Raw genomic sequence first — 68,321 nt, 5'->3', positions numbered from 1 at the left:
GTAGTTACCTTTGTTTTTCTTCTGCGGCCTTATTGGTATCAGGTAATGGGGTTAATCCAAGAGGTCTCAATTCACTGTTTCTCATCAGTAATCCATTATTTTGCCCAGCTAGCAATAGACTCATCCACGGACTTGTAGTCCTGGATTCTGGGATTCCTCCAATCAAATAGGGCATTTGGTAATAACACCGTTCTTTGGTGATCATATCTCGATTTTTTAACTCTGACCAAAGGTCTAGAGGATTCTCTATAGTCAGATACTGATCTTTGAGACTCTTAACAAGATGATGGCTAATAATTAATATTGCCCTGTATCAATCTTTCTCATTAGCATTATTGCCTTCTATGATACATTCACCAAGTCTTTTTTTTACTTTAGAATAATCTTTGTATCCAATGCCCACCGTAAATAATTATCTCCAGAGAGATTTACGGCAGCAAAATTCAGGTTGATTTTCGACATCTCAAATCATATATCACTTAATATTTAGGTATAATTTTCATGCGGCCTTACTCTAAAAAATAATCAATTCGGATTTCAATCTTGTGAGGACAATGAGACTATCAATCTTAAAGACATTTAATCAATCAGTCATTTTCTAGCAAGTCTCAGCAATACTATTTCTATGTGCTCATAATATTATGGTTTATCAAGACTAACAAAAACGGATTCAATTAATCATGCAATTAGGGTTTAACAATCAATAGATTTTAGCAAGACTAGTAAAAAAAATTATTAATCACTCAATCAGTTTCAATGCTGATTTTAGCAATACTAGAATATAGATTTTAAGCATGAATTTCAATGAATCAGTTTCAAGGCTAATTTTAGCAATACTAGAATATAGATTTCAAGCATGAATTTCAATGAATCAGTTTCAATGTTGATTGGTATTTAGCATAAACCATGTGTAAATAATTTATCTAGTATCCGAATTTATCAAACCTCAAAAACATATAATCAGATTAATCAATTTAATCAAACTTAGCATACAATCTTAAACATCAAGACATTAGATTTTATCATGAATCTATCAACCTGGCATACGGATTCTCAATTCTCAAAGACATCCAAATCAGATCAATATAACCTACCATACGGATTATTTAGGGTTTCTATTTAAAACATATCAAATTACAAAACTATTAATCCTAAACCTCAAGAATAATGCAATCAGATCATTCAGATTTTAAACAAGTAAACCTCAATCAATCTATCAACCTATCTGATTGTATAAGCAAAGCAAGCTAGAAACCTATCGGATTCAATCAATGTTTTAACAGGCTGGTCGGTTTAAACAATTTTAAATCAGATGAACAATTAACCAAGCAGGATGAGAAAATAAATCTATCAATTTAACGGTCAAACAATTCTAGCAACATAGCATCAGATTCAATCATATTTAAAACCTCAATGATCAAAACCGAAAACAGTTTTGATTTCAAAATATTCGATTAGGGTTTTAATATGTGATTTGATAATTATAGTATAATTAATTCTTATACTTATATTATTTAGGGTTTATAGATATAGGGTTAGAGTTTATCGGATTTTAACTTGTAAAAACCGATTTGGGGTTTTAATCATGTAGGAACATGATTTAGGGTTTGGGGTATCGAACTTTTAGAGCTTCAATGTACTCAATTAGGATTTTTGATCTATTACCGTATGGTTTTAATTCATAAAGATTAGGGTTTTAGGGTTTCATTCTTTATCAATCAATCCATGTTCGATTATTGGTTCTTAGGTTTTGAATTACCTTTTAACCTTAGATGATTGTTAAATCGGACCACCAAAGGAGTTGAGCTGCGAGCTGGACACGAACGGGACGCGAGCTGGAATGGATCGAGTCGCTTATATCGGGTCGCATACGTCCTTTATTGCTTGATCGGGAACGCCTTGATCGTCGGATGCGAGCTGTCTGATGCTGTCGCGAATGAGGAAGAGGTCGCGTGCTGGAGGTGCTCTCGGGTCGCGAACGTCTGAGCTAGGATCAGGAACACCTTGGGCTGAAGCTGATCGGGGACGCGAGCTGGAACAGATGCGGGAACAAGAAACGCGATCGGGGTTTAGGGTTTGTCGGATCGCCGGCTAGTGTTAGAGTTTTAGGGTTTTTCGATTTGGGTATTAGCTTAGGGATTTAGAGTTTCGTGCTGACAACGTGTTATAAAAGTAATGGAAAAGTCTATCTTTATTCATAACATAGAAGTTCTTTATATAAGAGATTACACCGTCATAGATAAATGAAAAGATTACAAATCATAATCTCTTGATTATGAGCCATCCACGATCTGGTTCATAACATTTTGTTTTTTGTTATATACTCCGATTTCCTTTTAAACAAAACAAAAATTTAAGAAAAAGTTTCTGGATAACAAATATGAAACTGGGACCGAGCGATTTGAGCCCACTAGTTCACAAGATTCTGATATTTTGAATAGGCCCATAGCGCCGAAGAAAATTATGTTGATCTAAAAGCCCATATTATCAAAATAATAAAACAAACATATGAAATCCCGTCGGCAGCCGTCAGCTGCAAGGAAACGGCGGTGAGAGAGCGGCCAACGTCAAATAGTCAATGGTGAAACAAAGGTATACTTTTGTTGTTGCTAGGGGATGTTTGTTTCACCATCTGTTGTTTTTATCCAAATTATCCATTTATATATGATCCATCCAGATTTTATTAGAATAATTGTTTGTATATAACCATCTAGATGTAATGAATTTTCATTTTCAGCCAGACGAGTTTAGTAAACAAAATACTAAAATACTTTTGTTTTGATTTAATCAAAATACCTTTGTTTTGATTTAATCAAAATACATTTGTTTTAATTTAATCAAAATATCATTGTTTTGATTTAATCATATTTTATTTTTGTTTCACAATTATTATTTTTAATTATCTAAAATATAAAATAGTTTTGGAGGGAAATATATTTTTTCTTTTTTAGCAAAAAATTGATTTTGCGAATTTAATGAAAAAATGCGTTTTACGTTTTTGACGGGAAAACATGTATTTGCGTTTTTGAAGGGAAAATACGTTTTTTCGTTTTTGGCGGAAAAACACATTTTTCCGTTTTTGGTAGGAAAATGCGGTTTTTCTGTTTTTGGTAGGAAAATGCGGTTTTTCTGTTTTTGGCGGAAAAACGCATTTTTCCGTTTTTGGCGGAAAAAACACATTTTTGTAATTTGTAAATTATATCAGGGGTATAATAGACATTATATTATTTTGGCATATCCATCTCCATCCAGATGGTACAAATTATTTCAGCTGGATGAACTTTAAAATTAAGTCTTAATTTCTGAAAATTATCCGGATGAACTATTTAGATGAGTTGCAATTTTAATTCAACAAACAAAATTTTTATCTTCTTCCGGATGATTCACGCAGACGGTGAAACAAAGATGCCCTTGCTCTTATTTACACGGCTATATATGATTTTCAACCGAACCATACGTCACTCAGTTGGACCAAACTAGATGTCGCTCATGGAAATTCTGTGTTGCTCGACCAAACCAGATTCGACTCAATTGAACAGATAACCGAACCGGATCTTATCGGGGTAGGAATAGTCAAGAATGTTGACTTTAAACAGGATAACCATGAGTGCATTTTCACCGTGTTTTTACTTTTAATAACCACAAAAAGTCAAAAGAAGCTAAATAAAGGCCAATAAAAAGACGAATATATTTAACATTCTATTGGTCAACAAAAGATAAAAACAATTTGTATTAAACAAAACAAAACAAAAAGAAAAGGAGAAAAGTGATAGACGTGAAAGAGGGATTTTTGCATTTACGCCTCCCTGCGCAGAAAGAGAGAATATGTATTCGACGAAGCTTCTGGAGATATCGGAGCTATAAACCGTAAGCATTTTCCTTACCTTTCTTTCAATAGGAGAAATGTGTTTCCGATCTGATCTCGATCTGCGTGCAACTCAGGTTCTTTTCTCTCTTTTTTTTTTCAATTAGGTTTTCTGATGTCAAATGCTTCTCATGTTTTATTCCTTTTTTGTTAATTTTCTGATAAAATTTAGTGTTTTAATTGCAACATTAATTAGGTTTCGCCTAATTTTCTTCAGCTAAAAAAGCATTAAAAGAGCATAGATTTGATGAATGTGGATACCTACACATGTTTCGTAATATTCTTTTTAATTGATTATATATTCATGTAATTGAAGACAAAAGTGGGTTTTGATGTGTATGCATTTTGATTGTGAATAATCTATCTATGTTTCACGATACAGTTTCTTGGGTATTGTTGATCTTTGAAGTTTATATCCTCAATAAGCCTTTTTTGTTGTTTAAAAAGCTGATTTTTTTTTTTTTTTTTTTTTTTGTTAATTATGTCTTTGTGGTTAAAGTGGTAATGGGGAGAGAACCAGAGGAGAAACACATGGATAATAAGCTAAACAGCTCGACGGGATCTTCGCAGCAAATGGAGCCTGCAGAGGTTAAGGAGTGTACTACTGATCACAACTCGGTTGCAGAAGATGACGGATCTGGATCCCATACATCTCCTGGCCAAAGGAAGAAGCTAAACACACCACCTCCTGCACACAAAACTCGTGGTGGTGGTGGCGTGAATTACACTGTTCCAAAGCCATTCTCTCTGTCGGCTGAAAAGCCTGCTGCTTCCTCTGTCTGCGCAAGAGCAGGAGTTGATAGTCATAATAGCTCGCCGGGAAATGCTGCTAGCCGCAACTCTTCTTCAGGATCAAGAGGTTCACAGGTAAATAAACAAAGCCTGTAGTTCTTATGAATGGGAATTGTGAAAATGAGACTGAATGGTTTTTGTTTCACAGCCAAACTCGCCTATGCCAGCGAGGAAGACAATAGATCACAAGAAGCACCATGATGATGAAGATACTTTTTCTGTTGCTTCCTCGTATCCTTCCTTTTATTGTCATGTTAGAAGGAGAATATAAAGAAGAAACATTTGTTTTTAACATCTAATCACTACATGACTATTTTTATTTCTGATCCTTAGCCATATATGTATGTATAGATCAGCTACATCTGTAAGAACTATTAAACCCAAGGTAACCATTGGAGTTGCTCCAACCTTTAGCAGCACTTCGCGGCTGGAGAGACGCAAAGAGGTATTTGCCCTGTTTCTCTTCTCTCTTTAGAGATGTCATACTTGTTGTTCAACGTATTATGGTATCAGTTTTACAAGAAGCTGGAAGAGAAACAGAAAGCACTTGAGGAAGAGAAGAGAGAAAACGAGAAAAGGCTTAAGGTACTACATGCATGCTAGTGTATGGTGTATGATTCTACTTTATATAGTTTCTGCGTCATCCATTTTCATTAGGAATAGCATGATGGGGCAGAAAAAACAGTGGCTTGCACAGTTTTTGAAAACAACGATCTTACATGTTCTGAGTCAAGTGGCTTACATGTTTCGGTATCTTATATTCTTGAGCTTTCTCAAAAACATTGAAAACGTATTGTTCTTCCAGGAAGAGCAAGAAGTAGTCACTAAGCAACTCAGGAAGAACATGGCTTACAAAGCTAATCCCGTACCGACCTTCTACAACGAGCCTCCTCCACAGAAACCTCCATTGAAAAAGGTATGTAAACAAAACCACTGCTTCCTTGTTCTGTGTCCGTTTTCGATTCATTTTCTTGCTTGTCCAGTACTGACAGAATCCCATAGTAACATTCTGTTTCCTTCTCTTATGAGTTATGTCTTCACTATCCACACGAACTACTTATCCTAGTGTATGGCCATGTTAGCTTTGTTATGAGTTTGTCAGTATCTCACACTGTCTTACCTGCAAACGGAGCTATGTTAATATTCTGTGTTTTTTTTATCAACAGTTTCCTCTGACTCGGCCCAAGTCACCAAACCTTAACCGCAGAAAGAGCTGCAGCGACACAGTCAACTCATCACATCAGGAGGTGAAAGGGAAGCATTGTGTTCGACATCGCCACAGTGTAGACGGTCGCAAGGACGGATCCAACCCGAGGAGGACACCAGATACGAAGAAGTCCACAAGGGAAACACCAACAAAGTCTGAAGAAGTTTATGGGAAAAACAAGAGTGGCAATGAGGGAGAGGCAGGTGAGAACTGCAATTGATGCTGTGGAGTGATGTGACGTTTAGTTTATAGCTTCCGTTTTGACTAACTTGGTGATTTGAGAAATGGGTGAGAAGTTTAAGAGGAAGAACATTTTCTAGAGTGAAAACAAAAAAACAAGTTTAAAAGTTCCGGTTGTTTTGCTTTGCTTAATATTTCTATATTTGATTGCTTGAAATCAGCTACGCTTACTTGTTTGATCTTTTCTTTGTCAGTTTCAGAATTCATGTGAAAATGTATATCAAAGTTGTCTGAAAATTAAGTTATTAAACATTTGTGTGAATTATATTTACTTAGGTTAAGGTTAGTTGAAGTAATTATTTTCAATATATTGCTCCTAGATTAGAGATCATTAAAGAGCAAGTGAAATTTCGATGAAGATATAGTTGAGCAAGTAGGACCCGGTGAGAATTTAACAGTTTATACAACTGTTGTTAAAGACCGAAATTTTATATCAAGTTTTGTTTTATCCAGTGACAGTGAATATGAGTTTGCTTAGATTATAAAATGATGTTTTGTGCAACATTTCACATTCTTAATTATTGGTTGGTTTTGACGCAACGGCTACTTGGTTTCAAATGGCGACCGCTTTGAACGCCATGGCGAGTGGCGACCTGTGGCGATCTCCAAAACGCCAGAACCCCTCATGGCCATGCGAGGTACACATGTCGACGGCCTTTGCTCGCTTTTCTTATTTACTGCGTGTCGACCATAGCGTCGCTTCGTTGTTGAGAAACAAACCAAGTTGGTTTAACAGAATTTTGGTTTCTAAATCCACAATGGTTAAGTAAAATAGTACTATACCCTAAATATACTAAACAGAAAGCCCTAATCCATCTAAAACCCTAATTACTTCAACAATAGTACTATATAATAGTAACATGACCCTATCGTTTTTCTTAAGTTCTTGCTTTCTCTGCTAGATACACGGACAGTAACTCTTCTTTATTTATGCAAATCTCTCTTTGACATAGGGTTCATAGGATTTTAAGTTGATGTTCATTACGTATATCATTTTTTTGTTATCTTGTTTTGTTTTAGATTTCGGGTTTTGCTTTGAATTGGTGTTTTGCTTTGGTATTATGCTTTGAATATGTGTTTTCATTTGGTGTTTTATGTTTTCTACATTTATTTTATCAATGAATAAGGTGTTTTGGTTTCTGAAATATATGCTTTAGGGGTAGAAGCTGACTGTAATTTGGCTTTTGGATACACATGGCGATCGCCATAAAAAGCCATGGCGTGTGGCGAGTGTCGACCCTCCTAACGCCAAGAGTCGCCATTCGACATTTAAAACCCAGAACGGCTATCCATATGTCCTAGATCCAAGGATCACTTTAGCCGGGTGTTGGAGATGATTCGAAAAGACAAATAGTATTTTTGGAACTACGATGGATTGAAAGGATCGTCAAGAGATGCATAATGGCTCTTGATATACCCACGATCTAAAATTAACCCACCTAAAAACGAATGTAATGCGTTGGCTAACCACCAAACAACACACAAAGATGAATTGACTGACCACCAAATCAACAAGCCGGTTCATACCAATGAACTAGCTAAAAAATTCTTTTTCTCATTCAGAGAAAATAAGAAAATTAAAATAAACTCAAACTTAGACTGATTTTATTCATAGAAGAGTTTACATATTTATAATAACACAATGGTCAAAGAAAGACATAAAGAAATTGTGAAAAATTAGAAACTTAAAAAACACAAACAAAGACTAAGGTGATGATTGTTTACATGGTTTTTAGATTTTAGTTTTTGGTTTTTGGATTTTGGTTTTTAATTTTTAGATTTTGGTTTTAGTTTTTAGTTTTTGAATTTTCTGTAAATTTTAGTTTTTCAAAAAGTTTGATTGGTGACATTAGATTTTGGTTTTTGTTTTTTGAACTCAAAAATTTTATAAATATAAATTTTTTCTTCTAGACACCATTAAAAACAAAAAATGTTACTATCACTAAAATAAATAAACTTATATTAAACGTTTTTAAAATATATCATAGAATAAAAACTAATAGCTATATTTTAAATTAACTTTAATTATATATCTTCAAAACAATAAACAATTAATAGCTAATATAGTAAAACAAAATTTAAAAAAAAATATTTAAAATTTAAAATATGGTAAAAATAAATTACTATTAAATAAATGTATAATAGTTATAATTAGCAGTTATAATTAATCTAATAGTATGAAATATTATTTAAATAATTATAAAACTAATTTAGCTAAACAAAACTCCAATAACTTAATTTTTATAAAATATTTTTGTGGAACTTGAAACTACATGAATATAATCATCCACCATTTGTCATTCTGAATAATTTATAATTTTATTTTTAATTTCTTTCATTTTAGTGCTTTATTTCATAGTTTAATTGATAACATAATGGTAAAACAAATGTGTGGGAGTTGAGAAAGGAAATAAACATGGAATAACTATAAAAGAAAAAATTAAAAATAAAAGATTGTAAAAGAAAATAATGAATAAAAGAACTTACGTTGGCCACAATCTAAAAAAAACACAGCTTTTGGTTTTTGTGTAGAAATAGGTGGTTACTTGAAAAACTAGTTTTCTAGATTTTAGGGAATCATTTTTTCCAAAATCTTGATTGGCAAAAAAATAGTTTTTCAAAAACAAAAGCCAGAAACCATTTCAGAAACTGAAAACAACCAAACTCTAAGACTTTTGAGAAATAAGTGTGTTATTGAATGCCTCTTGGATGATCACGACTTTGACTCCTTTTGTTGATATTTCTTGATGCAAATGGGCAGGAGGCAATCAACAAAGGTCTGGCCGAATTTTGTGTAAAATCGACCCAAATTGAATTTGTTATGAATTTTTCCTTGGGCTGAGAAATGTCAATTTCGTCCAGCAACTAAATCAGTTTCATCTTCAGTGTCGCTTAGCTCATTCAGCTCCAAGCTACTGTCACTTAATTCACTCAACTCATCCAGCTCGTCTACTCTCACTTCAGCTGGTTTCAGCTCATGCACACTCTCTTCAGCTGGTTCCAGTTTATGCACACTCTGTTTCAATTCGTTCTCTGTCTCACCAGCTGGTTTTAGATCAGTATACTAGTCATTAAACCCTCTTGATTTGTCCTTCGTTGAAGAATCAGCTGTCTCAGTCATGGTCGCATCATCCTGGTCCGGATCTACGATCCGAGGCGCATATATCTGAGGCGCATCAGCTATGATGCTTGTTGTTAGTGAGTTGGTTGACCAACTACAAATCGTTGAGCTGACAACTTTTCCGTGCATGATGTTACATTTGAGTTTTAAATTGCCTTTCATTATTAGGTTCTTCTTGTTGTTATTTTGGCAGCTGGTTAGGACATCAGTAGCAGCATAAGCTTTCTTAGAGCAAGATTATCGTCATATCTTAGGCAAAGTCCTTAGCATTTAATTGCCGAAAATAAATCAAAATTGAATGTAATAACATAGGACATTTCTTAATTAAGGAATTTTGAGGCGCGTCCTACGTTGCCATGTGTCGGTACGATAGTAGCCGACGGGTTTTGGAAGGGGAAACCGAGAGGCGTCTCCGATTCACTCTCATTTTTGTTCGAGAGCGAAACACTCGAAGGCGATCGAGACTCTTGAGACGATTCACCGGAGAATTACGAAACGTGGCGATTCTCGATTCTTCATCGTCATCTCTTCCTTTCGATCTCGGTATTGATCTGGTGTCTCATACAAGGCGAATTATCGTTGTATTTCTTCCACCGCCGATTCAACTTCGTCTTTTTTCCAACGCCGATTCCAAGGTAAAGCAGGCTTGTTTCCTCCATGGTCTTGCATGTATCTTGTCGTTCTCCATCTAGGTTAAGGACAATGTTAAGGACCTACCAATATTCTACACATTTCCTTTTATCCCTTTAATTTGTCCTTAATCTTCATATATTATTAAAATATACTAAGGACTCTTAAACTTGTCCTAGCAATAATCATGTTCTTAGTCTCTCAAATATAAATATAATAATGTTTTAATTGCATAATTAACTTTTCTTTTATTTTTTACATAAATTGTCTATTAGATGTTGAACACCCGTAGAAGCATCACTTACCGTTCTCAAATTATTTCTTCATGTAAAAACGTCTCTCTCCTCTCTCATCTGTTTTTCTATTTTTTAAGATTATTTCATTAGTGAGAAATGGTGTAAAAACAACCCCTGCCCATGGAGCATCTGCATCGGTTACAACGGATAGAAGTTGCAAAAAAAAAAAAAAAATTATTATTTTAATAATTTATTTACTTTTTATTTTTCTGTAAAAATTAGGACCAATAAAATACTAACACATGTGTATATGAGTCAGAAAACCATATCCAAAAGTTGTTAGTTTAGAACCTTTCTCTTTCTTCTCTCTTAACTTTTCATTATTTTAAGCTTTTTTATTTTTGAAACCTGTGTTAATATACTGCCGATAATCGTGCTTGAAGGGTGTTTTGTTCATACGGTTGTTCAGAATTGTGAGCAAACCTGGCCCTGAAAGTTAAAGAGAAAGTTTTGGGTTGAATAAATAATTTCGGATAAAGGACTTTGGTTTAGAAGTTTTTGATAATATGAAAAATATACTTTTTTGGTGAAGAGTGGTGTTGTGTGCGTATAGACCGGTTCCCATGCTTGCATTTTATATGTTTTTTTTTTCACATAATATTGGCTCTTTAATCAAAAGGGGAAAAATACTTAATTAATGAATTTGATTATTCATCATTTTTCATTGGCTTTAAAGGAGAAGGAGAATGGCAAAGGAATATTCTTGAAGATCCGTTTCAAGATTCCTTCTTCCAAAGAATCCAACAAAACCTTTCTGATGAATCCCTAAAATATTATCCATCGACTCTTTTAAAAGAAACAATTCAAATCCGAAAAAGCCCTCTTCCTTTTTATCGTCACCATGACGTTGGAGAGTTACAACGGCGATGTACACACCGTACCTCAGTCAGAGAACTCACCGATCGAGACCGAGAAAGAGAGAGAGATTTTCGTGCCGCCGCTCAACTTCGCTATGGTGGATAACGGAATATTCCGTTCAGGTTTCCCTGAACCGGTTAGTTTCAGCTTCCTCCAGTCTCTGCGACTCCGATCCATCATGTAATCTCTCCGTTTTTGATTCCGTCGTCGTCTTGGTTAGAGAATCGTACGTCGTATAATCCACAAATGTTTCCTCTCTGTGTTCAGTCTCTGATATGTTGTTGATGTAGATACTTGTGCCCTGAGCCATATCCAGAGGTGAATGTAGAGTTTGCCAAATCGAATGGGATCCAAGTGTTTCAGTTTGGAATCGAGAGATGCAAGGTGAGGATGATTTGATTACATTGATATAAATCTTTTATCACTTTCTTTTATGGTAATGATTGTTTATTATTGCTTATCCTATTTGTTTGCATAGTGTGACGTTATATGCTGTTGCTTCAAATTCTCTGCACCTAATATCTGTTAAACTGATTTAGTTTTTTTCCATGTTTGTGATTGAGATGATAACCAGAGATTGACTTGGTCAGTAATTGATTGGGGATATAGCATATCCTGTGCTCTCTCCTCTATATATTAATTAATGGGAAATATAGGAAATTTCAGTAAACTCGTTTTGTCTTTGAGTTACAAAGTGTTTCTTGTCTTTGACCCAGTTTGCTCATCTTTTTTTACTTAGGAATCATCTAAATATGATATGGAATTATATTAAATGGATGCTACTGAGATTAGATGTTTCTCTCCTTTTTCAGGAACCCTTTGTTAATATCCCGGACCAAGTTATCCGAGAAGCATTACAAGTACTCCTAGGTAACCTTTTTTTCTTTTTGCCTCTCTAAAACATCTTGTCCTTGAGGCTTTTTTTTTTTTTTTTGGAACATTGAAACCGTCTAATTTGATGAGGTATACCAGATACAGAGAATCATCCTGTCTTAATTCACTGCAAAAGTGGCAAGGTTATATTGAAATCTCTCTCTCTCCTGTGTGAAACCCTTGTCTCACAATCTTTCCTAATTTATCTTGTCGCTTGGTTTCAGCACCGGACCGGATGTCTAGTCGGGTGTGTGAGGAAGATACAGAGATGGTGTTTGTCTTCCATCTTCGACGAGTACCAGAGATTTGCAGCTTCCAAAGCTAGGATCTCAGACCAGAGATTCATGGAGCTCTTTGACATCTCCAATCTAAGGCATTCACCACTCTCCTTCTCATGTTCCAAGAGGTGCTGATCACTGAAAGCGAAACGTACGTACAACTTAAGGTGTTGTTGAATGTCTTTAAAAGTTGCAAAGTCTCTTCAGCTAGATGAAAAATCATTCAAATAAAAAACCCTTTTATTACAATCTAAATAAATTAAAATTGTAGGGTTTTTCTAGAGGGGAAATGGATAGGATTGTTACGAGACTCTCCATTTAAACGTTATCATGTAGAACCAGTTTTATCATAAAGTCTTTTTACTAAATTTTACTGTTCAAAGTAGGGGATAAAGTATCAAAGTTGTTGTTAAAAAAAAAGTACTACATGTAAAAATACAAGAACATTAATAATAAACGCATTATGCAAGACAAAACGAGAACTTTAAGTTTCAAGGGTATACAATTTGTTTTAAACAGGAAGCAATATAAAACTCCCAAGTATAGAGGCCTGGTGTAGCTTTACCTTGTCAAGGTTGAGAAAGCCAACGAACTGAAAGGAGGAGAACACGAACACCACTCAGTTCCTTTTGCAAGGACAAGCACGTTTGGATACATCATCCAAATGTTGTATTCAAATACTGCATGTAGATGTCGCATCCAAATACAAAACATGGTCTTTTATCTTTTTGAGATTGAGAAGGAGGAGATCATGAACACTACTCAGTTCCTACTGAAAGGACGAGGAGGCAATCACAACACCATATATATTAGAACAACAATAGTCTCAACCAACACACACCAGCAGAAACTAAAAAATAATATAATAGAAACACAAGAAGGAACAAACTATTGGAACTGTATTCAGGATAAATGGCTTTCGCCAATATCCCCGTAGCTTTTCTAGACAATTTAATTGTTGAAATGATAGGATCTTAGAATTGTTGGATTTCTTATTATGAGCACTATGAAACGGTGTAATTATATGTCAAAACGAAGTTTGTTTGAATGAAAAATAAAAGTTTAAACTGTGTTATTTGTAAAGTATTTCACATTAGAAATATGAAATTTAATTTCTCTTGTATTTTATTTTGAGCAAATTTTCTCTTCTATTTAAAGTTGAGAAAGTACAAAAAAGTTTAAAACTTTGATTCTTGAAAAAGTGATTCGGACCAACCCCAATTTCATGTTTTGAAATTTAATAAATGAGCCAATAGATTAGAAACGAAATTAGATTTATTGGTCTAGATTTTTTATTCTGAACTTTGTGGTTACAAAGCTAAAAGATAGAATAAGGGAAATATATTTTCTAATTATGATGGCCAACGTGAGTTTGGGGGAGTAAATGCAAAATTGATTTTGATTTTGTAACCTATACCTTAGTGCACATCAATATAATTACTTTTATCGTCAACATTTGGATTGTGAACTATATAAAAGCCACGATAAAAGATAAATGAATAAAGCCAATGGCGAAAGAAGTATGGGACAGATCTTCGATTCCTCTCCCTCTGGTAGGTTTCTCACGCTCCTCGGTTTTCTTGAATATACACTATCTCTTCTCTTGCAGCAAGAAGAATTCCTTGGACCCCAAGCTTCGTCTAGCCTTCCCTTGGGTGCTTTGGTATATATGGAAAAATAGGAATATGTTCTGTTTTGAGAAAAGAAGGATTGAGCCTGCTATCACCTTAGATAAGGCTTTGGAGGAAGCAGCAGTATGGCTTCGGTTGAACTCCTTTATTCCAAATGATGTTACTGAGATTACGTGTGAAGAAACGAACTCAAATATGTGGACGAAACCTCCCTTGGGCGTAGTCAACTGCAATGTGGGATCAGCGTGGTCTTCAAGTAATGGTCACGGAGGGATGGCGTGGATTGTAAGGGATTCATATGGGAACAGGCCCGTTCCTTCTATAAGGCACATAAAGCATTTGCTTTAGGCCACAAAATAAAAGTGTGATTAGAAGGCCACATTTTTCAAAATATTTGTTTGGTTTAATGGTGAAGTAATCCAAAATTTGACCTTTTGGCTACTAGTTCGAACCTTTCTCTAGCAAAATTCCTAGGTATTTTCACTTATTGTAACAACCTGCCCCATGGTAACTACATGTTTCATAGGTTCCAGACTCGCCCTGCAGAGCACCGATCCTAACCTCTCACATGTGAGTCTTCACTGACTCTCCCATATAGGTTATTGGTGCGCTTGGCGTTACTCGAACCCAAGACCTCACCCTTTAACAACACTTTCACATGACGAATTGTCACCAATTGATTATTTTTGCACCACAAATTTTTGTATTGGAGGCCACATTTTTTTTTCAGGCTTTAAGCCTCCCAAAAGTATGGGACGGCACTGTATGGGAAATCCCTTTTTCCTAGTAGACGATCCTTTGTTGGTATATGCTCACAGTTGGAAGCTGATCTAGTGGCTTTGGGATGGGCAGTGGAGGCAATGAGACATCTAAACCTAAGCAGAGTAATTCTGGAGTTCTCTTCAACTATGTCCCCAGTGACATTGTCGACTTCTAACTTACCACAATCGCTCCAACCCCACTGGAGGAAATTCAACAGATCTATTGCACAACTGGAGGTTTGCAAATTAGTTTTGACATCTCTAAGTGGGAACCTTATTGCCTCTGCAATCGCAGACAGTGCTTTACATATCCAGCACCATCAATCTTATATGTCTGCGAATGGTCCGGGTTGGCTGGAGTCTCGCATTAGAAGAGAAGCTATGGCGTTAGTCTGATGATCGCTATCATGTATCTCAGAGTCGGTGCATACCTCTGAGCAGGAAGATGTCTTTCTCCTTTCTTCCCTTTGAGTTTTATCTTGTTTCATGGCGCTTACTGGTGTCTTTGGGTTTTGTTAGCTTCTTTATTTGGATTCAGTTACTTTGGTTTGTTTAATCCTCAACCGTTTGGTTGATACCCCTTTGAGGACTTTATTCAATAACAAAAAAAAAAAAGCCGTGATCAAATAGATGAAATAAAGCCATGATCATTTCATTCCAAAGTACACACCTCCAATACAAACAAAACTACAATTTTTTGCATTTTTTTTTTCTTGTCCAAAAGTATAACATAGTTATGGTCTTATGAGTTTGACATACTTTGGTTTTTAAATGTTGCGAGACTAAAGATATGAACAGCTGCATCACAGGATTCTTGAACATACCCAAACAAATACATTACAAGTGATTAAAAAATTAAAAGATATTAATCTTGACCCGTTTCGATCCATTTTCAATCCATTTTTAAGCCAGTTTTGGTATTACTTTTATTTATTTATAGATTTTGACTGTGCTTCACATATTAGATTGACAATCTTGTAAATATGTGTTGAGTCTTAATTCTTTAAACGCATATAACTTATAAGACTGTATGCACCATATTTACAAGATTTGCAATCTAATATATAAAACAACCACTACAACCAGTTAAAATTGATAAATAAATAACCAAAAATAATATCATAGTTTTTTTTAAATAATATCATATTTAGATTAAAAACAAATTGAAAAGAGAATCAAAACTAATATTTCTCGATTTAAATCTTTAAACATATGTAGTGTACTAGTGTGTCAGGCTTGAATACGTTCAAAAATCACATGATACAACTGTTTATATCTTCAATTTTACATCACTTGAGAACCAAAATCTGTTGAATCTAGAATTATGTTAAACTCTCAGAGACAAGAAAAAATTGCAAGAGATTGTTATTTTTAATTGTAATGAAGGTGAGTAACTTTGTAATTAGATTATCATGGATTTATATAGCCCACAATCTAAACGTTGGCAATAAAAGTGGAGATTGAAAATTATTCTCATTGTTATAAAAAGAACTGAAATTTTATTATATCGCGGGAATTTGAATAAGGGCAAAATATTATACCCGTAGAAATAATAACACTGATATAGAGAGATAGTGTTTCTTATTAAGGAGAAGAGAAGAGTTTTTGGTGTGTTCTTCTAAACGATCGAAATCGATCGTTTATATAGAGAAAAAATCTACTGTGTAAATAGTGCAGCGGGCCCCACATCTTTTTATATTTCAAACATTACGGCTCCTCCTTTAGACTTTCGTAACACTCCCCCTTGGGGGCCGGTGTCACTATCCGCTCTCGCTTAACGTCTTTGTTGCCTCGTTAAAAACCTTTCCAGGAAAACCCAATGGGAAAAACCATAGTAAGGTAAAAAGAGTACAACTACGTAAGCTCTCCCTCGAATGAACAGTCATAGATCCTTCTGATGGCGCATCCCAATGTTGTGGATGTGTTTTCTGAATACCGAGGTAGGGAGTGATTTTGTGAAGAGGTCGGCTGCATTGTCGCATGATCGAACATATCTTACTTCAATCTCTTTATTCTTCTCGAGCTCTTGAGTGTATGAGAAGAACTTCGGAGGTATGTGTTTGGTTCTATCGCTTTTGATATATCCTTCCTTCGTTTGAGCAACACATGCCGCGTTATCTTCATATAGAATAGTTGGCTCCTTATTTTCGTTAATCCCACTGCTTGAACAGATGTGTCGGCTTATTGATCTTAGCCATACACATTCTCTACTTGCTTCATGGAGTGCAATGATCTCAGCGTGATTTGAAGAAGTAGCAACAAGTGTCTGCTTCTGAGAACGCCAAGATATGGCGGTGCCTCCAATTGTAAAAACATATCCTGTCTGGGATCGAGCTTTGTGTGGATCTGACAAATAACCTGCATCTGCAAAACCAATCGACCTTTTGAACTTTTAGGATAAAACAAGCCTAAATCAGTTGTTCCTTGAAAGTAACGGAAGACATGTTTAATTCCATTCCAATGTCTTCGCGTAGGAGACGAACTGAATCTCGCTAAAAGATTAATGGCAAAAGATATGTCAGGTCGAGTACAATTTGCAAGATACATAAGAGCTCCAATTGCACTTAAATATGGAGTTTCAGGACCAAGTATTTCTTCATTTTCCTCAGATGGTCGAAACGGATCATTTTCAACATTAAGTGATCTAACGACCATCGGGGTGCTAAGAGGAGTTGCTTTATCCATGTTAAAGCGTTTCAATACTCGTTTGGTATATGTAGACTGGTGTACAAATATACCCTTTCGAGAATGCTCAATTTGTAATCCTAGACAATATTTTGTCTGGCCGAGATCTTTCATCTCAAATTCTCCTTTCAGATAGTTTGATGCCTTTTGGATTTCGTTTTGAGTTCCAATAATATTAAGATCATCAACGTACACCGCGATTATCACAAATCCGGATGTTGTTTTCTTTATGAAAACACAAGGGCATATAGGATCATTCGTGTATCCTTCTTTTGTTAAGTGTTCGCTGAGACGATTATACCACATTCGTCCAGATTGTTTTAACCCATATAATGATCTTTGCAATTTTATTGCACATAACTCTTTAGGTTTGGAACTTAACGTTTCTGGCATTTTAAATCCATCTGGGATTCTCATATAGATATCAGTATCTAATGATCCATATAAATATGCCGTAACGACATCCATGAGACGCATTTCTAAATTTTCATTGGCCGCTAGGCTCATCAGGAATCTAAATGTGATTGCGTCCATGACAGGAGAATAAGTTTCCTCATAATCAATTCCTGGCCTTTGAGAGAAACCTTGGGCTACGAGACGAGCTTTGTATCTTGTAATCTCGTTTTTCTCATTTCTTTTTCGGACAAACACCCATTTGTACCCAACTGGTTTTACATCTTTGGGTGTGAGCACAATAGGTCCGAATACATTTCGTTTGTTAAGCGAATCTAATTCGACTTGAATTGCATCTTTCCATTTTATCCAGTCATGTCTCTTTTGACATTCATATACAGACTTTGGTTCTGGATCTTCGTTTTCTTCATTTATTTCCTTTGCTAAAAGGTATGAGAAAACGTCATCAATATCATCCATCTCATTTCGTTTCCATATCTTTCCATTATGGATGTAATTGATAGAAATCTCATGATTTCCTTCAGATTCAAGATGCTTTATATTGTCATTAGATTCACAATTTTCTTCGTCCAAAATATTTTCTGTTATTTTGGGAGTATCATGCTTTTCACATTCCTTACGTTTTCTAGGAAGTTTATCCTTTGAACCAATAGGTCTACCGCGCTTTAAACGTGTTCCTGATTCACGTGTATCAACTGCCGTTCCACCATTTTGTGGTATTTCAATACGAGCAGGAGTATTTGCAGCGGGTATATGTGATTTAGTTACCATTTTGGTATCAGCAAATGCATCAGGTAGCTGATTTGCTATATTTTGTAAATGCATGATACGTCGAACTTCTAGTTCTGACTGTTTCGTAGGAGGATCAAGGTGTAATAACGATGGTACACTCCATTTGATCTCTTTTCCTACTTGTTTATTGTCTCCCCCTAGAGTTGGGAATTCTTTCTCATTGAAATGACAATCGGCAAATCGTGCCGTAAACACATCACCAGTTTGTGGTTCTAGGTATCTTATTATTGATGGAGAATCATAGCCAATATATATTCCCAACCGTCTTTGCGGTCCCATCTTTGTACGTTGTGGTGGTGCTATTGGAATATAAACCGCACAACCAAAGATTTTTAGATGAGAGATATTTGGTTCTTTTCCAAATGCTAACTGTAATGGGGAATATCTATGGTATGCACTTGGTCTTATCCGAATTAGTGCTTCTGCATGCAAAATAGCATGTCCCCATACAGAGGTTGGGAGTTTTGATCTCATGATCAATGGCCTTGCAATTAGTTGCAGCCGTTTAATTAATGATTCTGCCAAACCATTTTGTGTATGAACATGAGCAACAGAATGCTCTACTTCAATCCCTGATACCATACAATAATCATTAAAAGCTTGGGATGTGAATTCACCAGCGTTATCTAATCTAACTCTTTTAATTGGATAATCTGAGAACTGTGCTCTTAATTTGATTATCTGAGTTAGAAATCTCGCAAATGCCATATTTCGAGATGATAACAAACAAACATGTGACCATCTACTCGATGCATCGATTAATACCATAAAGTAGTAGAATGGTCCACACGGTGGATGTATTGGTCCACAAATATCACCTTGGATTCTTTCCAAAAACTTTGGTGATTCTTTGTCAACTTTGGTTGGTGATGGTCTTATGATTAATTTCCCAAGAGCACACGCATCACATGTCATTTTATTACTTTGGTATATATCTTGGGTTTTTATTGAATGACCATGTGAGCTTTCAATGATTTTTCGCATCATTGTAGTGCCTGGATGACCAAGGCGATCATGCCATAATGTAACATCTTCTGGATTTCTTTTTATCACAAGATGTGATTCTATAGCATCAATATAAGTGTGATGCAATCCAGAAGGAAGTTCTGGAAATTTTTCCAGTACAAGGCCTTTGCCTGATTTTTCAGAAGTTATATACAAATACTTCTTTCCATTCTCAGTTGCAGACTGAGTGTTATACCCTTGACGGTATATATCTTTGAAACTCAACAAATTTCTCTTAGAATTTGGAGAATATAAGGCATTATCTATGGAAAACTTTGTTCCATTAGGCAACATAAAGTTCGCCTTGCCAATTCCTTCGATCAGGTCTGTAGGACCTGATATTGTGTTTATAGTCATTTTTACTGACTTTAAAGTAGAGAAATATCTCTTATCCTTCAGTATAGTGTGCGTTGTGCCACTATCTGGTATGCAAACTTCTCTACCAATTTGTTTAGTTGTTGTTCCATTTGCTTTCTTATCCATTTCTGTAACACACAGTTAATATCAATAAAGAAAATAAACTTTCATAAGTAAACATATTATGCATCAATAACAAGTACACAATAATTATACATTAGATATTTTGAAATACAACATTATTTGAAAGTGAAATACATAATATTTTATGGCATCACTAGGCATTATTAAGCTTGATCAGTACAAGCACTTCAATTATTTTGATGAGTGGCCTCGTCGAAATCTCCCATAAAGTCAGAGGATTCGAGGTATGTCGATGTTGTACCCACAAGGTGTTCATTGAGATTTACTTCCTTTGCCTTGCCTTTAATAGATTCTTGGTACAATTGGCATAGATGCCGAGGAGTTCGACATACTTGAGACCAGTGTCCCTTCGATCCACATCTGTAACAGACGTTCTCATTTTTATGAGTAGGGTTTTCTTGGGTTTCTTTTCCTTTTACCCGATCAGATCGATTCCATGTGTTGGATCCCCTTCCTCTTGGGTTGTTACTCCTTTCATGGTTGCGGTTAAATCGATAACCACGACCACGACCAAAACCACGATTGTGACCACGGCCACGACCACGCCCACGATAGGAATAATTTCCTTTTTCCGGATTTTTTATATCCGTTGCATTTACCTCAGGAAATGCTTTGGTTCCCGTGGGTCGGGCATTGTGGTTTTTAATGAGGAGTTCATTATTTCTCTCCGCTATTATAAGCGCCACAGCGAGTTCAGAGAACCTCGTATACCCACAATTTCTATATTGTTCTTGTAGAACATAATGATTTTTGTGGAACGTTTGGTAAGTTTTCTCGAGCATTTCTGCTTCCGAGACAGGCTTACCGCAATAATCTAATTGCGCCGCTATTCTCAATATAGCGGAATTGTACGTTTCCACTTTTTCAAAATCTTGAAATCGTAGATTTTTCCACTCATCGAGTGCATGGGGGAGAGTAATTTTCTTTTGGTTATCAAACCTCTCCTTCAGAGCTTTCCAAAGATCTAAGGGATCTTTGGTTCTCGCATAATCATGCGTAAGATTTTCATCTAGATGCCTTCTCAGAAATATCACGGCCTTAGCCTTTTCATGAGAGGTTGATATATTGCCTTCTTTTATTGTTTCGAGTATTTTCTCGGAATCTAGATGAAGCTCCATGTTTGTAACCCATGCCGTGTAGTTTGTCCCAGTTACTTCCAATGCCGGAAACTGAAGTTTCTCGATTTTTGCCATTTGTATTTCTAAAGCACATAAATAAAAATTATTAGAATATTATTAATATTAAAAGGAACCGTTTACATTAATCATGCAAGCAATTACAAGGAGAAGCGATGTAAAGAAAATTAAACCGATATTCATCTTAAATTCACTCGGAGTAAATTCTCCAACGAATAAACCATAAATAGAAACACAAATAAAAATGGCACATAAAAACAAAAGTGCGCGAATCATCTTTCTTGAAATGAAAAATCGGAGGAGAGCGATTTGAATATTTTTGAGAGAAGATGAAATGTTTTGGATGAGAAAATGGAGTGAAAATGAGTTGTATTTATAGATGAAAATTACTGTTCATGACCGTTGGAGAAAGGAGAAATTTTGAAAAAATTTCTTTGTGACCGTTGGGGTTAAATCGAGTGCACTAAAAATCAGTCTGAAAATATCGTATTAAACAGTCAATCAAATCTATAAAATTTCATAAAAGTAAAAATTATGGCAATGAAATATTTATGTTATGACAACAAATCATGCGACGGCTCAGCCGATCAATGCAGAGTAATAAATAAATTATACGGCGGCTCGGCCGACCAATTAATAATAAACAGAATATAAGGCGGCTCAGGCGACCAATAAATAATAAACAGAATATAAGGCGGCTCGGCCGACCAATAAATAATAAACAGAATATAAGGCGGCTCAGCCGACCAATAAATAATAAACAGAATATAAGGCGGCTCGGCCGACCAATAAATAAATTAAATTGCTAGTAAATAATATAGGCGGTATTCCGGCCATTATAACATGATATAAATAATAGTAGAGGCGGTATACCGACCATTATAACGGGGTATAAATGATACAAATAAATTTTACCGAATCGCAGAGTGATCGTGCTGATAACGTGTTATAAAAAGAACTGAAATTTTATTATATCGCGGGAATTTGAATAAGGGCAAAATATTATACCCGTAGAAATAATAACACTGATATAGAGAGATAGTGTTTCTTATTAAGGAGAAGATAAGAGTTTTTGGTGTGTTCTTCTAAACGATCGAAATCGATCGTTTATATAGAGAAAAAATCTACTGTGTAAATAGTGCAGCGGACCCCACATCTTTTTATATTTCAAACATTACGGCTCCTCCTTTAGACTTTCGTAACACTCATCATAATTATAAAGATGTACATTTAAGTGTATGTTACAAAATTAAAATCAACTTTGCATTTACTCCCCCAATAACACAAGTTGACCATCATAATTACAAAATATATCTTCTGGTCTTCCCTCATTCTATTTTATTTAACTTTGTTAACCACAGTTTAAAATAAAAAAGTTAGACCACCAAATCTTTTTTTAATCTCTCGTACTAAATTTTAAAACATGAAATTATGTCCGAATATCTTTTTTGTACAATAAAAGTTTCAAACTTTGCTATGTTTTTCTATTTTAAATGCAAGAAAAATTAAATCTCATATTTCTTGTTTTAAGATTTGTATAAGACTCAAAGATTATAAGAATAATTTTTTTATTATCTAAGAAAACTCACTCAAAAACTTAACATATCAAAATCTCACACACCACATCTAATGTTATTAACTCGAAATTTATCCCGCCGTCAAACCCTAATTCCATCAACATCAACAGCAAGCTCCTTCTCGCGGTGGCCGCTAGAGTCTCCTCTCCGGTCACAGCGGGTCTCGTGTCCGTTTTAAGCGCGCCGCCTTAACCCTTCGCCTCCTCCTCTTGTCTCTCCTTGTTTGTGTGTCTGGGTTCGATGGGTTTCTCCGTCGAAACAAAATGAAACCAAAGGCATCTTTGGTCTCTCTGGAGCATGAACGAGGTCTGATTAGTCGAGGTAAGCTTCGTGAGGCCTGGATCTACCTTTAGTTACCGATTGCGATTGGATCTGGGTCAGATCCGAGATCTGAGTCTCGCCGGAATGCACGACACGTCGCTGCTGTCACCGCTTCTGCCTAATCGTCTCACTCCAAAAGGTCTCCTCTTCTGTGTAGTTCCAAGGTTGTTGTAGAGCTTCTCCTCTCTTTATCGAGTGAAAGATGGATGTGAGGAGCTCCACCGAGAACCTCTTTTCTTAGTTCAAAAAATACAACCGTGGCGCTCGTTGGTAATCGATTGACTTCTCCTTCTTGCTCCTGACGCCGTTTTACTTGGGTTTTGAGGACATCCTGTTGTAAAGGCATCTCCCACATTAAGGTGGAGCTCTCCCTTGCCGATTTGAGTCGCTTGTTTTCGAGGAGTTATGACTCCTCCCGGGCTCCATTTCCCTTGTTTTGTAGCTCCGACAGTTGGTTTAGTGTGCTCTCTGAGTCTTTGCCGCATTTCATGTGTCGGGTTGGGGAACCAATTTGTACCGCCTACGCTTGACCAATAGCCCAAGTCTCCATTGTCAGCAGCATCGATTTGGGTTGGTACTTTTATCTACTGTTGAGAAAGCTTGGATTTGTTTGGTTGACGTCCTCCTCCACTAGTGTTCCAGGGTGGGAACAAGACACCTCCGTTGAAGCCGATTGGAGCCACTTCGGTGAGTGCTCGACTGGATTTTCCTTCAAGCTTTTCTCTTGCTTCTTCAGGATTGCTCCAGTTATAGCAAGAAGCCCTTCAGACAGGAAGTCTCATACTGTTGTATCTTGTTCTATTATGTTATATTAACTTCAAACTTTCTATCATAGAAGCTTGGACTTAATAATCTAGATTCTTAGGGTTTTTTTTTAACTTTTTGCGGCTCCCTAGAATCAAATGGATGTCTCAACAGACTGTGGTTTCAGATTCAATTTTTGTAACCGAACCTTCATTACTAGTAATGACATTTACAATTTAGCAAAAAAAAAACAATTTAGTAAATACATTATACGGTATAGAATGTTCTTCTTTCATATCTCCTATAAGATATAGACATAGCATAGACTTAGGGGAATCATCGAATTTGTAACAGTAGATTTCCATATCGCTAATTAAAATTGTTTCTATAGTTATGGAGCGCAAATTCCCTATAGTTGTTTACAGAGATCCAAATTGATGTTTGCAATTTAATGAATCTCAGAATCTATCACGAAATATACCTCCGATCACAAAAATCCATATTTTCATATATATGTAATATTTCTTTCTAAAAGTTAATGCCAAAAAAATTATAAAATAACAAAACCCAGATTTTTCATATACATATAACATGTCTTTCAAAGATTTAATACCATAGAAATTGATATATTATATATATTTATATACCTCATTGTTAACGTTCAATATATTTTCAACACATCACTCACACATTATATGAAACATTTTCTAGAAGAATATTCTTATATAATTATTTTACATAAACAATAACAAAAATTAATGTAATTACGAATCCATAACAATCTATGAAAATTGCTAAAAAAAAACAATCTATGAAAATTGTATGGATTCTATAAATATGGATGCACTTGTTTGTTAAAATCCATGAAAACTTTCCAATTCTTCAAAATCTATAAACTTTTCAAATCCATAAACTCTTCATGAATCACCCTTCCAATTAGAGATGTCAAACAGGTTTACCCATCCCGTCCCATTCCGAACCGCGGCGGATTAGTCATCGAGCGGGTCACAGCGGGCCTGTCCCGCGCGGACTGCGGTCCTCAAAATGCTGGCCTAAACTCGTACCGCAAAACATATAGGCCTTCGCGGGCCGTCCCGCGGGATGCCTCCTTATCAAACCACCAACAACAACTTCCTTCATGAATATTCAAGTTGAAGAGTAGTGTAAGAGAGTTGAAGAGAGTTCGTTAAGATTCACTAAAGCCTTATCAAAATCAATGTCATAAACCTCTGTTTGTGCTTGCGTTCTTGAGTTAAAAGCTTTTTTTGTTATCAGCCTAAGATTTTATTAAGTTTGAATCTGATTGAGTTGTTGTCTTTGTAATAACTTGGCTCAAGTGTTGTATGTATTCATCAAACCATTTCTCTTTGTAATTCTTTGGATTTAAAACAAAATCGTGAATCACTTCGTCAAATTATACAAGTGACATGATATACAACTAACTTTTCTCCTAAACAATATCATTGTAACCAAATTTAATTTAAGAAAAACACCATTTCACAGTACTGAAAACAAAACCAATCAACTTAATTTTGTAACCAAATTTAATTTAAGAAAAACACCATTTCACAGTAATAAAGCAATTCATAGTTGTGTGTAATAAAAAGAGAAAACCAAATCAAAACACCACCAGAGCTCGAATCGTCATCGCTGGAGCTGGAGTCGTCATCGCTAGATCTCGAATCATCATCACCGGAGCTCGAATCATCGTCGCCGGAACTCCTTACGTTTTATGGAGAAAAGTCACAAGAATCGCTTTCTTCTCTCTCTCTCTCTCTCTCTCTCGTTTTTTTTCAGGTAAAATAAGAAATGAAAAAAAAATGCGGGTCCATGTAATCCCGCATGACCCGTTTCGGCCCATCCCGCTAAAGGCAAAAACCCGTACGTCCCGCAAGGCCCGCAAATTTGCGGACTTTGAAAACTTCGTTCCAATACCGTTCCGCTACTGTCCTTTGCGGGAAAGGACTGCGTAAAGACTGCGGTCCAAGTTCATGATTGCCATCTCTACTTCCAATAACATCCCCTTAATGAATCTCAGAATCTCTCACGAAATATACCTCCGATCGCAAAAGAAAAACAGCCAAAAAGTAAGAGTACTTTTCGAAGCTTCTAGGTCCATCATACACTTGCATATGTGTTTTTCTCAAATCCGAAAAAAATCATACACAACATAAATATGGAGATAAATTTCAAATATTCCTAATAAATGTTGGAATAAAACAATTAAAAGGTTACCACAAAATTATGGAAAGTCGGCAATTTCAGCTAATTGGCCGAAATTATCTTCGATTTTCTAACGGTTATCTTTACCACCCACGTGTCACTACCATCTCCTCGTGCATCTCCTGAATCAAAATACGAAAATATCCTACCGTGATCGCGTCTAATTCCATCAATTTTAATGAGAGGAGGGTATATATGTCATTTAACATCTACGCTCGGTGCGACTATAAAATAGACCTAAGGTTTTAGTGTGTTTGTATTCATTGCTTGCTGCGAAGAAAACAAAAAAAAAAATGGCGACGGTACCTTTGTTCACCCAGTTTCCATGCAAAACCCAAGTTCCAACCTCTTCGAACTCCAAACTCCAATCAAAATCTCCGACTCTAGTGACCGTAAATCCAATCAACAGGCGGACGGAGGCTAGAACCGCTGTCCATCGGCCGGAATTCAAGGTCCGAGTTAGCGACGTTAATGACGAGTGGGGTCCTGATTCGTCGGAGAGAGGATCCAACGTGTCGGTGGCCGAGAAAGAAGCAGAAGAAGCCATTGAATCCGTGGAGGAAACGGAGCGGCTAAAGAGATCGCTAGCGGATTCTTTGTACGGAACAGATCGAGGTCTTAGCGCATCGAGCGAGACGAGAGCCGAGATCAGTGAGCTGATCACACAGCTTGAGTCCAAGAACCCTAATCCAGCGCCCAACGAAGCTCTGTTTCTCCTCAGTGGCAAATGGATTCTCGCGTAAGTTATATGTTTTGCTGTGGAATGGTTTCTGGTTAGTTCGGTTCGTTTAAAATTGTGCCGAATTGAACCGAAAACTAATTTGGTTTTAGTATTGTAGTTCCTTTGTGAAAATTCTGCCATTCTTTTTTTTTTTTTTTTTTAAGATTTTAGATTTAGATTTATCAAAAACTCGCTTAATTTGGTTATGTAGGTTAATTCAGCACAAAATTTTTGGTTAGTTTATGTCTGGAATTTGGCTAAAATCATCAAGTTTTGGTTTTAATTTTTTAAAATAAAAATCTACTGATAACCGATTTACCTAATTGAACCGAATTTAAAGCAGAATCTGAACCGACAACCAAAATTTGGTTCAGTTTCGGTATGTTTCAAATCCGCATGCCTAATCCCCTATATATTAATTGAGAAGCATTTGAAAAATTAGAACCTTCATTTTGTATTAATTAAAAAATAACTCAAATCTTAGGTGGCACTCTAAGTGCCTTCTAAATTATATTTCAAAGAATTCTAGAGCATCTAATATAAAATATAGTTTAATCTATTGGTGTCACATTATTCCGTAATTATATAACACTAGAAAACATTATATTAACCTAAAATATATGAAATGTGTATTCTTTCCTTAAATAAAAGCCACGGAATTACCTAATATGATTTACATATATGGGGTAATTAATGATTATGAATAATAAAGATTTGATAACAATTTTTGCATCCTTATTCATTTTTGTTAAAATTTATATTATTAAAAAAACTTAAACAATCACATTAACCATATAATAAAAAAATTAGATTTTTTCTTATATGTTATATTTTGAATTTTTTAAAATGACTTTATATTACAAAAAGAGGAAACCTTATATGTTATATATTTTCTTAAACGACTTTAAAATACAAAAATGAGGACACCTTATATGTTATATTTTTCTTATATGTTAGAATTTTCTTACATATTATATTTTGAATTTTTTTAAAACGACTTTGAATTATAAAAATGTAAGTTTTCCTTAAGTATACGACTAAAAACATTAAAATGACATGTATCAATTCGATTGTTGATTTGAAAGCTTTCAAAACCATATGGAAGATAAAAGTCAAAATAATTTAATTGTGGAAACAATACTGTTCACTTTTTTCAAGAATGTGTTCGATGGAAAAAATAAAGTTTTTATGTCATAATTTGTTTAATGTCCACTAGAGAACATTATATTAACCTAAAATATAAGAAGTGCGTATTATTTCCTTAAATAAAAGCTACAGAATTACCTAATATGATTTACATATATATGGCAATTAATGATTATGAATAATAAAGATTTGATAACAATTTTTGCATCCTTCTTCATTTTTGTTTAATTTTGTATTATTAAAAAATAAACAATCACATTAACCATATAATAAAAAAATAGATTTTTTCTTATATATTTTATTTTGAATTTTTTTAAATGAGTTTAAATTACAAAAATGAGGAAACTTTATATGTTATATTTTTTTTAAAACGACTTTAAAATACAAAAATGAGAACACCGTTAGATTTTTTCTTATATGTTATATTTTAAATTTTTTAAAACGACTTTAAATTACAAAAATGTGAGTTTTCCTTAAGTATACGAATAAAAACATTAAAATGACATGTATCAGTTCGATGGTTGATTTGAAAGCTTTCAAAACCATATGTAAGATAAAAGTCAAAATAATTCAACTGTGAAAACAATACTGTTCACTTTTTCAAGAGTGTGTTCGAGGGAAAAAATAAGGTTTTTATGTCATAATTTGTTTAATGTCCACTAGAGAATATTATATTAACCTAAAATATAAGAAGTGTGTATTTTTTCCCTAAATAAAAGCTACGAAATTACCTAATATGATTTACCTATATATGACAATTAATGACTATGAATAATAAATATTTGATAACAATTTTTGCATCATTCTTCATTTTTGTTTAAATTTATATTATTAAAAAAATTTAAACAATCACATTAACCATATAATAAAAAAAATTAGATTTTTTTCTTATATGTTATACTTTGAATTTTTTAAAATGACTTTAAATTACAAAAATGTGGAAACCTTATATGTTATATATTTTTTTAAAACGACTTTAAAATACAAAAATGAGGACACCTTATAAGTTATATTTTTCTTATATGTTAGAAATTTATAATAAATTATATTTTGAATTTTTTTAAAACGATTTTAAATTACCAATATGTAAGTTTTCTTTAAGTATACGACTAAAAATATTAAAATGACATGTATCAATTCGATGTTGATTTGAAAGCTTTAAAAACCATATGGAAGATAAATATCAAAATAATTTAACTGTGGAAACAATGTTGTTCACTTTTTTCAAGAATGTGTTAGATGGAAAAAATAAAGTTTTTATGTCATAATTTGTTTAATGTCCACTAGAGAACATTATATTAACCTAAAATATAAGAAGTGTGTATTCTTTCCTTAAATAAAAGCTACAGAATTACCTAATATGATTTACATATATATGACAATTAATGATTATGAATAATAAAGATTTGATAACAATTTCTGCATTCTTCTTCATTTTTGTTTAATTTTATATTATTAAAAAAATAAACAATCACATTAACCATATAATAACAAAATTAGGTTTTTTTCTTATATATTATATTTTGAATTTTTTAAAATGGCTTTAAATTACAAAATAAAGAAACCTTATATGTTATATTTTTTTAAAACGACTTTAAAATACAAAAATGAGGACACCTTATATGTTTTATTTTTCTTATATGTTAGATTTTTTCTTATACTTTATATTTTAAATTTTTTAAAACGATTTTAAATTACAAAATGTAAGTTATACGAATAAAACATTAAAATGACATGTATCAGTTCGATGGTTGATTTGAAAGTTTTAAAAACCATATGTAAGATAAAAGTCAAAATAATTCAACTGTGGAAACAATATTGTTCACTTTTTCAAGAATGTGTTCGAGGGAAAAAACAAAGTTTTTCTGTCATAATTTGTTTAATGTCCACTAGAAAACATTATATTAACCTAAAATATAAGAAGTGTGTATTCTTTCCCTAAATAAAAGCTACAAAATTACCTAATATAATTTACATATATATGGCAATTAATGATTATGAATAATAAAGATTTGATAACAATTTTTGCATCTTTCTTCATTTTTGTTTAAATTTATATTATTAAAAAAATTAAACAATCACATTAACCATATAATAAAAAAAATTAGATTTTTATTATATGTTATATTTTGAATTTTTTAAAATGACTTTAAATTACAAAAATGAGGAAACCTTATATGTTATATATATTTTTTAAACGACTTTAAAATACAAAAATGAGGAAACCTTATATGTTATATTTTTCTTATATGTTAGAATTTTCTTATATATTATATTTTGAATTTTTTTAAAACGATTTTAAATTACAAAAATGTAAGTTTTTCTTAAGTATATGACTAAAAACATTAAAATGACATGTATCAATTCGATGGTTGATTTGAAAGCTTTCAAAACCATATGGAAGATAAAAGTCAAAATAATTTAACTGTGGAAACAATATTGTTCACTTTTTTCAAGAATGTGTTCGGTAGAAAAAATAAGGTTTTTATGTCGTATTTGTTTAATGTCCACTAGAGAACATTATATTAAACTAAAATATAAGAAGTGTGTATTCTTTCCTTAAATAAAAGCTACAGAATTACCTAATATGATTTACATATATATAACAATTAATGATTATGAGTAATAAAGATTTGATAACAATTTTTGCATCCTTCTTCATTTTTGTTTAATTTTATATTATTAAAAAAATAAACAATCACATTAACCATATAATAAAAAAATTAGATTTTTTCTTATATATTATATTTTGATTTTTTTAAAATGACTTTAAATCAAAAATTGAGGAAACCTTATATGTTATATTTTTTTTTAAAACGACTTTAAAATACAAAAATGAGGACACCTTATATGTTTTATTTTTCTTATATGTTAGATTTTTTCTTATAAGTTATATTTTGAATTTTTTAAAACGACTTTAAATTACAAAAATATAAGTTTTCCTAAAGTATACGACTAAAAACATTAAAATGACATGTATCAGTTCGATGGTTGATTTAAAAGTTTTCAAAACCATATGTAAGATAGAAGTCAAAATAATTCAACTGTGAAAACAATAATGTTCACTTTTTCAAGAATGTGTTAGAGAGAAAAAATAAGGTTTTTATGTCATAATTTGTTTAATGTCCACTAGAGAACATTATATTAACCTTAAATATAAGAAATGTGTATTCTTTCCCTAAATAAAAGCTATGAAATTACCTAATATGATTTACATATATATGGCAATGGCAATTAATGATTATGAATAATAAAGATTTGATAACAATTTTTGCATTCTTCTTCATTTTGTTTAATTTTATATTATTAAAAAAAATAAACAATCACATCAACTATATAATAAAAAAAAATACATTTTTTCTTATATGTTATATTTTGAATTTTTTAAAATGACTTTAAATTACAAAAATGAGGAAACCTTATAAGTTATATTTTTTTCTTAAAACGACTTTAAAATACAAAAATGATGACACCTTATATGTTATATTTTTCTTATATGTTATATTTTGAATTTTTTAAAACGATTTTAAATTACAAAAATTTAAGTTTTCCTTAAGTATACGACTAAAAACATTAAAATGACATGTATTAATTTGATGGTTGATTTGAAAGCTTTCAAAAACTTATGGAAGAAACAAGTCAAAATAATTTAACTGTAAAAACAATACTGTTCTCTTTTTTCAAGAATGTGTTTGATGAAAAAAATAAGGTTTTTATGTCATAATTTGTTTAATGTCCAATCCGATCAACCCATGATGTATTAATTATAGTTTTGTTCCATTATTTTTAATAAAAATTGATCCGATCCATCGGAAAGAAATTATATAATAACAACAAAAAATATTTTATATATACAAATAAAATGATCAAATATATAAAAAAACTATCGATAATATATACAAATAAACTCACCCGGTTGGTCTTATCCTACTTAATATTATTAATCACGTGATTTAAGTTAGATAGTGAAGCATCATGCCACGTCAAGAACTTTAATCCTGAATGTTTCTCCTTGCAGTTACACATCGTTCGTTGGTCTGTTCCCGTTGCTCTCACGTAGAATCTCACCGTTGGTCAAAGTGGATGAGATCTCACAGACCATTGACTCCGACAGCTTCACCGTACAAAACTCTGTACGGTTCGCTGGTCCGCTTGCCACGACATCGTTTAGCACCAATGCTAAGTTCGAAGTCCAAAGTCCTAAGCGCGTCCAGGTTCTAATCGGATTATCTTCAATACTGATCATTATGAATTATTAGAATTATTACAATAAATAATTTTATAAGATCACCTATAACTACAAATGTCCGAGTTTTGCATAACCTAATTGAGGTTTTTGTTTTGTTTGCTTGCAGATCAAGTTTGAGCAAGGTGTTATCGGGACTCCTCAGCTAACGGATTCAATTGAAATCCCTGAATCCGTGGAGGTTCTTGGTCAGAAAATCGATCTCAACCCCATCAGAGGATTACTCACATCTGTCCAGGACACGGCTTCTTCAGTGGCTAGAACCATTTCAAGCCAACCACCACTGAAATTCTCTTTGCCTGCAGACAGAGCCCAGTCGTGGCTGCTCACTACTTATCTTGACAAAGACCTTCGGATCTCGAGAGGCGATGGCGGAAGCATCTTTGTGCTTTTCAAAGAAGGCAGCTCTCTCTTAAACCCTTAGAACATTGTATAGCAAATTATACTGAACCATGTCTGTATTTAAAACCATGTCTATATTTAATAGTATTGTACGTGTTATTGTTGTAGAGTTATGATGGTTTTTGTATAGTCGGGGTTTAAATGTTTGTTAAGTTTTGCTTATAAAGTTATAAAAGGTGTCTGATTCTGTTATTACTTAGAAAACGGGTCTGTTACCGAACAGGGTATCTTCTTACATAAACTTCTGATCTTTGCTTCTTGTGTCTCTCTGCTCATCTCTAGTAGCTTCTCCCGAGTCCTGAACCATGTAGTTGTTCGGCAAGAAAGCTATCAGGGCTTATCCGAAAATCTAGAATGCTGGTCTGATTCAACGGAAGATTAAGAAAATGAAAGGCTATATATAGTGTCGCTTCTGCAACACAATGCAGATTCTTGATTTTTTTTTTTTTTTTTTTTTTTGTGTCGTGGGTTTCTCTGTTTTTTTGCTATTTTTGTTTTTCCAATTATGCTTTATTTGTGTTTTTTCTCTAAAAAGGAATTAAACTTGTATTCTTTGGGATATATGCAATGCATCTGAACATTTGGAGACCATAAATATTTCTTAAGAACACTTATAAAAAAAAATTTCCATAATTTGAAGCCTTAATTTCATGTAAAAAATATCAAAAAAAATTTGGGAACCAAAACCAATATTTTACTGGACTTGACCCAAATCGGGACATGCCTTAGTTAGTAGTTTGAGTAAGAGCATGATTAAGGGAAACTTTTTAGGGTGAAGTTCTTAGCGGAATATAAGAACCCGTGTCTTAACTTTCAACTAAAAAAGCTAAGAACCGGTTTTTAAATAAGAGATTTAAGAACCGGCTCTTAAATAAGAGATTTAAAAACCGGTTCTTAGTTTTTTTGGTTAAAATTTAAGAGACGTGTTCTTATATTCCGTTAAGAACCACGCCCCAAGAACTCCCTGACGCAGCTGAATTAACAAAGAAGGTTGTTCAGGGCAGAGGTAGTGGTGTGATTCGAGGCCTCCAACAATTTGGCTTCATAAAACATTCTTAAATTTATACTACTATTTTATTTTCCTAATATTTTTATTTGACCACACGTTCACTAATGTTTTTTTGAATAATATGTTTATATACTAAAAAGTGTGGGTATCAAGTTGTAGATAGAACGATTATGTAGATTAATCAAAAATGCTAGGAATTTTTTAGCATAATATAAAAATGAACTAAAAAAGAATTACATAGAATGATTTAGGATAATGAAATCAGATGTAGTTCTCATAAACATGAAAATGTCGGTTTATACAATTGTCTATTTAATATTTTATTATTTTAATATTAAAATATTTTTTTTTCTAAATATGTTATAGTAACATCAAATATACATGTTATAACAAGGATTTTTAATGCTAAAAAGAAAATTAAAACAAAGCTTACTTATTTTTTTATAATTTGTTTAAAGTGCTGATTGTGAGCATTTGAAGTATAATTTTTTACGTAATTTTATTGTATTTTATGATTTTCAAGAACAAATCCTTCCAATTTAGAAATCTCTAAACCAATAATATAGATGGATAGTCTAGTTCATTAAATGCTCATTAAATAAGAAATCTAGTTCATTAAATAAAACTTGTTTAGAGATTTTTTATCTGAATTAAACTTTGGCAATTTCAATTAATTCTAAAGATTGTGAATTCCAATTAAGTTGAAAAGTTATGGGTTCATTTTAAAAGTTGTGAGTATTTAAAATGAAAAATTGTGACTTTTTATATAAGTACTGTTTCAAAATGAAAGCAATCTCAATTAATTTCAAAGAATTAATATTGAAAGGTTATGTGTTTTTATAGGTATTATAATTAATCTTAAAGCTTGTGTCTTTTCTCTTCAAGTTCAACTGATTCTTAAAAGGTTACAAAAATATTAAAAGATTGTATCTTTTCATTTTAAAGGTTGGATTGATTTTTTAAAAGGTTATCAAAATATCGAAAGGTTGCATTGTTTTTTAAGAGGTTATCAAAATATTGAAAGTTGCAAGCAGAATTCCACGAGGGATTCTGCCTATTAGTTTTCTTAAAATTTAGAATGCCATGCCATTTTTATATTCATGAATAACTGTTATGAACCAGATTGTGGATGGCTCATAACCAAGAGATTATACCATCAGCGGCCCAAGAAAGAGAGCGTTGGCCAGCTTTTCCTTTTCCTTATGTCTTTATGTTTTCCTTTTTCCTAGTTGTATTATGATTTGTACTCTTTCCATTTATCAATGACGGTGTAATCTCCTATATAAGGAACCTCTATGTTATGAATAAAGATAGACTTTTCCATTACTTTCACAACACGCTATCAGCACGATTGATCTCTAAAATCCAAATCTAAAATATCGACCATAAACCCTAAATCTCTCTCCATTGCTAAAACCCTAATCTCTATCGATCACCTCTCTTTGATCATGACCCTGATCTGTATTTGACCACTGATCTCAACAAGATCGATCTGTGGACTGATCTCTGCAAGTTTCAGTACGCTTCAACTATTCCATATTGTACGATCAGCCTGTTCCAGTCCGTGATCAAACTGTTCCAGATCTACGAGTTCTTTGACTGCAAGTACCAGCTCGCGTACCAACGATCCCGATCAGCTCAACCTAAGCTAAGTTTTCGATCTCTATCTGAATCTCCATCGATCTCTCTCTCTATCGATAAACCTTAATCACTTTCGATCTCAACTTGTACCCGATCTCAGCTCGCGGACTGCAAGGAAACAGTTTGGACCAGTCCGCGTAAGGTTCCAGTTTGTACCAGTCCACGTAAGCTCGTTCTCTTGGTGGTCCATTCAACCCATCAAAGGTTTATGGTATGCCTAAACTCTAAGAACCCAGAATCGAATGAACTAAAGTTCAAAGTGAAACCCTAAAATCTGTAAACCCTAAATTGCGTGTGCATGAATTGTTTTATTTGATTGATTGAATGTTTCTTTGAGGTTTAAATCCGTGTGAGTTAGGATTGATAGTTTTTATAACCTGATTGAATGATTTGAGGTTTAATATTGCATGTTAGAATCTGTTATAATATAAACCCTAATTCGAATTGATAAACCCTAAAATAGAATCCGTGTATTGCATAATCCGAATTGAATGTTTTGAGGTTTCATATTATATTAGGTTGATAGTTTCATGATATAGCCAAATGTTCTGAGGTTTAAGATTATTTGCTAGAAGCTGATTGATTGATAAACCCTAATTTCGAATTGAAACCCTAAACCCTAATTAGCGTATTCCTAAAATCAGATTGCTTGATTCCATCTTGCTAATATCAGCCATGAAACTGATTAATAAAATTGATAGAATCAACCTTGAAACTGATTGTTTTTGTTTTTCATGATTGAAACCCTATTTTTGGATCGAAACCCTAAATTGTATAATGCTTGAATCCGTTTGATTATTTTTGATTATTGATCTAATTGATAGTCTTGATAAAACCTAATTGAATCTGATTGTTAGTCTAGTTAAATCTCATACCTGAAACTGATTGATTAATTGCTAAACCTTGATTGAATGTTTTAATATTACCCTTGCACATATAGAATCTGATTGCTAAGAATGAGTGCATCATATCTACTTGGCCGTGTGGCCAGTTTGCATCATATATCACCCTGACCAACATGTTTATGTTATGCGCATGATTTGATTATTATCACATTTGCATGATCTGATTGTTTTTAATTGAGGTTCCATAATTCCACTCCTGTACATATAGAATCAGTATGCTAGATTTGCATTATAACCATATGGCCGACATGAAAACATATAGAAATTGCTTGTTTGGTCGATACCCTTACTTGATAAATCTGTGTGACTTATTATGCATCATATATCACTTTGGCCGTGTGGCCTTATTGCATTATATCACCTTTGGCCGTGTGGCTTTTTTCTTATTAGAAATGTATTGACTTGATAGCATGTCTTGTTTATGGCTGTATGTTAAATATTTTATGAGATCTAAAATTCATTGATATATGATTTGAGATGTCGAAAATCAACTTGGATTTTGCTGCCTAAAATCTCTCAGGAGATAATTATTTGAAATGGACACTGAATACTGAATTTATCCTAAAGTCAAAGGACTTAGTGAATGAATCACAAAAGGCGATAATGCCAAATGACAAAGATTGATACATGGCAATATTAATTATTAGCCATCATCTTATTAAGAGTCTCAAAGATCAGTATCTGACTATAGAGAATCCTCTAGACCTTTGGACAGAGTTAAAAAAATCGAGATATGATCACCAAAGAACGGTGTTATTACCAAATGCCCTATTTGACTGGAGGAATCCCAGAATCCAGGACTATAAGTCTGTGGATGAGTCTATTGCTAGCTGGAAAAAATAATGGATTACTGATGAGAAACAGTGAATTGAGACCCCCTGGATTAACCCCATTACCTGATACCAATAAGGCCGCAGAAAAAAAGAGTAAATATATCCAGAATGATAGACCACACGGCCATGGCCGTGGAGGGTGGAAAGGACGTGGCCATGACCACTATAACACATTTGGCCATGGGAATCACTATGGCAGAGGCCGTGGGTATCAACCCAATTTGAGCCATGGTGAAGGCAGTGGCCATGGTATATCCTTTAAACCACAAAGCTCGACCAAATCAGTGTGTCATAGATGTGGAATGGGGAACCATTGGGCTAAGATATGAAGGACTCCCAAAGAGAGTCTGAAAGGGAAGAATCCTGAAACTCACTTGGTCTATAAAGATGGTGAAAATAATTTCGAACATGATCAAGATGATCTTATGGAATATGAGACTTATTATTGCCTAAAAGAATCAAGTTGATAATCGGATTTCGACATCAAACTTGTGTGATTGCTTTGCTTGTATGCTTTCTCTGATTCTTATCTCCTTGAATTTATTTCTATTACATTGTCTGCTTAGATTAAAAGAATGAATGATTTTTCTATATGAGTACACTGAAAAATGCCAATATAAGTACTAAAGCAGGTATCGCTAGTTTGAAAGAAGACTATGGCTAGGCTCATATATCATTGCCTAAGGGTATGCATCTAGAAATCAGTGATGCCTTATATTCACCTAGCTCTAAGAGTAAGAGCAGCCTATTGAGTTTTAAAGATATAAGAATGAATGATTTCCATATTGAAACAATGGGCGAAGGAAACAAAGAGTTCCTTCAGATATATGTATAAAATCGCCCAAGGCCATAATAAGTCCTAAAGACTATACATGCATTCTCTACTGACCTAGACTATGCATAGATCAGTATGATAGAGGCTAAAAGCCTGCGAAAATATACACTTTATGGCACGACCGGATTGGCCATCCTGGTCCAAACATGATGCGAAAATTGATATTCAAAAGGCACACATTAAAAGATAAGAAGAGTTATCCCAAAGAATCTCATGTGTGTAGCATGTACACAAGGGAAACTCATTAGACCATCACCAGTAAAACGGCTACGAACCCCTTTTTCATAATAAAGACTATATGTCTAGATAATACTGGTGAATACATGTCCCAAGTGAGTCCCAAGCGTTTAAATGATTATGGTATGTCCATGGGGGTAAGTGTGGACAATTCTGTGATACATGTCCATACCAAGAACGGCTTGGACGAAATCTTTTAAAATGCAAATAGCTGATTGATAGACCATAACTTATGAGGTCAAAACTCCCATTCACAGCTTGGGCCACACGAAATTTACATGCACCTAAGTTAATACGCATCAGACCATTTAGTGAGCATAGATATCCCCTATCACAATTATTAACGGGTCAAGAGCCAGACATACTCCATCATAAGACATTTGGATGTGATGTCTATGTACTAATTGCTCTACCACAGAGAACTAAGATGAGACCTCAAAAGGAGGATGGAGATATATGTTGGATATGATTCCCCCACAATAATAAAGTACTTTGAGCCAACTATGGGTGATTATATTTGAGGCCAGGTACACGGATTATTTTAAGACCAGGAGGACAAAAATAATAAAGCTGGTAAAAAAATGGTAAAAGAAATAGAATGGAATCAACCATCAATGTCTTGGCAAGATCCTCGGACTAAAGAATGTGAAATAGACGTCCAAAGATTATACATTTACAAAGCTAGCTAATCAAATGCCAAACACATTTGCTGACCCGAAAAAGAATGACTAAGTCATATATAAACCAGCTTGTAAAGCACCAACAAATTTGATGTCCAAGAAGAGATACAGTCAAGTTGCTACAGAGTCTAGAAAACGTATGAAACGTGGTAGACCAATAGGTTCCAAAAGAAAAGAATCCTCGGAAACAAAACAAATGTGCAGAGAATGATAATCAAAATCCAAATCCGAGGTTACTAAGGAAACCATCCCAGACAAGGAGATAAGGCCGGCCGACTCTAAGGTACATGTACCAAACTTCTACAAGATAGTACCAAAACTTCCTCTTCCGCTACTATTTCCAAGCGACAGCCCATGCTATTTGGCATGAGAGGAACACTCGCCGGGTGGGAGAAAGCCATCAATCCACTGCTCGCCTTCTTAGTCATTTGGATAAGATGATTAGAAACATGATCTCTTCCTTACGAAAGCGAGCGGGAGGCAGACATGAAAAAGCCATGGAGATATGGTTTGGGAGTAGATGATTCTTTCATTTTTTCCTTTTAAAAGTTTCTATAAGTTTCTATAGGCATATTTTCTACACAAAATAGCATTAGGTTGTACAAAAGTTTTTGAACTGAATAAATTTAAAATTCTTAAAAAAAAAAAGTTATCGTTCATCTTTTTCCATTTTAATGTATTTGAACCCTATACTAGTCTATCTAAGATAACTTCAACCTTTTGATGGACCCATATTCTACATACAATTTACTTTTTCAACAATGTAAATACACATTTCTTTGACCATGTCCAAATCGAGTAACTTAAACTCGAAGTCATCTCACGTTATCAAGACTCGTTCCTTTGACATCCACATCCATCGTGTATATCCCATCCGAAATTGTCTATCTTTCACGTATACAATAAACTTCTATAAACGTACTCATCAATTTCAATAACTTGCTTATTCTTTAAAGCGATGATGCTAGTAATCCAAACTGCTAAAAGGAATCAAAACTATGGGTGATTATATTTGATTCTTTCTTGTTTCATTTGATTTTTTAGTGTTTCAACAATTTAGTTAATCTTTATTCGCCACTATTCGCCCGGTGAAGTCTACCTAGAAGGCCAAAATTATGTGGCCAGATGTGTGCAAACCGAAGAAAGGAGGGTTAAGGCTGAGATTGCTTGAAGAAGTAAACAGAGTTTCCTGTATGAAGTTGATATGGCGTATTCTGTCCTCCAGATCATCCATGTGGGTTCAATGGATACATAAATATCTCATCAGGAAAGGTTCCTTTTGGAGTGTAAAGGAATCAAGTTCTTTAGGCTCTTGGATGTGGAAGAAATTGTTAAAACTCAGACCTCTTGCCATGCCGCTTACTCGAGTGGAAGTTTGTAACAGTTCAACGACTTCCTTCTGGTATGACAAGTGGTCTCAGTTGGGGGTGCTGATAAATTTAACTGGTGAAAGGGGTTGTATAGATCTTGGGGTCTCGATACACGCTATGGTGGAGAGGGCGGTCCAATCTTACCGAAGAAGAAGGCACATAACTAATGTCCTGCTGCAGATTGAGCAGGAGATTTTGAGGCTCAGAGCTCTAGGCCTCAGCCAGCAGGATGATATGGCTCTTTGGAAACGGGAGAATGATGTATTCCAACAAGGTTTCGAGTCTTCCCAAACGTGGAACCTGATCAGAGCGCAATCACCTCATGTTCCATGGTTCAAAGGGATCTGGTTTAAAGAAGCTACTCCAAAGTTTTCCTTCCTCACGTGGTTAGCTGTACACAACAGACTATCAACTGGGGATAGAATTCTCAAGTGGAACCCTCAAGCTTTCTCTACCTGTTGGCTGTGCAAAGCAGCTACTGAAACGAGAGACCATTTATTTTTTGATTTCTCTTTCTCCAAGGAAGTTTGGATTGTAACAATCAGAGGCCTGGCAGGTGTAGGTGTACCGGCCCAATGGTCTGTCCTATTGCAAAGACTGGTGACTGGTCTACAAGATAGTACCAAAACTTCGGCTTCCGCTACTGTTTCCAAGCGACAGCCCATGCTATTTGGCATGAGAGGAACACTCGCCGGGTGGGAGAAAGCCATCAATCCCCTGCTCGCCTTCTTAGTCATTTGGATAAGATGATTAGAAACATGATCTATTCCTTACGAAAGCAAGCGGGAGGCAGACATGAAAAAGCCATGGGGGTTTAAAGAAGAAAGGCATATTTGGCCATATGATTAAGACGCCATATGATATTAAAACCAGTGAATATAAATGGGTCTTGTGAGGAATAGAAATCGTGAGAAATAAAGCTGATGTTGCACAAGGATTCTCACAAAGACCAGTAATAGATTATGAAGAGACATACTCCCATGTGGTGGATGCAACTACTTTTAAATTTTTCATAAGTCTGGCTATATAAGAGAGAAAATTAGACTTGCAGCAAATTGATGTAGTGACTGCATATTTATATGGTCCACTGGATAATGAAAGTACTAGAGGGTATTGAGCTGAAAGAACAACAAGTTCTCGAGAACAATATTGATAATCATCAAAGTATATGATCTGAATATCCTAGTAACCTCTGGATACAATTTCCAAACAGTTGAATATCTCAAGAAAGAGTTTGAGATGAAAGATCTTGGAAAACAATGTTTTGTTTGGGATTACAGCTTGAGTACATTAACAATGAAATCGTTGTGCATCAAATAGTATATACAGAAAAGGGTATTCAAGAGATTTAATATGGACTAGTCTCACCCATTATCTAGTACATGGGTGTGAGATCACTTGTTTTGGATACTGATCCATTCAGTCCAAAGGTGGACGATAAAGAAGTCCATTTAGTCCTGAGATGGACGATGCAAAAGTCTTGTTTTAGATACTGATATGTTTGGTCCATAAGAAGGACGATGAAGAAGCCTTTGATTTTGATTTATTTTATACTAACCAGCCCAAAGATGGGTTATTTGGTTTTGTTGATTTGTTTTTCAGACAGGTTATGTTTTATACATGGTGGTACACGCATATCATAGCAACATCATCCAAGATTTCGTGTGTGTGTATTTGAGGTCGATGACTCAATATGTTCGATCAGATTGTGGCATGGCCGATGGTAAAGAAGAACCAACTATCATGTTCGAGGATGAAACATATTATGCCCAAGATCTTCATCACCCACGGATTGCAGAAAATTGGAGAGGTCCAAGGGACCTTCAGTAATTTCCAAATCAGGGGGAGTAATGTGTGTTGTACTCTTTTTCCTTCACTATGTTGCTTTAATTTATATTAAATAATTTAGATGGAATGTTCCAATTGAGTTTTCCTGGTAAGGTTTTAATGAGGCAACATTAAAGCACATTACAAGCTCTAAATGGTTATGACATCCAAGGGGGAGTGTTATGAACCAGATTGTGGATGGCTCATAACCAATAGATTATACCATCAGCGGCCCAAGGAAGAGAGAGTTGGCCAGCTTTTCCTTTTTCTTATGTCTTTGTGTTTTCCTTTTTCTTAGTTGGATTATGATTTGTACTCTTTCCATTTATCTATGACGGTGTAATCTCCTATATAATGAACCTCTATGTTATGAATAAAGATAGACTTTTCCATTACTTTCATAACAACATTAATTATTTTAAAAATATTTATGGACACTATCTAACTAACTACCATAAACATTCCATATAAATTAGGCATGGACGTTCGGGTACCCGTTGGCGTTCGGATCGGGTTTTTGGGTTTACGTTCCTAGGTCCCATACTAAAATTTTATTAGTACGGATCAGGTTCGGATAATAACACTTCGGGTTCGGTTCAAAATTGTATTGCCTCCAAAAACCCATAAAGTAATCATATATCGTACGGATTCGGGTTATATTCGGGTTATGAAGCAAAACATAAAAAAATATCTAAATTAAATAAAAATTAATCTCTCACACATAAAATTGATAAAATAACAATAAAATGTTAAATCAACGATGAAAATAAACATCATTTGTAAACAATACATATTTCTTTAGAGAGAGCAGACTTTTTATAACTATTTGTGTACTTAAAGCATATATTAAAATTTTAATATTTATTACTATATATCATATTACCACAAATATTGAATTTAATAATTGAAATACTTATATATATTTCAAAAAATATATATTGACTATTAATTTCGGATTTTTCAGGTTACCCGTTCGGGTTCGGTTAATAACACTCGGGTTCGGATATTTTTTGTACATCCTACAAGACCCGTTCGAATATTTTTACATTTCGGTTCGGATAACGGATCAGGTTTTTCGGTTCGAGTTCGGTTCGGATATCGGGTTCCGGATTTTATGCCCAGGCCTAATATAAATATTGCATATATCTCTTTGTGTGATCCACATCATTTATATTTCGGTTTTATTGGACTATAGAATTAAAAATTTAATAATGCAAAACAGATTATAAATAGTGGAAAATAAAGATTTTTTATAAAAATTATTTTTTTGAAAAAATTGAAACTTGCCACCGTGACATATAGTTAAGTTAAAATTTCTAAGGTAATGAATCTCAAATTATTACTTAATTATTATATTTTAAACTTTGTAAAAACTGAACAAACTAATTTCATCTAATATTTTAAATTCAATTGATACTTTAAACCGAATTACTTCTTAGATTCACAGTTTATTGAATCGATTGTAGTTGATCCATAAACAAAATAATAATAATATTTAATATATACAATAATAAAACACAAGATATACTAGAAAATATAAATACATGTTTTATTTATAAAATACAATTAAATATGATATCTTTTACATACATTTTTTAATTAACTTTTATAATAAATTAGTAATCATGATAAAAAATAAGATAATAAATAATTAAAATGATTATTTTAAAGTTAATTTTGAAATTACATCTAAATAGTTTTAGTTTTTTTTATTACAATTTTCTTTTGATGGCATAGTATCAGATCCTGGGTTGATAACGGTTTTTTTGATATTTTAACAAAATTTTAATTATTAGTTTTTATTAGTTCTAAACATGTTTATATCTAACTCACTGGGTTCATTGGTGAAACCACAAGTTTAAAATAGATATGAAAATATTGATTTCATCTAATTTAAATAATTCAGTTAAAAATAATGAATACGTTTTCTACTTATGTGTTCAAAGAAATATAAATTATGCATATTGAAAGATAAAAATATATAAAACATATATATTTTATATGTGTACTTAATATATTTTTGAAAAATAAAAAGGTCCGTATTTTTAAAATACCGGTCAAAATCTAGTTATTATAACAAAGATAATTAGAAAATATCTTTTAGTAAAACTATATTTTTTTCCTTTTTTTGAAAACAAATAATAAGAAAACCATAGTTAAGCAATTATGATCACACTTTGGCGTATCGGAATATTCGGACATTGTAATTTAATTACCTTATTTTGAGAAACTTATCCAAACATTTACCTGACACTTATCTGACATTCGTAAGACCACCTCTTAGGAACAACCACTACCCATGGCGTCACCGTATGACTTAACTGGAGAAGACATCGCCGGGATCTCGATCAATCCTCCTGCGAGCCGTGTGCCTTCTGTTTACAGTGAAGTCCAAGTGAGTCGTATCGATCACGCGCTTCCTCTTCCTTCCGTTTTTAAAAGTCCCTTTACGATCGTCGATGGTGCTCCGAGCTCCGCCGCCGGAAATTCAGGTCAATTGATCATCCTACTGTCTTAATTACTCTGACTAAACCGGATCCGCTAGAGTAAACCGGATTATGTCTCTTCCAATTTGATTTTGATGATTGGTTTGTTACAGAGGAGATTGCGAAATTATTTCCAAATCTGTATGGACAACCATCGGCTTTATTGGTTTCAGACCAATCTAATGATGCAGTTCTGTCGGACCAAAAGCTTAAAGTTGGTGTGGTTTTGTCTGGTGGACAAGCACCTGGAGGACACAATGTTATTTGCGGAATTTTCGGTTAGGACATTTTCTTTTTATTTTATCGAACCAAAAGGTTATAACTTTTGTGGGTTTTGAAGTGTTTGTGTTGTTATTCGTTTGGTTAGATTACTTACAGGAACATGCGAAAGGAAGTACAATGTTTGGTTTTCGTGGTGGTCCAGCTGGAATCATGAAAGGAAAATATGTTGAGGTCACTTCTGATTTTGTGTATCCTTATAGAAACCAGGTATTATTATTAATGTGGCTTCTTGTTGATAGAAGTGAAAGAAAATAACTTCCATTGAGCTTTTTGTTTATTTTTTTTTCGGTTCATGAGGATATAGAAACCAAATGCAAACCGACAATCGTTGGGCTTGTTTTTGATTCTAAAGGAATTGTTAAAACACTCTTTTTTTTAAGGTTTTACTGGTTTACTTTCTTTTCGGTTCGGTGTGGTTTTGGTTATGGATGTTCTATGTCTAGGTTCATTGGTATAGAAACGACCATGATTCGGTTTATTTTAGTTAACGGATTTTCAAAGAGATTTAATCAGTTTGTTTATTTTCAGCTTGGTTTATTCGGATATGGAAAAATAACCAAATGGTTTTTTATTCCCTCTTCAGTCCGGTTATTTAAGTATGGAAATTGGTTTGGTTCGGATTGATTAAACCCGGCTTGGACACTTTCAGTTTAACATGTTAAGATGTCTTGAAAAATGGTTTGTTAGAGAAGTCAAATTGATCATGAATAGAAGCTCATATGAATTAAAGAGCTGTTTCTGCCTTTTTTTAATTGATAATTTATGGGTGTGCGCCTTTTGGCAGGGTGGGTTCGATATGATATGCAGTGGAAGAGACAAGATCGAAACTCCAGAGCAGGTAAACAAGTTTTGTTTTTCTCCTTGAAGCTTCTGAAGATCTACAATGTTGGTGGTTTAAGACTTAGTTAGCATCGGTTTCCTACACATTGCAGTTTAAGCAAGCTGAAGATACTGTAACAAAGATGGACTTAGATGGTCTTGTAGTTATTGGTGGAGATGACTCCAATACTAATGCTTGTCTCCTCGCTGAATACTTCAGGTACATTTATTCCAAAAGACAAGTGAGTACGAGCTTTCTCATTAGTTGATTGGTAACTTTCTTATTCGGTTTCCAGAGGTAAAAACATGAAAACTAGGGTTATTGGGTGTCCCAAAACAATCGATGGTGATTTAAAGAGCAAAGAAGTCCCCACCAGTTTCGGGTTTGATACTGCTTGCAAGGTAAGTAAATTTAACATGGATCTCAAAGAAGCATCACTTAGTAATGTCTTTTCCTAGTAAAAACTTATTAATGGCTTTGTATCATTATATTCGTGCAGATATACTCGGAAATGATTGGGAATGTTATGATCGATGCACGTTCCACTGGAAAATACTACCACTGTAAGTTTATTTGGCCCTTAGCAAAATTGAATATCTTTGATACAAACTACAATTTTATTTCATCTGTTAATTTGCACATACAGTTGTACGTCTCATGGGCCGTGCTGCTTCTCATATTACACTTGAATGCGCTTTGCAAACCCATCCAAACATTACCATTATTGGTGAAGAGGTAACTCTTGCGTTTCTACTCAAGCTTTTTATCCACACTTTCAGTTTGCTAAGTATTGGTTTGAGAACAATAAACTATATGCAGGTTTCGGAGAAGAAGCTAACGTTGAAAAACGTTACGGATTACATTGTTGATGTGATCTGTAAACGCGCTGAAAATGGTTATAACTACGGTGTCATTCTTGTTCCTGAAGGTCTAATTGACTTTATCCCTGAGGTATCCAATAAATCATTTAGATTCTCTAATAAGATGATTCTTACTTCTTTTCTTTTCTCAATGTTTTTGTTCTTCAACTTCCGTTTATATTTTCTAGGTCCAAGAGCTTATTTCAGAACTGAACGAAATCTTAGCCCAAGGAAACGTCGACGAAGAAGGACAATGGAAGAAGAATCTTAAAGAAGAGACTCTAAAGCTTTTTGAGTTTCTTCCTCAAACAATTCAGGAACAACTGATGCTTGAGAGAGATCCACATGGGAATGTCCAGGTCTGTTTTTTTTAGGACCATCCGGTTTAGCAAAAAACCGATAAAAATCCAAACTCAAAACCGGTTTATGTTGCATATGTATGTTAAACCATCAGGTGGCTAAAATAGAGACAGAGAAAATGCTGATTCAAATGGTTGAAACAGAGTTAGAGAAAAAGAAGAAGGATGGTTCATATAAACGCGAGTTCATGGGGAAATCACACTTCTTTGGGTTATTACTTCTTAGCCTATAACATATATATATATATTAGTTACTAATTAGCATAAGACATATAGATTAGATACTAATTAGCCTCAACATCTGTTATTGTCATGTGTTTTAGGTATGAGGGAAGATGTGGACTCCCTACAAATTTCGATGCAACTTATTGTTACGCATTGGGTTATGGTGCTGGATCACTTCTCCAGAGTGGGAAGACTGGATTGATTTCATCGGTTAAAAAAAACTTTTCATCCTTTCTTGAAAATAATCATAGAATGTTTCACTATTTCAAGATTACTTACATTTATCATTTGTGTTTTTCTTTTGCAGGTTGGGAACTTGGCTGCTCCTGTTGAGAAATGGACAGTTGGTGGTACACCGCTAACTTCATTGATGGATGTTGAGAGAAGACATGGTATTGTTCAATTTTTTTTTTGAAATCTTCGATAGTTCTTTTTGTTATAACATTAATTTTTTATGTTGCAGGTAAATTCAAGCCTGTTATCAAGAAAGCTATGGTTGAGCTTGAAGGTGAAGTCTTTTAGCTCAAAACTTTATCGTACTCGTTTGCTCTATCTCACACTTCTGGTCAATATTCAGGCGCACCGTTTAAGAAATTTGCGTCACAGCGTGAAGAATGGGCTTTGAAGAATAGATACATTAGTCCTGGTTTGTTCACATACTCATGACTCTGCTTAAAGTAGTAATTGTTTTTAAATCTTCATTTTTTATCTTATTCTCCAGGTCCGATTCAGTTTAAGGGACCGGGATCTGATACCATAAATCACACTTTACTGCTTGAACTCGGTGCTCAAGCCTGACAATTTTTGTTACTGTCAGATTCACTCACTTTGTTGTAAAAACTTTGTAGTAAGAATGTTGTGACTTGTGAGTCAAGTAAACCAGCAGGTGATCATTGTGTTGTAGCTTGTAAGTCGTGTGTTGTGATGGAATCTTGAATAGGCATATGATGGACTCATGTGCTACTAAATAAAAGTTTCGTAAATGTCAGATAAAACTTAAATTGGTTTGGATTTGCTTGGATTCACCAGAACGTCATCAAAGACATGACTTTCTTGGAACTTTGTATTTTGAAACACCGCAAATTAAGGCATGTGGCTTCTCAATGGATTTAAACAAGCTACAAAAAGATTGTCGTCGAAGGAGCCATCTTTGTTGTAAGATAGTAGTTACTTGTGATGAGTAATCAAGAAATAAAATATGTTTTGTCGTAAGTTATTTGTAAAACTTGAATAGGCATACCATGGCTCGCGTGTCAGTAGATAATGTTTGGCAATTTCATATTTGATTCTTTCTTGTTTCATTTGATTTTTTTAGTGTTTCAACAATTTAGTTTATCTTCATTCGCCACTATTCGCCCGGTGATGTCTACCTAGAAGGCCAAAATTGCGTGGCCAGATGTGTGCAAACCGAAGAAAGGAGGGTTAGGGCTGAGATCGCTTGAAGAAGTAAACAGAGTTTCCTGTCTGAAGTTGATATGGTGTATTCTGTCCTCCAGATCATCCATGTGGGTTCAATGGATACATAAATATCTCATCAGGAAAGGTTCCTTTTGGAGTGTAAAAGAATCATGTTCTTTAGGCTCTTAGATGTGGAAGAAATTGTTAAAACTCAGACCTCTTGCCATGCCGCTTACTCGAGTGGAAGTTTGTAACGGTTCAACGACTTCCTTCTGGTATGACAAGTGGTCTCAGTTGGGGGTGATCAATTTAACTGGTGAAAGGGGTTGTATAGATCTTGGGGTCTCGATACACGCTATGGTGGAGAGGGCGGTCCAATCTTACCGAAGAAGAAGGCACATAACTACTGTCCTGCTGCAAATTGAGCAAGAGATTTTGAGGCTCAGAGCTCTAGGCCTCAGCCAGCAGGATGATATGGCTCTTTGGAAACGGGAGAATGATGTATTCCAACAAGGTTTCGAGTCTTCCCAAACGTGGAACCTGATCAGAGCGCAATCACCTCATGTTCCATGGTTCAAAGGGATCTCGTTTAAAGAAGCTACTCTCAAGTTTTCCTTCCTCACGTGGTTAGCTGTACACAACAGACTATCAACTGGGGATAGGATTCTCAAGTGGAACCCTCAAGCTTTCTCTATCTGTTGGCTGTGCAAAACAGCTACTGAAACGAGAGACCATTTATTTTTTGATTTCTCTTTCTCCAAGGAAGTTTGGATTGTAACAATCAGAGGCCTGGCAGGTGTAGGTGTACCGGCCCAATGGTCTGTCCTATTGCAAAGACTGGTGACTGGTCTACAAGATAGTACCAAAACTTCCTCTTCCGCTACTGACAGCCCATGCTATTTGGCATGAGAGGAACACTCGCCGGGTGGGAGAAAGCCATCAATCCCCTGCTCGCCTTCTTAGTCATTTGGATAAGATGATTAGAAACATGATCTCTTCCTTACGAAAGCAAGCGGGAGGCAGACATGAAAAAGCCATGGAGATATGGTTTGGGAGTAGATGATTCTTTCATTTTTTCCTTTTAAAAGTTTCTATAAGTTTCTATAGGCTTATTTTCTACACAAAGTAGCATTAGGTTGTACAAAAGTTTTTGAAGTGAATAAATTTAAAATTCTTAAAAAAAAAAAGTCATCGTTCATCTTTTTCCATTTTAATGTATTTGAACACTATACTAGTCTATCTAAGATAACTTCAACCTTTTGATGGACCCATAATCTACATACAATTTACTTTTTCAACAATGTAAATACACATTTCTTTGACCATGTCCAAATCGAGTAACTTAAACTCGAAGTCATCTCACGTTATCAAGACTCGTTCCTTTGACATCCACATCCATCGTGTATATCCCATCCGAAATTGTCTATCTTTCACGTATACGATAAACTTCTATAAACGTACTCATCAATTTCAATAACTTGCTTATTCTTTAAAGCGATGATGCTAGTAATCCAAACTGCTAAAAGGAATCAAAACTGCACCGTAAACTGCTAAAAGGGTTCTCATAATTGCTTTCAAGTAAAGAAACAACAATGATTGATATATGTAAAATATTTGTATTCCTTCTCTCATTTTTCTATGAGAATACAAGAGGGCACTATTCAATAGATGATTTGTAAGGACTTGATAATATCTACACTACATGAAAAATCTAACAAAGGAATGACCAAAACATTAAAAATTATTATGACGAATGATCATACTATTATTTAGCAGATTGTTTTTTATTCGGTAAACCGCACTTGTATCCAGAGCCTGTCCACTATACGTCTATTAAGTGGATCTCCAGGCAGGATATGATAAGATTATTTTTTAGGGGGGAATACTACCAGAAACTATTACACACATATATAGCTTATTTTAGTACCAAAATAGAGTATACAAGGAGCTTGGTTTGAATTATGAAGCTGTTAACCTTTTCACGTTTTCCATTGGGATAATAGACCACACTTTTACTTCTGGACATGTAATTTTCTTGAGAAATTTCTGGACATGTAATTATTAGGACCGTATTTGTTTGTTTGTAAACTTTGTTAGTTATACATCTTTCGAGTACTAGAACTTTCAACTAATTTTCCAGTATTTAATTGCATCTTCCTTTAATGTTTTTATCTAACGTGTAAATGATTTTTTTTTCTTTCTAATGTGTAATTTCTGTAAAGCCACCTTCATTATGTATTATTTCCTTTTTATAAAAGTGAATTTTCCATCAGATGTTTATTTGTTCCAAATATATTTCTAAAGAACTCCTTCACAAGTTAAAAGTACTTTTTAACCACCGTGTAATGTTGTTACAAAAAAAAAAAAAAAAAACCCGCCGTGTAATGTTATTTCAACCGAACATCCCCATATATATATTGACCATTTAACCTAAGCCTGGAGAGAAACCCCTAGAATTTCAAAAGAATTTCAACAGAGAGATTAAACAATAACGATGTTAAGGCAAACAGCGAGAAGGTCTCTTTTAGGGATTTTTTCATGAAACTCTAAACCATTCCCTATTGCTTCTCGAATGTACCATCCAATTGTGATCGACCATTTTGATAATCCCCGAAACGTTGGATCATTCAATAAGAATGATCCTAACGTTGGCACTGAATTTGTAGGAGCTCCTGCCTGTGGAGATCTAATGAAGCTTCAGGTTAAGTTTGATGGTTCCGGTAAAATCGTTGATGCTCGATTCAAGACCTTTGGTTGAGGCTCCGCCATTGCCGCTTCCTCCCTTGGTATGTTTAATCTTTATGAGAAATTGTGAATCGATTTTTCATCTTCTAATTGCGTAATTAGAGATATTATTAGGGATATATATCCCACATCGGGAATTTTAAGGGACATTAAGTAATATATAAAGGGTTAGGGCCAATCCACTAATCACCAATTGGTTTTTGAGTTGGAATCCCATAATAAACCCGAATCTAACATGGTATCAGAGCCCAGATCCTAAATACCCTAAAACTCCTGAATAAAATTAAAATTAACCCTTCTGACCGGGTATAAAGGTCGTGATTAACCTTTCCAACCGGGTATAAAGGTTGTGTTAAACTCTCTCGACCGAGTATAAATGTCCTAAAATTCCAAGATTTCTGGCCGATAAGAGCCTTTATCTCGAGGAGGGGTATTAGGGATATATATCCCACATCGGAAATTCTAAGGGACATTAATATATAAAGGGTTAGGGCCAATCCACTAATCACCAATTGGTTTTAAGTTGGAAGCCCATAATTAAACTTTAATCTAACAGATATAATTCATATTCTAGTCGATGTATTGTTTCATATATAGTGAAATATCTTGTATAGTACAGTTTGTAAATTATCATATTTTTTGGTGCAACAACATTGAGCTCTCAATGCTAAAGCTCGTAAGTTTGGTGATGTTTGTTAATTATGTTTTATAGCGCGACTGAATGGGTCAAGGGAAAATCCATGGAGGAAGTCTTAACCATAAAGAACTCGTAAGTGCTTTTTTTCATTTGTGGTTTCAGTTACTGGATCATTGCATGCAATTATTGATTGGTTTGTTTGAGAAAAATCTCAATGTGTTTGAATTTTGCAGGCAAATCGCAAAGCATCTATTTTTGCCACCGGTAAAGCTACATTGCAGTATGCTCGCAGAAGACGCCATCAAAGCAGCAGTTAAAGACTACCAGAAGAAGCAAGCCGAGGCTAATGGAGAAACCTTTAAGGCCTGATTACACCAAACTGTATTTTGGATCATGAGATGAAACTGAGGGATGTAATCGAAGAAGAGTTTTCAACTTATTGTTATGTTTGGTTGATCTAGTTTTGAGCTGTACTTGTTAAGTGGCTCTGATTTAAACATATATGAGGAAAAGTTGAGTTGTTCTGATTTTTTTTTCAACAAGTGGTTCTGATTTAAACATCTGAGGATGTACCTTTGTCGGCTATTAACTCAATTAAAAACTGTTCATCTCCTTCCCCTATGGTTTTACAGAATAATTGCTGCTCTAAACGGGTAGCGTAGCCTATGACCCCCCCATTTAAATTCTTATTTCAAATCACTTGGATGTGTATTCGTGTCTTCTTTGTGTCCTCCACTCCCAAAGTATTGGACGTACCGAATTAAAAGGAAAAATCAAAAGTTATTTTGACCATATTTCTGGATTATATATATAACTCAAATCGAAGTCAAGTTACAAATTATCATATGCATATGAAAGAACGGACCAGACTAGGGATTTTCTCTGGTGGATTTGGAAACATCTTGGAAGAACAGTGGCAAGTGGATGTACAGCTCAAGGCAAAAAAAAAAAAAAAAAAAAAGTATTTCACCAAATACTTGGATTTTGAGCTAATCAGAACAAAAATATCTTTTAAATTTTTTTTTAATAAACTTAACTCTGAACAAATACTCATAGATAGAGAAAAGAGAAACCATGCTATCCATGAAAAAATAGATTGGATCCATAACAGATGGATACAGTTTTGAAAGCTTCCTGGAGTGGTCTATCTTAGCAGTCTTTCCCCCTGTGTAAACCTCCACATAGAGTTTGTTCTTCACCCTTGAGACCTTGAAGCGAGCTCGTAGTAGTGGTTACCTTCATCAGGTGCTCCCACTATGATGAGTAGCAGTTGTAGTGGTCTTGAAACTGCTACCACCTATTCTTCTCTTCTTCCTTAGCGGCCTACCAAGTTATATCTGCAGCTACAACTCCTCTTAATCTCCAAGCTCATTTCTTGGCCTTTCTTTACACCTTATATGTCCTTAATTAGCTCATCATACCAAGCATCTGCAGTTTCACAAATCACCTGAAAATATTCAAAACTGTGAAAGAGGCAAAATTAAACCCCAGTATTCTAAAATGATGGCAGTGCAAGATGTTAGACTAAATGTTGGAGATGGATTACATCCATCAGTCATGGTCCATCAAGTAAACAGATTTCAGCTAATTTGGATATAGTTCGGCCAAATTATTTGGATCGGCTCGTCTGACCACCACTTGATCTAGCTTAGATGGGTAGCCGACAAAAAAAATTATTTGGATTTTGAATAAAATGTCTTTCCAACAACCCATCAGTGGATTTAATACATACTTTTGGTATTTGCCGGATTTAAATTAAACAATTGACACAGTCTATAGGGGGTTTAGAAAGTAACGCTAATTACTTTCAAAGAGAAAGATACGAGAATGCCAAATATACGAGAATGTCATAATGAGGAAGAAGTATAAGCCCTTTCCTCTTGCTCATGGAAGAAATGAAACATTACAGTTTGCATGGATGCTATCATAAATTAAACGTTACTATGTCGTTGTGCAACATGTTAAGTGGCCCTATTTGACTGTTTATCACCCTGACCAATCAAACTACATATTAATAAATGAATACTCTGCTTTTAATCAAAAAAACTGAAATTCAAATCCAAACTATATAAAGTAAACCAATTATCAAAATGTTCACTACTTCCAACAGTTTCAATTTCCGACCACATGTGTCCATTGCTTTGTAAGATTTTAGTTTCACTTGATGACTCTCAGACACGGCACAAATTCAATAATATTTTTAGGATTTAGACACGAATCTCTTAGTAGATCACAAAGCAAATAGGAACAAAAACCTCTTTCTCTATGAGCTTGGTGAATAAGCATTTGACTTGAGCGGCAGAGACATCGAGCGGTAAACATCGATAGAGGAGAGTCAGACAGTGTGAAGTTGAGGCTGCTCTGCTTCAATGTAACTGAAAGACACATAGTTCAGCCCGCTTTAATCAACAGACGTTTATTAAAGCTGAGTTCTTGAAACTAATATTTTATACTACATAAAAGAAAGTTTCCTCACTCGTGGCTTAAATAGCCATATGAGCATCACCCATCTCATACTCTAGTGCTACTGTTAAAAAATAGCATAAAAACATGAGGAAAGAAATATAGAGTTCGGACCAAACTCAGCGATCCATTATTCATCTCATTTGAATCACCTTATTTACACACCACACGTATCTATTAATAGAAAGAAGACAACCCAAATCTGCAATTATTCCAATGACGAGGCTATTAGCGAGAATCTATTAAACAACTCAAATATGCAGAGTTTCTCACGCCAGAAAACTAAATAGGATCATGAGTGAATGACAATTTTTTTATAAATATCTGGATTATAATGAACTGATAGACAAAGATCTTACGAAAGAGGGATTCAATGATTGTGGCAAGAGGGAGGCGAACAGTGGAGCCAGTCTTTAAATCACTGGATTTTTTTAAAAGCTTATGATTTAGAGGATTGAGTTGATGAATTTGAAGGTAGAGAGCATACCTTTTTATACTCGAAGATTCAGAGAAAGAGAATAAAAGGGGGGGGGGGGGGGATGCATGATTGCATTAAAGACGATGCTTGGATTAAGCATGATTCAGTGAAATCTTTCAGATTCCTCATCGTCGGGAAGATGAATCGAAGAGAACATAGGTGGCGAGGAGTGTTGGTCGTAACTTCCCAAATAATAATCCTAACTACCCGGTTTGGTGGCATATAGGCCCATAGAGAATTAGAACAATAACCCAATATTGAGCCCAATAAAAAACTCATGAAAGACCAAACTCGTTGACAATACTGAGAAGTTGTGGGACCCACACAAAAAATTACTGCTGATGTAGACAAGCTTAGGAGAGAACAAAAACTATCCTATTATAATTATAATATAGATTATTCACAAAGTGCAGTTTCACAAATAAGAAAATTTCACATTACAAAAAGCTGATTTTTTTAATACAATAATTATAATCTAGATGAAATTGTTTTGGAAGAGGTTGTTGAAACCACATTGATGACATTTGTAACAATTCTACCAAATTTCATATGTCTCGTTTTATGTGGAGTAGATATGTTAGATTCTCAGATTCTGATTATCTTACATGGAGTTAAAAAGCTAAAAAAAACTTATTTTTTTTTTTAGCTAAAAAAACTTAGACATATCTGATATGATACACTCAAGTTTATTGCTGAAGATGTCATAGATTCATAGACCTAATTCTACCCCATCCAACCCATTTATTATCCCATAAAATGTGTCCATAGATTATTGCCCAAATACTGCTCAAAAATTGCCAAAGAATCACTTGAAGGGATGTATTAATGACAAAATATAACATCAAAAGTTGGCTTACGCAGAGTTCATATGTGAGACTCCCAATTGGTGATTATCATGTGTGGCCTAAGAATCTAAGAAGAATGATTCACCGATGACACCCTCAGTTGTGAGGCCTGCTATTAAAATCTTGATAGATTTTGAACAGTAATGATTCTTTCCTTAATTCATGCAATACAATTATTGACTTAGTTTTTTATAGACTAATAGTGATTCTTGAGTATTTGTTTTGGACAGTGTGCTGCTTGTGGTGTTTGTTCAAGCTGAGTTTGAACGGTTCATGTTGGACTCATTTGATCCAATGGATTAAAAGGACCGAGTATGGAATGAAGTGCATAGAGATTCGGACCAGCAAACATGGCAAGTGCCTGATGATGAAGGGTTGGATCGAGAACTATATGCAATACTGCCAAATGGAGTTCGTCGGAAGAGAAAGATGTTGGTGTACTGGGATAAAAAAGGAGAAGGGATCAAGATGTGTGAATTCTATCTTTTGGATCCAGGATGAAATACTTTTGGGAATTGGTTCATGGTTGGTTTATTTTCAGACTTGTGTCATCGTGTGGTTTTTTTTTGTGGAGAAATGTTTAAACTCGACCAGTGTTGAGAAAGTTTGCAGACTACTTTTGGTATGACCTTTAATGTAAGAAATGTTAAACTTAAAATCTACTTTGAAATGGCTAGTTGTAGTTATTTTGACTATAAGCAAACATATTAATTGTGAGATAATTCGAGACCAACACATCACACCATCAGATACTAGGGAATTTTGTAACTTTCATAAGATTAGTTAGTTTGAGAATGTCTCATTCTGCAAGGAAACATGTTTTGTTTGTATGCGAACACATCGTATCAAGAATTAAATCAAACGACATCGTATCAAAGTGCAGATCGTATGAAAAACTAGATTTAAGTTTGAACGATGTCATATCAAGCACTAGAACGAGGACTAACAACATCGTTTCAAGAACTACATTGTATCTAGGGGTGTCAAAATGAGCTAACTCGCTCAACTTACAGTGAACTCGGATATTTCATGAGCTAGCCCAGCTCAGCCCAGCTTGGCTTATCTCATTTATTATATGAGCTTCAATATGTAAAGTCGAACTCAAATCATCTAGATTATGAACTAAATGAGATAACTCGCGATAAAGTATAAAAATAATTATAAAATAAATTATAAAGCAAAATAATTTTCATAATATAATTTAAAATTAATCCAAAACATTAATATTAAATATTGAATAAATATAGCACCTAATAATAAATTAAAAAGTTAAATCAGTGATCCGAAAATCTATTTCACATAAGAGTTTTGAGATGATTCATGTTCAAAGTCTTCATCTATTCAGATTATAAAAATATATATATTCTGGATGAGAATCTTAGGAATATTTTGTTTTAGTTTTTAATTTTAAAGATATATGATACGAGGATTGATATCAATATTCTTTAACATTTTTGAAAATAATTATAACTTTTTGGTTTTACATTTTAATTTTAGAAGATAAATACAATTAATATAAGAACTATATTTTCTTACATAAGAAAAATAGAAGTCATCTATATATATGTATGTATATATATATACATTAAGTATAAAAGCGACCAAGGTCATGATTTAGCTTATGATCATTAAAAATCTTTCATATAACTCGTGATCTAATTTAAACTCGATCATTAAGCTCATTTATTAAATGAGTGTAAAAAACAAAGATCATGCTCATGAAAAATCGAACTGAGCCAGCTCATGAGGTATAACTCATTTTCACACCCCTAATTGTATATCATTTATACTTAAGTTTTTTTGCATAGTGTAGTTTATTCTAATAATAATAACTGCATGTAATAATAAACAAAATTTTAAATAATTATAAGAAATTATTTAATTAATAGTGAGATAATTTAGACCCGCGCATACCATACAGACCCACATTTTTAACCGGTATGTTGAAAAGGACCGGTTGGTTATCTCCGGAAGGTTTCTCTGTAATCGCCTTAAAACTTTTTGTCTGTAAATCAAATCCTTCTTTAGAAAACCTCATAAACCCTTTAACAGCCTCGATAAATTGTGTAAAGGCAAATCGAATGGCGGTTCTTCACCGATTGTTTCGAGCAGCTCGCGTATGGCGCGGATCTCTCTCCCACCATCCTCCGTCGCAGCCACGTGGACGACGCGAGCTTCGTCGACGTTTCCATCACGGTACGATTCTCCATTTCTTCTACTGTCTGATTCAAGAATCTGCGAATCTCTTTGTGATATGATCTTCTGATTGATCATGGTTTTCGAATGAATTCTTCTAATTGGTTTTTTTAAAAAAAAGGGAACTGTTGAGGAATTTGATTTGTGCAGGAACCGTTGAGCGTAGTAATTCAAAAGCAAGTGATGTCCTGAGATCTTGCAGCACCTTAAACGATTCTCCATGCTTTTCTATGGCGCCTGCAGTTTTTGGTGCTCTCTTTAGCCTTGGAGCGATTGGAGTAGCTTATGCTGATTCTGATGAGGTTCTGTAACCGTCACATTGATTAATTACTCCTTCTATGTATAACACAGTTACTTCTTTCTGATTATATGGTTTATAACTTGACCACTTGCAGGCTAATTACAAGTCATCTTCCCCCATAGATCCTCCCCCAAACCATGTAGACGACATTTCCAAGAAAGATGAGGTTTTGTAACACACCTGGAAACTGTAGATGATTTGATTTAGTCCGTCTATGTAGCATAGCTACTACTGATTGTAGTTTATAATTTTGATTTTGTTGCAGATTAGTAACAAGTCATCTGTCCCAGCAGATCCTCCACCAAACTATGCAGACATTGCCAAGAAAGAACGAGCTCGGATCCAAGAACTAATACAAAGCAAAGGAAGTCAATATAGTTCTTGCCCACGGTTCAATGTCTTTGTCAGGGGTCAAAAGGTTTCTGCAATGATCTTTTGAAACTTTCTCTCTTGTTTTTGATAATTTTAGTAATGATTGTGATCTGGAATTTTAAGGCAGGATTTTGATTAAGCGTGTTTTGTGTTGTAGATTACGTTGAAGTTTCAAGTTCCTTCCACATGCGAAGTTGCACAGTTAATAGCAAACATTGGATCACAACTAGGTGTGAAAGTCTCAGATCGCACTGGTGGTTCAGACATGATGTTGCGTTCTTGGGACAAGTAAGTGTCTTGTTCTACAAAATTTTTGTCCAAGAAGCAGTTTCTTAAGCTAAACGCTACTCGTTTCTTGTTATTTCAGCCCAGTTGCTTGGCAAATAGCACTTCGAAGTGTGGAAAAGAAGAAGGAAGCAGGAGCAAGTGAGGATGATTCAGATGAAGACCTGTGCATTCTTATCTTTGGCTCCTTACTTACCTCTGATAAAGTGGTAAGCTTCATTTCTCGTTCGAATAAAGAACCAACTCTCAAATCTTAATGATGCTACAACATGTTTTCAGGAAGTTGAGTTCATAAAGAAGGGAAGCTTGACTACTGAAGAACTCGAGGCTTTTGTTTCAGCTCTGCAAGTAGCTGGAACAAAACCTGGACAAAACAAAGGAGGTAGAGGAAGCGCACGTGAAGCATCTAAGGACAAAACTATTTCTCAATTGGAATCGATGGGAGTGAGAATCTATGGAGTTAACAAACCTCTTGGAGATGATGATTCTGTCCACGAGATATCATGGGACAATATCGCTGGATATGAACAGCAAAAACGGTAAGCTTTGGTTTACATCTTTTCTCTTTTCTATCCCACAAAGCTGCTAATATTAGCTTCTTATCATGGTGCAGAGAAATAGAAGACACAATACTGATGGCTCTTCATAGTCCTGAAGTATATGATGATATAGTTCGTGGTACACGGTCTAAATTTGAATCAAACCGACCCCGAGCTGTGCTGTTTGAGGGTCCACCAGGTTAGCCACAGAAGAAATTGCATTTTTTTTTGTAGAAACAAGTTTTGAATCTGATTATTCATTAAACTCTAAAACTTAGGAACTGGGAAGACATCTTGTGCGCGTGTTATCGCTAATCAAGCAGTGAGCATCCTAGAACCTGCTCCTTTTTTAACCTTTTGAGGATTTGAATATTGAGCTCTAACCATTTATCAGGGCATACCGTTGCTATATGTGCCGCTGGAAGCTGTAATGTCTAAGTACTATGGTGAAAGCGAGCGGCTTCTTGGTGCTGTGTTTTCACAAGCAAATGAGCTCTCTGATGGTGCAATTATATTTCTTGATGAGGTGAAGTCAATATTGCTCCTTTCAAGATTTGACTATGAATTAAAAACAAAATTGACTTGTCTAAGTAACGTTTCAGATCGATGCCTTTGCTATATCTCGTGATAGTGATATGCATGAAGCAACACGTAGAGTTTTGTCGGTACTACTAAGGCAGGTAAATACGCATAAAGTTTGTCAATAACACATATCAACTACAGACTAGCTATTATTTCGTCTTTTGTTTCTTTGCAGATTGATGGATTTGAACAGGACAAAAAAGGGGTTGTGATTGCTGCAACCAATAGAAAACAAGATCTTGATCCCGCTTTAATCAGGTAAAGCAATAAACCCTCTTAAACATGTTTTAACTCGTGTCCTGACCAGTGTCCTATGTGTATATCTTTAGCCGGTTCGATTCCATGATCATGTTTGGCTTACCGGACTTACAAACCCGTCAAGAAATCATCGCCCAATACGCAAAACAACTCTCAAAGCCTGAACTAGTCCAGCTTGCTCATGCCACAGAAGCGTATAGTTTCTCACTTTTTTCTTTTAACATAATCATTATAAAGTTTGCAATGAATCCTGTGTCGTCCACACGGACTTTTTCTTTTTAATGTGGTGTTGACTGGGTATGCAGAATGTCAGGCAGGGATATTCGAGATGTATGTCAAGGAGCAGAACGAACATGGGCTTCAAAGGTGATGTGTTAAATTTGGTTAAATATTGTTACACAGGTGCAGATCATTAAGGGACATTAACCTTTTATGTGCTGTTGAATATTAGTTGATTCGTCGAGCAAAAGCAGATGGGGTAGAACAACAACAAGTGACTCTCCCTCCAATACAAGAGTACTTGGAAAGCGCTGAAGCTCGCCGCAAAGCTCTTCGCAGTGTCGCTGAACAGAGGGAGGAGAATTTGGCTGCTCGTTCCAAGAAGCCTTTGCTAGATTTTGAGTGACTATATACATTTGGAATAACATAACTTAGGAACAGTAACATATATACAAGGCAGTTTTACTTCGGTTCATTGCATTTTACTTCTTGTCTAGGTCAAATCTTGAGCAGATTGTTACAGAAGCTCATGTGAAATTGAAGCAAGAGCTATTGTATCACAAGAATAAAAAACTGCCTTGATTTAATTTCAAACGACACCGTTTCAAGGACTAGTTTAAGTTTAAACGACATCGTTATACGTCTCTTGACCCCGAAACATTCCTCAAAGGAAAAAGAGTCTCTCAGACTCTCTGCATTTACCAAACAAGAGTCGGAGTGTATCAGCACTTCGAAGGTAAACCTTGCTGTTAGGGACGATTGCTGTCGCGTCTGGATCTTGTTTCTCAGTTTTGCAAGAACAATTTCTCTGAGATCAGACGCCTTTTGATTTTTCCATCATTAATTTTCGTACGGGTATGAGAACTTCTGTTGCCTTGAAACTGTTCGACGAAATGCCTAAGTGAGTGTATGATCTTTTCTTTTTGTTTTTTGTTCAGGGTTCAGAGGTTTGGTCTGTTCTTCAGTGCTTGAGTTGTTTTGATACGCCGCAGCCATGGATGGTAAGTGACTGATTCTTGCGAAATAGAAAAAATGTGAATTTGTTTTAGCTTCAAGAAAGGCCATTTCTTTATGTTACAAACCTTATGGTGTTTGCGGGTAAAAACTCTATGACATTGTGTTCGTTGCCAGCTTTAAGTTGTAATTTTTGTTCTTAAACTTCTTAGTATAGCTTGTTCAGACCCCAATCACCATTTGTGCATTCTTATTCTGGAAACTTGAATTTGAGGTCTCTTTATGACGAGAGTTTTTTGGATCCTAAGTCCATTTTTTATATATGTATATGGGAAGTTGTAACATTGGTGATTACAATTTTTCAGTTGATTCACAGCCAATGATGGAGGAGACCATACTGGTCGGTGACGACCTAATGATGGGTCCTCCATCTCCTGTCATCCCTCCTGAAATTGCTTCACATGTCCTCGAAGGTGTTGAACTCTGCGATGGCATTTTGAGGAATCTATTCCTATGTAAGTCTCCTGTTTACCCGTTACAAACTCTGTGTATCCTCGTTTTGGTTTGTAATACATAACATTCCATCCATCAGTGAGTGGAGTTTGATTATTTTTATTCTTGGGTTTCAGGCTTGCAAATCAATGATATTGAACCATTTTGCCAAGATGAGCTTGCCTTGTATCGACAATGTGCTGAAAACAGGGTGTGTTGTCTTTCTCCACATTATCTATCTTCTCGGGTTGTATAGCTTACTTTTTCGTATTTCATATCCATTTCTTTGAGGTTTTCTTTATATTATTATCTTCTTGTTTTAGGACAAGGTATTGAGAGTAAGGCTTCAAGAGAGCGAATACAAGTTAGGATCGTCAATGCCTATTGATCTTGCTAAGGAAAGGGTTACTCAGCTTGAATCTGAAGCCACATCACTAGAGAGGTACTCTTTCTTAAATATTGTGTAGTGACACAGAGAATTTCAGATTTAAACCTTCTTTTTGGATAATCTTTATGATAAGAGTTTCTCTCTGGATCTACCTTGTAATCATGTAAGTACTCACAAACTCTGCTTATGTTCCAAATGTTTATATGATCAGGCATTTGATTCTAGCTAGTGGAGCTGAAGGAATCGAAGGATTTCGTCAGAGGTGGAGTTTGCACGGTCGTATGACAGATACCAAGTACTGTAAAGATACCTTATCTCATAGAGTAGCAATGCTTATAACACATATTATCATGGAATAAATATGCTGCATGAGACTAGTTGAGCTTATATATGCCTCCGTAACTGAGCTATTGACTATTTTATACCCCTTTATATGGTAAAATGTGTTTAATTTGGGTCTGATTCTTAGCTTAAAGCAAAGGTTATATTTTCCTTTCATGGATGTCACAGGAAAAGACTGGAGTCACTGAAGCGAGGAATGGAAAATAGGAAAAAGGAGGGACATGATCAGCCGGCGAAACCTTCTACTCCGAAGAGATGGTTTCTTTGGTGAAGCTTTTGTCATTTTACTAGCATGCTCCAGAGAATGAATCATACAATCTAAAAAATAATAATGCATTTATGGTGCAGATGCTTCCCAATGTAACCATGTTTTCATATGGAAAGTAGAATATATTTACTTAAAAGCACTCGTTTGGATTGTGATATTAGATACGCTTGAGATGCTTCTAAAATAAACCAAATATGATGCTCACAAGTCGCAAGACAAACTTGGGAGCATAATGTTGATCCTTGATAGTGGAAGACAATGTTATCTTGACAAGCTTGTGACATTGAGTGCACATTGGCCAAGACATATGAGCAGAACATCAAACTCTTTCTGTAAGTTACACATTTGAACCGGGCTTCATGAATAACTTCCTCCCAGGTAAACATTTAGCTTAAAAAAGCTTGTCTAGACATCTAAAATCGATGGTGATCGACCACACAGAAATTGGGTTTACACAAGGTTCCTTTTTTTTCTTAGTTATAATCTAATTTTGAATTAGGCTCATTCTGAGATTTTATTACCATCCATCACTGTCTTCCATGAAGCATGCATGTGATCTCTCTCTCTTATCTAAAATGTCGGTAGGCTAAGATTCGGTTCCTTCCAGGTTTGATAGAGCCAGTTTCGTACCAACCAAAAAATTCTATACCGAACATGCCAAATTAAATCAAAATGTTCGGATTTTGGTTCATCCATCAGCTAATTCGATTTTTTTTAAACTGAGACTATACCGGTTAATCACAATATTTGTAACCGAACCAATTCGAATTGAACAAAACCAAACCGAATCGAACCGTACTATGTTTCGGATCAATTCAACAGTTTTTCAGTTAACCGAACGATCCGACCCGAATAAACCGAAGTAAACCAACCTCCAGGTCAACTTTTAGTTAACACACATGACAGTGCCTCATCTCTGTGTCTATCGTTTTACTGTTTGCGCATCGGGGAGGAAACAATGTCATCGAAGGACAAGAAACCAGCGAAGCCGTCGAGCAGTCGAACCGGTGGAATCCGCACTCTCTCCGATCTCAATCGGAGATCAAATCCGGACTCAGACAGTGATTCGGACGGTCCTCAGGAGTACTACACCGGCGGCGAGAAAAGGTCAGTCCTCAATAACCATCTCACTTCTTTGATATTCTAATCCTCTTTAAGTGTTAGGATCGTACTTAGACACGTTTGGATCTGAATCGTTTTATAGTGGTATGATGGTTCAAGATCCATCGAAGAAGGATGATGTTGATGAGATATTCAATCAAGCTAGGCAGCTAGGAGCTGTTGAAGGACCTCTCGAGACTCCTTCTTCGAGTTCCAGAAGCTTCACTGGAACTGGGAGGTTGCTTTCAGGTGAAAGCGTTTCGACTCCTCCTCCTCAACAGCCTGACCCTGTGGCTCACAACATTATCTTCTGGTCTAATGGATTCACTATAGATGATGGTCCGTTGAGGAAGTTGGATGATCCAGAGAATGCTTCTTTTCTCGAGGTACTACGGAACCAAAAATGTCATGTCATAACTGTTGTTGTCCATCTCTGTTTGAGTTATCTTTTTTTTTGGGTAGAGTATTCGAAAGTCTGAGTGTCCGAAAGAGCTTGAGCCTGAAGATAGAAGAGCTCCTGTACATGTTAATCTGATGCGAAGGGAAGAGAATTGTCCTGTGAGTGTCCTCTCTCTATAAATCCATATTTGTATCTCTTTCTCTTTATCTTGTCTCATCTCATTGTAGGAAAGAGAGAAGCCTAAGGTTTCCTTTCAGGGCGTTGGAAGGACTCTTAGTGGTGGTACCCCATCGCTGGCTCCAGATTCCGCAGCCGTTCCGGTACAAACCGGTTTAGCAGCACCACCGTCTCCAACTCTTGTAATAGATGAAACCCTTCCTACCGCATCGATTCAGATTAGACTAGCGGATGGGACCCGGCTTGTGGCTAAGTTCAATCACCATCACACGGTTAGTGACATTCGGGCTTTCATTGACTCCTCTCGGCCTGGAGCCCCGGTTAACTACCAGCTTCAGACAATGGGATTCCCACCTGCGCCTTTGACGGATCTCACTCAGACCATCGAACAAGCTGGTCTAGCCAACTCTGTTGTTCTTCAGAAATTCTAGAATGTTTCTTCTTTTTTGTCTTTGGATCAGAGTTTCCGTAACTGTTACTGTAACCAGAAAATGTTGGCACTTAAACGGGGTCTCTCATATCGGAAGAACAAGACTTGTGGTATAGATTTAATTATTTTATCGAAAATATTTTTCTCATTATGCGGGTTGGAGTTATTCACAAATTATTCTTTTGGTAAAGTATATATTTGGCTAGTATGTTAATCAAGTTTATTGTTTAAAAAATCCAAGACATGAATGTGAACAACAAAATTGATAAATGAAATTATGTTTTATTCAGCAAATAACTTATGTCAGACATATACTATGTCAGACATATACAATAGTTTTTTTGGGGATCAAAATACAATAGTTTTATCATTACACTTTCAACTGTTTTGGTGGAGGACCTCCACGACAACCGGGATGTTCTGGGATACAAGGATCGTTAGAAGAACCAAGGTTTATTGCATTTATATTGTTTAAATTATGACACACACAACTTTCACGAATATTGTTGCAATAGCCTCCACATAACTTTTTGCAGTCATTGTTGTTCTTACAAAAATTCCCCACTGCAAGATTCTGACCTTGAACACACCAAAATATAATAAAGTGATATTAAAAACAAATATACTAAGAAAAGTTTTAAAATAAACAATTTAAAACTGATTTCAAAAAAATCTTTTTTTTTTCTCTAATCTGGATATATGTATATTGGTAAAAAAAAAATACATTTTTGGTTTGTTTGAAAATTATATGCATGCTTACTTACGGAAAATGACGACAACAAGACAAGCCAATAACAATAATTTAAGGGAAATGGTCTTCATTCTTCACGTAAATGATTTTTTAATGATTGATGAAATGAAGTTACTCTTCATCGCTTTTTATAGTCCAACTAGATGATGGCTATAATCAACCATAAAATCTGGAACAATCGTTTTTCTTTAGCTTTTTTTTTTTTATTACTCAAGGAAATATACAAGGTGTAATTAGTACTATATTTTATCACCAAATATTGCTACTAAAAATAATAGGGGAAATTTACAAACAAAAAAATAGCTACTATCAATAAATTTGGAAATGTGGTGAAACTTTTATTAATACTATGGAGAAGCTAGGGATGTGGCTTAGTCCTGCTACTTTAGAGCTTTATCACATTACTTGGGATGATTCTGCTTCATTGCTTGAGAAGCAGTTCCATACACTAAGGTCGCTTATGAGGTATGCAGTTCCATACACTAATATTTTAAACAACATTTTTTAATCTAACAATGCGTTATTATTCATAAGGCGGTAACATCCTATCAGCGACCTTTTGGATCTCAAAAGAAGATATTAGGAATAGGTCGTCGATGCAGACATTTGCAACACTTAGCCCCATCCCTGAATTCATGCAATGGTTCCTCTCAAACTTCTCATCTCACATCAAGATTTGGTGAAGATGAGGGCGGTGGTACACAGAGCAATTCAACTTCATTCAGCGAGAATGTATTACTACCAGAAGAGGAACAAACCCTTATGAGTCCGTCAGAATAAGAAGCTTTTTTAATCAATGCACTTCATTTATGCTATTATCAAATCTTGTTCAAGGCATTAACTCAACGATTCTTGTTTATGCAGTGATTCTTCTTCCGGTAGCAACGCAATGGAAGTTCTATTAAACCTTCTATCACAAAAGAACTGCTATTGGGCTACTTCACCTTGTATATTTCCAGTTTAAGAACCTATTCTTATGTGGTTTTGTGCTAGGTATGTTCATTCTTGTATATCTAATGGTTAACATGAATCATATAATCATAACCTCTACTGTTTTTTGTCTTGATTTTTTACATAGGTACCTCTTGCAGGAGGAGAAGAGAGGAAAAACTTTAGACTCTGTTGCAAACTTCCACTTGCAAAACGTAGCGGTAAGTCTAGTAGCAATATGGTTTAGACAAACATTTTGTGATTGAGATTGATTGACATTAGATGGTTGAAAGAATAAATTGGATGGCTGATCGATCAAAGAAAAGTATTCATTTAAGTGGAGGCATTGTGGTTAAGTATGTCTACAGGTTAGAGAACATTGAATACTATGCCTAATCTTATTTTGGTTCAGGACAAATCCATGCCTCTCCTAGTATCCATGTAATCGATCCTGATTCTTGATTAGTTTTGTTATTTTCAAGAAAAGGTTTAATGATTAAAACTCTATGGACTATGATTAACACAAGCGCAATGGTATATATGTATGTGTATGTACAAATTGGTTTCATGTGTGTATCCTCTGGAGACTTGAGAGCTTTCACTTATCCGTATCAGTTTCGACATGGCTAGTCTCTAAGACGTATTCACGCATGAGTTTTGTGTTGGATCTATCCACATTCTGCATTTTTCACAAACACAAGATGCTTATGTTACATTTACATACTTCATATTCAGTCACTTGTATATATAGAGAGAGATTATGGTGAGGAGTGATAACCTTGAACGCGAGGCGCTGTAAATTGTCCCATTCGAAATCGTTTTTACAATAAGCAGACCGTACCTACGTTAACGGTTACAAAAAGGTTCAAAACCGTAAATACAAAACCTAGAGATATATGAAGTGTAGTTTTGAAAATGTATTAAAGGAGAAAAGAAAAGCTTAGCTTACCTCTAAAATTCGAAGGGCTTGCATTGATCATGAGACGACAACAGAATTTGATTAGTTTATTATATAAAGCCAGATATAAATGTATGAATATATAAGTATATACTAAGCATATGGATATATAAAATGACTAATTATTTAACAAAAAATATTGTAATCAATTTATTTACTAATGTATAACAGGTGGTTTTATTTGGTACCTAAGTTCATGTGACGCGAAGAGCGACGCATGAGAGCAGCGCAGAACTTATCGCCGTCACTTACTGAGTTTGTTTCTAAGAACTCTCTTAACTCTAAATACGCCTCAGGGTTATAACTCTGTCATTAATTAATTAATCACAAAACAATTTTCTTAAACACTGTAAGTTAAATGCGAATTTTGAATTAAATTGACCTCAAGCTGAGCAGACACTATCCTCACTGCAACGTAAGTAAAAAAGTCATGAAGATGCTTCGCTGCCTTAGCCTCCGGTGAAGCTTCTCCAAAGCCTAACTCAATTACAAAACAACACTTCAATAAAAAGTACACAGTAATCTTTTGTTTTGGGCAACAAAGTACACAGTAATCTATATAGAGAATAATACAATATATGGATAAAAAACACATTTTCTTACAAATTATATGACATACCGGGAACGTACATCTTGCTAGAACAAATGCGAGTTGGTTTGCGAGTTCGCAACTTCGGCATTAATGGATAAGAAAAGGAAGGTTTTCCAAGTTTTCGAGGATTAAAGTAAGTGAGGTAAGAGTGATGAAGGAGGGAAGAAGATGACTCCATTAGATGTTTCGATGAAGAAAAGTCGAAGGAGATGCGTTTTTTTTTCCTTGTTGGTCGTATATAAGAAATGAATTAGGTTCACACATCAAAATATCGGAGATATGGATAAATAAATGTCTTCTGTATTTTTTAAAAGAAAATATCTTATGTTTTAAAAGTATAACGACAACACATCTTTTATTTCTAATAAAAATCTGTCATAAAATCA

At 34.7% G+C, this 68,321-nt stretch overlaps 11 protein-coding genes and 1 long non-coding RNA gene across 21 annotated transcripts; 10 read left to right on the top strand and 2 right to left on the bottom strand.

Moving 5' to 3' along the window:
* Window positions 1–3,694: 3,694 nt before the first annotated feature.
* On the top strand, window positions 3,695–6,356 carry LOC106366905 (protein WVD2-like 2). 2 transcript variants are annotated; one of them, XM_013806585.3, is made up of 7 exons: window positions 3,695–3,867; window positions 4,365–4,732; window positions 4,806–4,888; window positions 5,009–5,102; window positions 5,171–5,242; window positions 5,463–5,573; window positions 5,824–6,356. In XM_013806585.3, the coding sequence occupies exons 2-7, from the start codon at window positions 4,370–4,372 to the stop codon at window positions 6,082–6,084; spliced, it is 984 nt and encodes a 327-aa protein (XP_013662039.2). In that variant the 5' UTR covers window positions 3,695–3,867; window positions 4,365–4,369; the 3' UTR covers window positions 6,085–6,356. The 2 variants fall into 2 exon arrangements, with proteins under 2 accessions (XP_013662039.2, XP_013662040.2); XM_013806586.3 differs by having other exon boundaries at window positions 3,717–3,942.
* A 4,453-nt stretch (window positions 6,357–10,809) lies between these two features.
* Window positions 10,810–12,528, top strand: LOC106366906 (probable tyrosine-protein phosphatase DSP4). Of its 3 annotated transcripts, none has more exons than XM_048768314.1 (5): window positions 10,827–11,235; window positions 11,300–11,393; window positions 11,822–11,879; window positions 11,982–12,025; window positions 12,107–12,528. In XM_048768314.1, the coding sequence occupies exons 1-5, from the start codon at window positions 11,018–11,020 to the stop codon at window positions 12,293–12,295; spliced, it is 603 nt and encodes a 200-aa protein (XP_048624271.1). In that variant the 5' UTR covers window positions 10,827–11,017; the 3' UTR covers window positions 12,296–12,528. The 3 variants fall into 3 exon arrangements, with proteins under 3 accessions (XP_048624272.1, XP_048624271.1, XP_013662041.1); XM_013806587.3 differs by having other exon boundaries at window positions 10,830–11,189; XM_048768315.1 differs by lacking the exon at window positions 11,982–12,025 and having other exon boundaries at window positions 10,810–11,235.
* Window positions 12,529–26,197: 13,669 nt separating this feature from the next.
* Window positions 26,198–32,660, top strand: LOC106366907 (probable plastid-lipid-associated protein 1, chloroplastic). The gene is made up of 3 exons (XM_013806588.3): window positions 26,198–26,689; window positions 31,836–32,031; window positions 32,173–32,660. The coding sequence occupies exons 1-3, from the start codon at window positions 26,244–26,246 to the stop codon at window positions 32,485–32,487; spliced, it is 957 nt and encodes a 318-aa protein (XP_013662042.1). The 5' UTR covers window positions 26,198–26,243; the 3' UTR covers window positions 32,488–32,660.
* A 7,432-nt stretch (window positions 32,661–40,092) lies between these two features.
* LOC106363026 lies at window positions 40,093–40,725 on the top strand. The gene has a single exon (XM_013802837.1). It carries the CDS (start codon window positions 40,093–40,095, stop codon window positions 40,723–40,725), a length of 633 nt encoding a protein of 210 aa, XP_013658291.1.
* Window positions 40,726–44,032: 3,307 nt separating this feature from the next.
* LOC106366908 (pyrophosphate--fructose 6-phosphate 1-phosphotransferase subunit beta 2) lies at window positions 44,033–47,845 on the top strand. The gene is made up of 16 exons (XM_013806589.3): window positions 44,033–44,294; window positions 44,402–44,566; window positions 44,656–44,777; window positions 45,355–45,408; window positions 45,503–45,609; window positions 45,686–45,791; window positions 45,890–45,953; window positions 46,037–46,125; window positions 46,210–46,341; window positions 46,439–46,609; window positions 46,705–46,820; window positions 46,933–47,044; window positions 47,142–47,226; window positions 47,298–47,342; window positions 47,412–47,480; window positions 47,556–47,845. Exons 1-16 carry the CDS (start codon window positions 44,102–44,104, stop codon window positions 47,630–47,632), a joined length of 1,707 nt encoding a protein of 568 aa, XP_013662043.1. The 5' UTR covers window positions 44,033–44,101; the 3' UTR covers window positions 47,633–47,845.
* Window positions 47,846–48,034: 189 nt separating this feature from the next.
* On the top strand, window positions 48,035–52,174 carry LOC106364478 (iron-sulfur cluster assembly protein 3). The gene is given in 3 exon segments (XM_048768313.1): window positions 48,035–51,022; window positions 51,690–51,746; window positions 51,848–52,174. Coding segments are annotated over 3 exon segments (489 nt in total). The 5' UTR covers window positions 48,035–50,726; the 3' UTR covers window positions 51,984–52,174.
* Window positions 48,458–49,141, top strand: LOC106363027. The gene has a single exon (XM_013802838.1). The coding sequence runs from the start codon at window positions 48,458–48,460 to the stop codon at window positions 49,139–49,141; it is 684 nt and encodes a 227-aa protein (XP_013658292.1).
* A 430-nt stretch (window positions 52,175–52,604) lies between the features above and the next one.
* Window positions 52,605–57,159, bottom strand: LOC106366909. 4 transcript variants are annotated; one of them, XR_007328499.1, is made up of 3 exons: window positions 54,565–57,159; window positions 54,437–54,498; window positions 52,605–54,279 (listed from the first exon to the last, which is right to left on the bottom strand). It is a non-coding gene; the product is annotated as an uncharacterized LOC106366909 (long non-coding RNA). The 4 variants fall into 4 exon arrangements; XR_007328497.1 differs by having other exon boundaries at window positions 52,605–53,077; window positions 53,870–54,498; window positions 54,565–54,906; XR_007328498.1 differs by having other exon boundaries at window positions 52,605–54,498.
* Window positions 57,160–57,347: 188 nt separating this feature from the next.
* Window positions 57,348–60,627, top strand: LOC106366910 (probable 26S proteasome regulatory subunit 10B). 2 transcript variants are annotated; one of them, XM_013806590.3, is made up of 15 exons: window positions 57,348–57,596; window positions 57,747–57,898; window positions 57,992–58,063; window positions 58,163–58,315; window positions 58,427–58,557; window positions 58,637–58,763; window positions 58,834–59,093; window positions 59,168–59,292; window positions 59,372–59,415; window positions 59,488–59,619; window positions 59,696–59,773; window positions 59,851–59,933; window positions 60,005–60,127; window positions 60,239–60,299; window positions 60,385–60,627. In XM_013806590.3, the coding sequence occupies exons 1-15, from the start codon at window positions 57,482–57,484 to the stop codon at window positions 60,556–60,558; spliced, it is 1,830 nt and encodes a 609-aa protein (XP_013662044.2). In that variant the 5' UTR covers window positions 57,348–57,481; the 3' UTR covers window positions 60,559–60,627. The 2 variants fall into 2 exon arrangements, with proteins under 2 accessions (XP_013662044.2, XP_048624267.1); XM_048768310.1 differs by having other exon boundaries at window positions 58,139–58,315.
* A 169-nt stretch (window positions 60,628–60,796) lies between these two features.
* Window positions 60,797–62,756, top strand: LOC106366914. Of its 2 annotated transcripts, none has more exons than XM_013806595.3 (7): window positions 60,797–61,007; window positions 61,091–61,153; window positions 61,472–61,621; window positions 61,736–61,809; window positions 61,922–62,040; window positions 62,198–62,281; window positions 62,497–62,756. In XM_013806595.3, the coding sequence occupies exons 2-7, from the start codon at window positions 61,147–61,149 to the stop codon at window positions 62,597–62,599; spliced, it is 537 nt and encodes a 178-aa protein (XP_013662049.1). In that variant the 5' UTR covers window positions 60,797–61,007; window positions 61,091–61,146; the 3' UTR covers window positions 62,600–62,756. The 2 variants fall into 2 exon arrangements, with proteins under 2 accessions (XP_013662049.1, XP_013662050.1); XM_013806596.3 differs by having other exon boundaries at window positions 60,823–60,888.
* Window positions 62,757–63,451: 695 nt separating this feature from the next.
* On the top strand, window positions 63,452–64,855 carry LOC106366912 (plant UBX domain-containing protein 4-like). The gene is made up of 4 exons (XM_013806592.3): window positions 63,452–63,703; window positions 63,801–64,083; window positions 64,160–64,255; window positions 64,325–64,855. The coding sequence occupies exons 1-4, from the start codon at window positions 63,555–63,557 to the stop codon at window positions 64,703–64,705; spliced, it is 909 nt and encodes a 302-aa protein (XP_013662046.1). The 5' UTR covers window positions 63,452–63,554; the 3' UTR covers window positions 64,706–64,855.
* A 1,966-nt stretch (window positions 64,856–66,821) lies between these two features.
* LOC106366915 (chaperonin-like RBCX protein 1, chloroplastic) lies at window positions 66,822–68,222 on the bottom strand. 2 transcript variants are annotated; one of them, XM_048768311.1, is made up of 6 exons: window positions 67,963–68,221; window positions 67,726–67,820; window positions 67,532–67,649; window positions 67,335–67,351; window positions 67,164–67,226; window positions 66,822–67,064 (listed from the first exon to the last, which is right to left on the bottom strand). In XM_048768311.1, exons 1-6 carry the CDS (start codon window positions 68,111–68,113, stop codon window positions 66,984–66,986), a joined length of 525 nt encoding a protein of 174 aa, XP_048624268.1. In that variant the 5' UTR covers window positions 68,114–68,221; the 3' UTR covers window positions 66,822–66,983. The 2 variants fall into 2 exon arrangements, with proteins under 2 accessions (XP_048624268.1, XP_048624269.1); XM_048768312.1 differs by lacking the exon at window positions 67,335–67,351 and having other exon boundaries at window positions 67,164–67,228; window positions 67,963–68,222.
* Window positions 68,223–68,321: the final 99 nt, after the last annotated feature.

Source organism: Brassica napus, chromosome C9 (assembly GCF_020379485.1).
Source record: "Brassica napus cultivar Da-Ae chromosome C9, Da-Ae, whole genome shotgun sequence".
NCBI lineage: Eukaryota > Viridiplantae > Streptophyta > Magnoliopsida > Brassicales > Brassicaceae > Brassica > Brassica napus.
The sequence above is the reverse complement of the archived record's forward strand: the minus strand, read 5'-3'. Positions and strand labels throughout refer to the sequence as shown.

Coding starts and splice junctions, on each gene's coding strand:
- LOC106366905 (XM_013806585.3), top strand. CDS start 4,370: ATGGGGAGAGAACCAGAGGAGAAACACATGGATAATAAGCTAAACAGC. Junction 4,733..4,805: donor CAGGATCAAGAGGTTCACAG/GTAAATAAACAA, acceptor TTTGTTTCACAG/CCAAACTCGCCTATGCCAGC. Junction 4,889..5,008: donor ACTTTTTCTGTTGCTTCCTC/GTATCCTTCCTT, acceptor ATGTATGTATAG/ATCAGCTACATCTGTAAGAA.
- LOC106366906 (XM_048768314.1), top strand. CDS start 11,018: ATGTACACACCGTACCTCAGTCAGAGAACTCACCGATCGAGACCGAGA. Junction 11,236..11,299: donor GTCGTCTTGGTTAGAGAATC/GTACGTCGTATA, acceptor TTGTTGATGTAG/ATACTTGTGCCCTGAGCCAT. Junction 12,026..12,106: donor TTCACTGCAAAAGTGGCAAG/GTTATATTGAAA, acceptor GCTTGGTTTCAG/CACCGGACCGGATGTCTAGT.
- LOC106366907 (XM_013806588.3), top strand. CDS start 26,244: ATGGCGACGGTACCTTTGTTCACCCAGTTTCCATGCAAAACCCAAGTT. Junction 26,690..31,835: donor AGTGGCAAATGGATTCTCGC/GTAAGTTATATG, acceptor TTCTCCTTGCAG/TTACACATCGTTCGTTGGTC. Junction 32,032..32,172: donor AAAGTCCTAAGCGCGTCCAG/GTTCTAATCGGA, acceptor GTTTGCTTGCAG/ATCAAGTTTGAGCAAGGTGT.
- LOC106363026 (XM_013802837.1), top strand. CDS start 40,093: ATGGTGGAGAGGGCGGTCCAATCTTACCGAAGAAGAAGGCACATAACT.
- LOC106366908 (XM_013806589.3), top strand. CDS start 44,102: ATGGCGTCACCGTATGACTTAACTGGAGAAGACATCGCCGGGATCTCG. Junction 44,295..44,401: donor CTCCGCCGCCGGAAATTCAG/GTCAATTGATCA, acceptor GGTTTGTTACAG/AGGAGATTGCGAAATTATTT. Junction 47,481..47,555: donor GAATAGATACATTAGTCCTG/GTTTGTTCACAT, acceptor CTTATTCTCCAG/GTCCGATTCAGTTTAAGGGA.
- LOC106363027 (XM_013802838.1), top strand. CDS start 48,458: ATGCCGCTTACTCGAGTGGAAGTTTGTAACGGTTCAACGACTTCCTTC.
- LOC106366910 (XM_048768310.1), top strand. CDS start 57,482: ATGGCGGTTCTTCACCGATTGTTTCGAGCAGCTCGCGTATGGCGCGGA. Junction 58,064..58,138: donor ACATTTCCAAGAAAGATGAG/GTTTTGTAACAC, acceptor TACTGATTGTAG/TTTATAATTTTGATTTTGTT. Junction 60,128..60,238: donor CTTGCTCATGCCACAGAAGC/GTATAGTTTCTC, acceptor CTGGGTATGCAG/AATGTCAGGCAGGGATATTC.
- LOC106366914 (XM_013806595.3), top strand. Junction 61,622..61,735: donor TTTGAGGAATCTATTCCTAT/GTAAGTCTCCTG, acceptor CTTGGGTTTCAG/GCTTGCAAATCAATGATATT. Junction 61,810..61,921: donor GACAATGTGCTGAAAACAGG/GTGTGTTGTCTT, acceptor TTCTTGTTTTAG/GACAAGGTATTGAGAGTAAG.
- LOC106366912 (XM_013806592.3), top strand. CDS start 63,555: ATGTCATCGAAGGACAAGAAACCAGCGAAGCCGTCGAGCAGTCGAACC. Junction 63,704..63,800: donor TACACCGGCGGCGAGAAAAG/GTCAGTCCTCAA, acceptor ATCGTTTTATAG/TGGTATGATGGTTCAAGATC. Junction 64,084..64,159: donor AGAATGCTTCTTTTCTCGAG/GTACTACGGAAC, acceptor TTTTTTGGGTAG/AGTATTCGAAAGTCTGAGTG.
- LOC106366915 (XM_048768311.1), bottom strand. CDS start 68,113: ATGGAGTCATCTTCTTCCCTCCTTCATCACTCTTACCTCACTTACTTT. Junction 67,821..67,962: donor TAGCAAGATGTACGTTCCCG/GTATGTCATATA, acceptor TAATTGAGTTAG/GCTTTGGAGAAGCTTCACCG. Junction 67,065..67,163: donor TACAGCGCCTCGCGTTCAAG/GTTATCACTCCT, acceptor TGAAAAATGCAG/AATGTGGATAGATCCAACAC.